The sequence below is a fragment of the Pogona vitticeps genome, chromosome 5 (assembly GCF_051106095.1).
Source record: "Pogona vitticeps strain Pit_001003342236 chromosome 5, PviZW2.1, whole genome shotgun sequence".
Lineage (NCBI taxonomy): Eukaryota > Metazoa > Chordata > Lepidosauria > Squamata > Agamidae > Pogona > Pogona vitticeps.
Window position 1 is genome coordinate 78,225,106 of NC_135787.1, and position 72,089 is coordinate 78,297,194.

Here is a 72,089-nt window from a genome sequence, read left to right on the forward strand (position 1 = left end):
TTGGTTCCTACTCTCATCATTTCCAGCCAGCATGGCCGTTGTGGTGAGCCATTGCACTGACCAGCACAAGGAAACCTGCTATAAATTAGTTCACACTTCCCACTTCCTTGAATGTTGGGCAAAGTTCCTAGACACAACACTTCTTGTATTTGGATTCCTAATGAAGGAGAGATCACTGAAGGGTTGTGATGGATTTTGCAGAGGACAGGATGGAATTGCTTCCCCTGTCCCCCACCCAAGGAACAGAAGCACCTGAGAAGTAGTTTATGGCTGTGTTAATAATCAGCTATCATTCTGAACTTGCTCTGTATACATATATTTTGCTTCTCAGAGGATTCAAGACTTCTACAATTTAGATATTTTGGAAATGTTGGCATAACTCCCCCCCCCCCCAGCAATTTCATTTGAAGATGAGGAATCTCATAAGAACTGACGATTACATGTTGATGATTCCTGTTGGGTAAAATGCAGTATAAATCAATGAGGACAAATAATTTAATGGACATTCTTCACAACTCTATACACACAGAAAGAGAAGTTTTGTTTGCTACTGTTCAGAACATGTCAATGATAAACCCCTGCTGAATTTTCCTTACCCTCAAAACCTATGATGAGAAGATCCAAAGTGAAACACAAGATAGTGCTGGAAGATGAAACTCCCATGTCAAAAGAGACTTAAACAGCTATTGTGGAAGACCAATGGACAATTACTAATAGCTCTGTCACTAATGACTCAACTGGATTAAAGCGGAAATACTGTCTGAGATACAGAGAAGTGAGAAGAAGGTCCAATATTCCACAACACATCAAATTGGAACATGATAGTAAGTATGACTCAAAATAAGCTGGAAAACAAAAAGCAAGAAATGAAATGTATAAATATTGCAGTGCTTGATTCAGTGAACTAAAGTGGATTGGAACTGAATATTGAAGTACCAATGCTGAAGAGGATGAAATTGAAAGTATCTAAGAGGAAACTGATATAAGCATCCAAGAGAAAGTTGATCACACACCAAAACAAGACATGCTTATAATCATAAGCGACTGGGACAGAAAAGTAGGGAACAAAACAGAATGAAATGTTCTTGGAAAATTTAGCTTAAAGGACAGAAATGAAGCAGGAAAATGACTCATAGAGTTCTGTGAAATCAGCAATCTGTTTATTGCAAATACATGCTTCAAGCAGCTGAACAGATGACTGTACACATGGACCTCACCAGATGGCCAGTAAAGAAATTAAATAGGCAATGCACTTGGGAGCAGGGAATAGAGAAGCTATGTTCTTTCTCCCAAAACAAGAACAGGGGCAGATGGTGATACTGAGCATCAACTGTTAATATCCAACATTAGAATAAAGCTGAAAAAGAACACTAAAAGAATTGTAGTGCCAAGATATAATTTAAACAACATTTCTGATTAATTTAAAGTGCACATACAGAACATAAAGTTTCTTAGGGTGTGCCTAGAGAGTGAGAGAAGCAGTAGGGAACTCAGATCTTCTCTGGATCTGTTTGTGTTAACTGGTTGCATGAGGAGAAGAGAAAATTGACTAAGCAGCCTTGTTTGCAGCTTGTTAAGGTGACTCTTCTATAGCCCTACAGGACAACAATCTTATAAGCTGTCAATGAGGGCAGTATGGCAATTTCATCCTCTTGTTTCTTTCTTTCCTAGACTAAGCAGAGTCTTGTGATCAGTTTAAAGAAAATGGAACACCACTGTGGAGGCTTTTCAAGAATTCTCCTTCAGTATGGCTGAGAAAAAACTGTGTCCAGTTACCTCAGGTTCTCTTTTAAGGAGGAGCAACCAATATCTTTTGAGGAGGAGTGATGGTGGGGATGGAAGGGACAATAAATCCCTTTTTAAAAATATGCAGATCAAGCCATTTTAGAAGTCAGAGAGAGCAAAGGATAATTGTGCATCAGTTCAAGTGATTACACCATCTGAATCAACGCAAATGGCAGAGGCAAAAACTACAGATCAGAGGACCAGGGAAACTTTTGTGCCATGGAGTCAATGGAAAGAAATTTGAAACATGCAGTCTCAAGTCTGTAGCATTTCCCACAATTTTTGCCAATGTGGTTGTACCCTCATTAGCACCAGTAAGGATTTAAAAATATAGAAAAATATTTCTTCTCACTACAAGCACTGTGGTAGGATAATGCATTTGCATATGTTTTGGGAATAACCCTAGTAAGTTCTCTTTTGATAACGCATGCCAAAAGTAACCATACATGTTTCTAGTATTTAAAAAATTGGATAGTTAATGTTTTCATTCACCGCTTGGTTCCTTGGGAACAGGCTGAAGATACTTGGAAGCAGTGGAATGTTTAATTTTTATGGATCAAACCTCAGTGATTGGTTAAAGAAACAGTAGACACACAGACAAAACAAGTAGAAGTTAAAAAGCTTATTGTCTGAAGTAAAATGAGGGAGATTAATGGTATTGATTACAAATTGTGTAAAAGTAGCTTAATTAGAGAGTGATATAGGAGAGGAGAGGTGAGAAAGATTTTCATATGCTTCCAGACACTACATTCTGCCTAAGACAAGATACATTATTGTTATGTTATGTGTTCATTGTTATTAATTATGTGTTCATGACTCTTTTTAGATAAATAGTATTTATATCCTTTTTGCTATACACAAGTGGTTAGAATTTTATATTTTTGACATATCGCTTTTTGGAGTTTATACTCGTCCAATCTTAATTCTCTCCATTAAAAGGGACTTAAAATATATGAATCCGTTTTATGATTATCACCTTAATTTTCCTGTTCAAAAGCAGGGATACAATTTAGGAAGATATCTAGAAAAAAATTAAACTGTAAATAAATTATCTGAGTTCCACCACAAACAAATACAATTGTCAAGCTTTGGACAAATCCACAGAAGTCATGTCTTTCCTTTGGGTCTATCCTGAGTGCTAACAAGGGTACTAATCAGCAAATGGAAATAATAACTATCCAATTACAGTGGTGCCCCGCTTGACGATTACCCCACTTCACGATGAAATCGCTTGTTTTGGGAACCGATTCTTCGCATTACGATGATTAAAACAGCTGATCATCGGGTTTTCAAAATGGCTGGCTGCTGTTTTCCGGACCTATTTCCGGAAGACAGTGACCAAAAATGGCTTCCCCTATGGAGGATCTTCGCTGGACAATGAGGTATTTCGCCCATTGGAACACATTGAACAGGTTTTCAATGCATTTCAGTAGGGTTTTTTTTCTTTCGCTTGATGACGATATTGCTTAACAACGATTTTAATCGAACGGATTCTCGTCATCAAGCGGGGCACCACTGTAGTTGGAAATGGGTACAGTAAGAAGGGGTAATTTCTTAGGACTCTAATCTGACATAGCCAATACTACTTATTTAACAAATAAGACAGCTGGCCTTTGTTTTCTAGCATTTGTAGCAACATTCAAATGGGAGAGTAGGAAGAGTTACTCTTGGCCTTGTTTAGATGTGTGGTGAGGCAGCATCTGACTTCTTGCTTGAAACTAATTCTCACATAGAACTCCTGCACTGCAGTGGTTGCTCCTGAGTAATATCTAGGCAAGAAGATGCTAACTGCATATTTTTTTTCAAGCTTATTCTAATCTGTTTGTCTGGTTATCAACTGGTTTATACCATGCATCACTAGGTAGCCAGTAGGACACCATGGGCTCCAGGTATCTTATAAAGCCACACATCATGGCTAATCAGGTGAAATAGATGTTTTAGTAATACTTTAAAATACTTTTTTAAAAAAGAAAAAAAAGCTGAGAGCAGATAAATAGGAAACTGCAGTAATGTTTGAAGTCGCTTTACTAGTAATGTTATAAGAAAACCATATATCCTTGGGTTTAGCCTAAAGTACAGCTTCTATTTTAATATAGTCTAAAGCAATGGCTTTCAACCTGTGTTGCTAGGATCCTTGGGCTTCTTCGAAAGCTTATCACAACCTCTGAAATGAGAAAACTTGTAATATTGGACAAGTTTCCCTTTAAGATAACTTTTCCATTAGAAGCAATTTTCCTCTGCAACATGCAACAGAAAAGGAGAGTGGAGCATATTTATTGTGTACTTATAGTTCTTCCAGGTTGATAACAGATCTCAAAATGTCAGCTCCTACCCTGCATGTTATTCAGTCAAACTAGAAGTAACCTTAAGTACATATGGCATAGGCTTCTGTGTTGTCTTTTGTTATTTTAGTATAAACGTGTAGACCCCTTATCAAGACTGTAACCACTGCACATGGGAAAGGCTGGGTGCCAAATATTTGCTTCCCTTCCTAATCCCTTCTCACTAGGATGTTTTTAAAAAGGAAAGGGCTTCATTAATGCCAGTATAACCTTTTAATGTAATTTTATTTTAAATATTTATTTGAGAGGGAAGTGGTTGGGGAGGGAAGATTTAACTTCTCTTTCACAATGACCACTTCTGAATCAGAAGGCCACAGACACCCATTGAAGTAAACAAAAAGAAACACAGCTTGCTTCCTCTTGTGTAATTAATCTGAACCTGAGACATTGCCCTAAAATACACTCCAGTATACTCTGTAATCTTACCAACAATCACATTATGAGTTCAGTGGTAGTGCCACCCACCCAGCCCGACAGATCCTCTATGCCTTGGTAGCACAAGATTTACAAACAAAAAATTAAGGAAGCCTAGCACACACTAAAACAACCAACTACACAAAACAGTCCCCCAAGCCCCCACTGAAATATACAGCTTTAACAGAATAAATACACAGTAAATTAACCAGGTAACGATTCAAAACAAACAGGGAAAACACATTGGAGGCAGGGAAAGTGCTGAGTAACTGTGGTACTTGGGCCCAGTGTTCCTTCAGCAGCAGTCCTTCCCCAGGTGGTTCTGAACTTTTGAAATTTTGCACCCCTAAGAATTTTGTGCCCAGGGCAGCCATCTCTGTGGCCCCACCCACACTATGCCACTGTCTCTGGGACAATCTGATTGGTTGTTGAAAGCAGCCCTCATGACATTATAGGATGAAAAATTTCCAGGCAGTTGGACAAAAGTTGAAAGGGAAGTTAAATAAAAAAAAAATGGAAGCATGATAGAAAACAAAACAATTGTAAAACCCTGTTTTGTTACTATAAATGTTTATGTTTTAGAGGCTCTACTACACTAACCAGTGAAAGAACTCTCTCACACACAAGATCCATTTTCCTAGTTCTCCCTGTTCATTGAAACATGACAGTTACATTTCCAAATTCAGAACAAGTAACCTGAACTCTCATGTAGTTCTCAATCACTGTAGTGCTATGAAGAAAGCAGCATGATTACGGTGAAGGGTGCAAGAGGTTCCTTGTTTTGTGTTGAACTGAATCTGTAACATCATTCCCAGTCACTAGACACACATGCTAAGGCAACAACTTTAGCTTCCATATTCATGATGTTGTGGAGCTTGACTCACCATTAGGTGGACTTAACTCTGGTTTTTAACTAGTAAGGATATCTCTTACAAAAGGTTATGCTCCTAGGACCATATCTGATAGGAGATATTCCTGTTTTAGGATTTTGATAAAGCTCAAGCTGAAGAAGGAAAGATCTGACAATAGACAGCTCCCCAATCTGTCCCAGCCACTGTATAGATGTCCACAGTGCCCCTCACTGGCTTGAACTTTGACCTCAGAAAAAGGTGGGTGCAGCAGATGATAGTGGTGTGGCACTGGACAGAAAATTGGAGAGGCTCTAGATGTATGATCATCTCTTTTCCTGACCACGTTCTTCTTCCTTCATAAAAATCCAAATTTAGATGTGCTTCAGAGTTCATTTGGCTCTGTGCACAGGGGAAATATCAAAGCAGTTTTGCAGCCTAAAACGTAACCAGAAATCAATACTATAACTAGAACAGTCAAATGGCTATAGTATATGGCACATATTGCACCAACATTGCAGATGTACATTTCTTTCCCTTCAGGATTCTCACATAAGCTTAAAAATGCACATTTTAAAAGGCATTTGATACATTTAAAAAATAAGTAAAATCACAGATGTTTAAAGGCGTCTAAAATTGGATTGTAATGAATGCATTTTGTATAGAATTGATGTACAAGACAGAATGCTGTAAATTTTCTACACTGCCATTTCTATTTCTGTGTAGAATTTAAAAGCATGATGTACTTGAAACTTGGGAAAGTAACCTAGACAACTGACTAGAAAATGCTGTATTATAAACTCATTTAGAAACAGCAAGTGAATTAGTGTTAGTATTTTGCAAACCCTAGCAGTACAAAGATTTCAAGTATTACTAAATATTATATTGCTGGGGGTATTATTATTTTTATTAGTGGGTTCTATTACTGAAGAAATGTGATTAAAAATTAGATTCATAAATATTATTGGCCGTTTGCTAGAAAATAAAAGCAATTTCTTTGTGCAGTAACCAAGCAACCACAATGTGAAATAAAGTAAAAATTTCCTTGGTGAATGTTGTTTTCTTACCCTCCCCCCTTCTTCTTGTGCATTATTTATTATACAAAAAGTAAGATAAGACAGCTCTGAAGAAACTCATCATAAAGCCTTAACGCACCAGGTAACAAATCAATGGTTGTTTAAATGATTGTGCATAGTGAGGAAAAATATATTTCATTTTAGAGCCTTACATTCATTATGCCTCAGCGCATACCGAGTGAAAAACACTACCATAGTCATTAATGTGTTTATAAAAAAGGCTGTTGTGAGCAGCAGAGTCAGATAGCTGCTTGCAAGTGATTTTACTATTTCTTTGCCTTTTGATGTATTACTTGACAGTAAAAGCTCATGCACTTAAGGAGCATGGTATGTGGGTCCGTTGGATTGATTTTAAAAACTTTCAGACATGAACTTTATTAGGTTTACAATGATGAATTAATATCATAATAACAATTCAATCCACACTGAAATTTAAAGACAATGCATTAAAGCAAATTGTAACATTGTGTCTTTCAAAAAGCAGATTTCAGTCATTTTGATTGCAGCCTAGGTTTCTGTAACTCCTGCACTGGCAGACATGGAGCAAAGTACCAGCCTATGAAATAATAAGTCCCTCCTATTGAGGGAAACTGGATGGTTTCATGTGAGCATTGTATGTCTACTTAAAGCAAGGCTATTACTGTCATGCAGCTGGATGAAGTGGCACCATTCAGTGATAAAAGTGAAGGTGGTAGGAATTGGTGTATCCTAGCATCATGCACTCTAATAAATAGCATAGTCCATTAGGACTATATTTCAATAGAGCTTGGAGACACTGCTGTCTTGGATAACAGATGGTTTGTAGCCATGCGATTCTGGGGGCTGTTATCTGAACAATTAATATTTCTGCATTTTGCACTTTAAGTACTAGAAGGGCCCTATTCAGTAGTTATCCAGAAACATGGAGCTCAGCTGCATTGAGTGGAATGTACTAGCCTCAACTTTTCTATTGTCATGTTCCACACATGAAAGTGAAGGTCTGCAGAGAGGGAGGTTGCTGTAGCCACATAACATTTTCATGGGAACTGAAATCTCATCTTTTTCGGGAGGAATTCTGGCTTCCACGGAGAGGCTACATGGATTAATTCTTCAGCCTATCAATTTCATCTTTTGAAGGCAATTATGAAGGGGACAGAAATGCCCTCAATTCCAGTGGGCTCTACACAGGTAAATAATGGCAGGGTAGGGCCTAGCCAAAAGCAAGAGTAAATTTTGGTTAATGTCATTGTTGTAAAGTCAAAAAGTGTGGAGACTCAGAATTTAAGCACAGAAGAATGGGTTGCACTTAGAGATGGGCACAAACCTAAAAAATTGTGGGTTGTGATGGTTCATGGTTGGTCTTGAACCACAAACCACCATGAACCAACAAGAAAACCGCCCCACAAACGGGTTCAGTTTTCAGTTCATGCCTGGTGGCAGGGACTTACCTTCTCCTGTTGTAGCAGCATGGCCTTCAAGCAGCCCCAGTGCCACCTTCTGTGCAATTGGCCACCTCCCCTCTGATCAAGGCAGTCACCTGAAGGGGTCAGGCACTTGTGCAAATGTCAGCACCTGGACTCCTTGAAAGCCTCACTGGAGGCAGCAGTGGCAGCAAGACAACGATGGCAGAGGAGAATGATGAGGCGGCAGGACCAGGTAGGGAGGCAATGGGGATAGCAAGAAGGGGACAGGTGGCATCCGTTTTGGCAAATCAAAGTGAAGCACTGAGTGGAAAGAAGTTTGGCACTTTGTTTCATTTTGGAAAAATGGGTTGCACAAACTGAATCACGAACTGAAACATAAACCAGGCTAGTTCATGTTGTTGTTTTTTCCCCGGTTTGTAGTTTGGTTCATGCCTATTTCTAGCTGTACTGAGTAGATAGCCCTAGCTGGCCTGTCCTTTTGAATCATCCTGCTATGAAATGATGGTGTCACAAGGAGGCTGGCAACTGAGGAAATGCATGCAGTCCACTTTATTAACTTCCCATCATGTTTCTCATTCACTTGGGGTATCTTTGCTTCTCTATGAATTTTTTCCAGCGGTCAAAAATTCTAACCATTTCAAGTTAACTATTTTTGCACATTTAAAGTTCAGTTTAGTTGTTTTTATATAAAAAAGAAAAAATCAGACTTGAGTAAAAACATTCCCAGAAAAGATCATCCTGCTTTCACTGAAGACCTCTAATTTTAGCAAAGATGGCTATGCAATGTATAAGAAACCACTCCTCAATCACAGCTTCTTAGGGCAAAGATCCAGGTTGGGTCAAATGACTGTCCAGACTGGTCTACTGCATAGATTAGGCATACATAGTGCTTTCAGACAAAGGTTCAGAAATGCATTGAACTGGGGGCATATGACTACAGCATGGAACAAAAAAGCAACACTTATCTCCAATGCAAGATAAGATTGCAACATATTCTTCTTATTCTCTTTGGAATCAGTAAAGCTAAAAAGATGGTCCACAATTTGGATTGAGGAACAGAGAAACCAAATCTAATACACAATATTGGTGCACAATAAAACTTTTGTTACCAAAGGAGAAGGCAAGTGAAAGCTGGCCTTTCTGAAGAGGGTTCAAGAGCTTTCTCAGGCATTCCAGTCATAGAAGCACTAAGGAGGGTTCAGATAAGATCACTGTGCAATATATGGTGGCCCAAATTCTGTTGCATAGTTCCACTAATGGAATGGGAATGAAGTCAGTGACAGCGGGAAATTGCTGCTAACTAAACAATTTCTGCTTCAATTTTGGTTTGGATGGCTTTTCTCGTTGAGTGAAGAGTTGGCATAATCTGAAATAGAGGCAGGGACTCCTTAATTAGTGGCAATCTGCCACTGCCAGGGGCATCATTCCCACTGTTCTGACAGAAGAGTGCAAGAGGAATACTGGCCATTCCTGTACAGTGCCAGCCATTTTGTAGAGCAGGAGGGCAAAATGAAAAACTTGTGTCACTGTTAGAAACACATTTCTATTTCTTTGTTCTCCCACTCAGCTTAGTTTACGGCAGTACTACTACACTATAAGGATTTGGTGTGTATGCAGTTGTGGAAGGATGGTTGTTTTATGGGCATTGAATGGACGGGTCATACAGTTAGGGTGCTGTGTAGTAACTCCCTAGGTCATATACATTTGCTCCTCCCCACTTTGCAGTCTTTTTTTTTTCTTGACAAAGATTTCAAAACAGAGGGGCAATGTAATGGACTCCAGGAAAAGCAAGTTATACTTTTTAAAAAAAACAACGCACAGGATGGGTCAGTCCATATCTGTATGCTCAATATTTGGATACAGAATGGATTTGGGCCATCTGTACATCTTGCAGGGATCATCTTTTGGTTTACTAATTACATTGAGCCTGCATGCACATGCAGGTATAAATGTCTGAATGACTACTACACAGACACAATTCACTGCACACATACAAGTACATTATTGATGTTGTGATATACAGCAGGACCCCCGTATCTGTGGGATCAATTTCCATGGATTCACTTATCCACAGTCTGAAACTATTAAAAACATTAAAAGGGAAAAAAATCCAGAAAAAAACTATTTGACCTCTAGTTTATGAATATGGGATGCTGTACTGTACTTCTGTACCCATGATTCAGAAACCTAGGAAATGGCCCAATATTGCTGCACAATAACATTCCTGCATGGCCAACAGGAAAAAGGATGCCAAACTTTACCTAGCAAAGGGGAGCCTGAATGTTTGCAACACCAATTGCAGCAATGAAAACGATCTACAGTTATCCTGGTCTGCTCACTACCATTCACCAAGTGACACCACACAAGGGAAAATCCCAGAAGTTGGCTCCTTCTTTCATTAGTTAACCACTTCTGACCAGAACACAAAACAGTGGTCAGGGCTGTTTTTCAATGTTTGAATGATTCTTTAAAACTAGGGTTGTGCAGCAGATTAAGCTAAATCCTGAATTGATTGGTTCACACCATAAGGAGGTCAAATTAGTCAAAATTGGTCAGATTAAGTCAGAATTTTTTTGGACTGATTTGGTAGTTTAGACATTACAAGTGAGCCAGATAGGTATACCCAAAATGATGGAAAATAGCATCATATAAGGAAAACACACGGGTGATATGGGCAGCTGAACTATGTTCTTTACTTCAAAAAATGTCACCAGGACTTTCTCATCATAATGTTTTCTGAAAAGGATTGTGTGATATGATTGAGAATATATATCCACTTCTTCCATGCTGTTCTTCATTCTTTTGCTAACAGATCATTGAAAAAGCTGCTGTGAACACTGCGGTAGTTGCTGACTATCTTGATTAGTGTGAGTCTTTGCCTCTTCACTTCCTTTCCCCCCCTCCTGTCTTGTTTATTTGACTACTCCATTCTAAGGCTCTTTTTTTCATTTCTTCTTAATTTAAATAGTAATCTGTTTATTGTGTTTGAATTGGCATTAGACAATGGCATTTATCCTCTTGCCACCAACCCTATACCTTCCTGTAGCAAAAATACTTAGCTTTCTGCACTTGCAGAAAGATCTAGTTATTTGAGTTATAATGGGAGGATGTCCCACCATATTCCTTGTAATATCAGTTTGACCTTGCATTGAGAAATACAAAAACAAAAGTGGTTAACACCCCCAAATGAAAGTATATTTTCCTGGATTGTGGCAGCTAGTGATCCTCTCTCAAGAATCTTCTGTTTCTCCCAATTTCATATTTTCAAATTTCATGCATGTACCTAGGGAAAAAATGCAACTGTTCTAATTTCTCAAAGCAAATAAAAGGGATGTGAGCAGATTTTGATTTATTGATTATTGGAGCACCAGACTGTAACAATGATCTTGTGCTGGCAGAACAAGTCAATATAACACAATTCTAAAAATGGGGGGAGACCAAACAAAAATGTATAACGTTTAACTAAGGCTTTAGGTCAGCACCAAATATGACATAGTTGTAACAGGCAAGCTGCTCTTGCACTGTGCCAAATTTCATTAATGGCCCAATATCGCTGCAGATTATTGTGTCCATGTTGCTAGCAGTAAAAAGAATGCCAAACTTTATGTTTACTAATCGGCCACCTGAATATTAACATCACCAACAGTAGCAGTCTAGAGGTCCACAGGATACCTTCTTGTGCTCACTATCATTCATACTTGTTGAAAAACAGCCCTGACAATTGCTTTGTGTTTGGGTGAGAAGTGGTTAACTTACAAAAAATGGAAGAAGTTTCTGGGCTTTTCTCTTGCATGGTAGCACTTTGTGAATTGGCTGAATCCATAGTCAATTATCACATAAGGCCTGGGGTTTGATTTAGGAATTCAGTGTTTACATTTGATGTGTGGTGACACTGTGCAGGTAGTGAGCAGAAGATGGTATCCTATAGACCAGGGATCCCCAACCTTTTTCAACCCATGGGCTGGCTGGGGAAGGCATGGCACTCCCACACTTGTGCACATGTGTGAATGAGCGCACACTCTCTCACCTGCAAATGAGTGTATGCGCATGCGCAAGTGGTGGTGCAGCACCTGTGCGGGCATGCACATACTCATGTGCATGCACAAATGTTGGTGTGACAGGTGTGCATGCTCATGTGCATGTGCAAACAGCGGCCTCACATGGGCATGCTGGAGTGCATGTGCATGTGCAAATCAGCTGTGCGGGGATGAGTGCATGCGGGGGGCGGGAGGTCTGTCTCCGTGGCCCAGTCCGGCTCAGGCTATGGACTGGCACTGGACCAGAGGCTGGGGACCTCTGCTATAGCACATCTTGACTGCTGCCATTGGTGTTGTCAATATTCAGATGCCCTTTGCTATGTAAAGCTTGGCATCTTTTTTTCCTAGTAGCAATATGGGCATCATATTGTGCAGCAATACTGGCCCTTTTTATTGTGTTTTGAGTCAAAGATAAAGACATAGAATATCTCACATTTATAAAATGGAGGATTTTAAAAATTTTAACTTTAATTCATTTTCTGGCCTGAATTGAATTGGATCAGGTCCAAATCAGTCGGAAATGAATCAGGCCTGAATCTGAAAATCTGAGTCAGGTTCTGAATGAATTAAGGAACCTTTGCATAGCTCTACTAATCTAAATAGCCTCATAGTCAAATTTCTTATTTCCCAGAGAATGATCTAAGTCAATTTAGTAGAATTACTGTGTGAGACTCAGTATAGACTATTCTTAAATTAGTTCTATGCAACATCTAAATTAATTAAATGGACTCCAGTGTTTCATTGTTATATTAGCTTTAGCTCTATCTTCTCACCTCCATCTCCAACAATGGTTTAACAGCCTGGATTATCGCTGCAAGCAGCAGCAACACATTTCTCATTTCTCATCTTTTAGGCCAGGCAAAATGGCCACTTTCCCAGTACTAACATCCTTTCCATTTAATGAAGTGCCATAGCCCTGGCATGAAGTAATCAATATTCTTCTTTTATTCCTGAATCACAACTTTTAATATGTCATACCCTCAAGCTGTGAAACACTGCCCTTCACATGGATCCTACAGAGCTTCTCCCTCCTTACCAGTTTTTCTGTCTTCCGTTTTTACATTTCAACTGATTTGTCAAATAAAAGTGATGGAGCCTGCTCCCTGAAGCATCTCCGATGCAGGGTATCATCTTCACCTTAATTATTATGGAGTAAGCACACACACTTGAGCTAATACTTATAAGCCCATTCACTTATAAGCACACACACAATGACATAGCCTAAACCTTTACAAATGAATACTGTGGTCAGATTAAGAATCATGCTGTTACCCAAATGCAGACCATGTTTTATTCCAATAAGTCACTGCTTAATGGAGATATTTCACGGCTGATATCCTGCATAGACTGATGTGTGTGCTACCCCAATGAACTTAGCAGGACTTCCAGTTCATCCCAAGTAACATTCTGGAAACACAAAAAGCTATTTATAACTAAGTTGCCAAGTCCTTATTCATTTAGCACACTGGTTCTTAACCTTGGGTTACTCAGGAGTTTTGGACTGCAACTCCCAGAAGCCTTCACCACCTGCTGTGCTGACTGGGGTTTCTGGGAGTTGCAGTTCAAAAGCATCTGAGTAACAAAGGTTAAGAACCACTGATCTAGTATATACAGATATTTACCACGCTCGAATTCCTCAAATGACAGATTTCATTCAGATTTCTTTTGTGCAAATCTTCAAGGCAGTTACAGTGGGGTCTTGACTTGAGAACTTAATCCGTATTGGAAGGTGGTTCTCAAGTCAAAAAGTTCTCAGGTCAAATCTGCATTTCCTATAGGAATGCATTGAAAACCATTTGATCCGTATCTGCTCTTTTCCGTCCATAGAAACTAATGGGAAGCTGCTATTCCGCCTTCGACCACTAGAGGGGGATATTTTGTTTCTTTTTTTTTTTTTTAGGTCAAGAAAGGTTCAGGGAAGGCAGGGAAAATACAGTCCAGGCAGTACAGTACCAGGCAGTCCGAAGACTGTCTCCCAATCCACTCTCTAAACGCTGGGAGGAGTGAGGAAGCAGACAGGCACCCTTTTCACTGGCCAACAGTTAACTGAAAGTTCACATTTTGCACTTTCCCTGCCTCCCACATGGTTTTTTTCAGTTCTTAACTCAAATCTAAGTATGTAAGTCAAGTCAATATTTTCCTATGAGAGTGGTTCTTAAGTCAAAATGTTCTTAACTCGAGCCGTTCTTAAGTCAAGACCCCACTGTATACCTTTGCAAACAATTTTGTGCCTAGATACATACACAAACCAGCAGAAAAGTTGTGGTAGTATTTGAACATCAACCATGGCACTGGATGAGCAAATATGCCAAGTTCAGTTCGAATGTCACAGTATTCCAGGGAACATGTTACCAACCCCTCTGCTACTATATGCTAAATCTGAACATAAATCTAAGAAATCATAGTCATTGGCCAGTCAAATTCTTCATTATTATATTTAGTTTGTTCTACTTTGAAGGCCTTTCCTCCTGTCAGCACTCAACTCCTTTTCTTTCTGCTATTTATCATTTATTACTTTTTTTGCACTGTTCTTGTTATTGGTCATGCCAATGGATCTGTGTTATTTTAATGAATACATGTTTGTTGGTAGCCGCCCAGAGTGGTAGAATATACCAGATGGGCGGGATATAAATAAATAAATAAATAAATAGATAAATAAATAGATAAACAAACAAACAAACAAACAAACAAACAAACAAATAAATAAATAAATAAATATAAAAATCTCCCTTTCTACTAGTATATATCAAAGTGTGAACTCCTTGTGCTACAGACTGCTACAACCAATCAAGTGCAAATGACGATACTCTGTATGACACCATTAGTCACTGTAGCAAATGTGTATCTTCAAAGATATGTACCTGAAAAATGGGATGTGGCAGTACTTTCACTCAGAGGCAGAAAATATTAATGTTAACCAGCAATGTGTTAATGTTAGCACTGAGGTTATATTATTCCAAATACTGAATCATTTACACTGTTTTCGAGTTGCTTACCAGGCCTGGTTTGAGCCCTAAACTCTTGGGGCCAGCCTATTTTGGAATCTTAGTATGGATCTGCCAGGATGTTAAGATCTTTAAAAGAGACATCAGTATATTTACACTTCTGGAGACTGGCTTGATAGACACACAAGAAAGGTTTTCTTCTAAGTTGGTATTTGACTATGGAATGCACTCTGCCCAGAGCTGTGATCAATCCCCATTCTTACTTCTTTTAGGCAAAGCATCAAAACACATATTTCTAAACTGGCTTATGTAACTACTTAATAGCCAGAATTCAACTGATTTTTTTTTTTTTTTTTTTTTTTTTTTTGCTATGTGCTATCAAGTCAAATAAGACTTACAGCAACCTTAATAGGGCTTACGAGGTAAGTGAAATATTAAAAGGATGGTTTTACCAGTTCTACTCCCTCAGTGAATTTCCATGGCTGACTGGGGATTCAAACCTAGGCCTCCTTAGCCCTCATCTGTCATTCTATCCATTATGCCACACAGGATATCCAATATTTATTTCACTATAAATTCCAAAGCCTAAATTTTAGTAGCAAATTACTAGTGGTTAACAAGTTAGCGCATGCACTTCCTGTAGTTTTGAATACAGAGGTCTTCATGATGCATGACTCTGCCCTAAAACCAGAAACCTTAGAAGAAACAGTTCCAATTAATATCAGAGCAGAATGAGGAAACTACAGCTCCCAGCCAGTGTGGCCTCTGACCATGTTGGCTGGGCATTCTGGGCATTGTAATTCAGAAAGGGAGCTTTTTCCAAGCTGTCTGTCAGAAATATAGTCTAACAATTGTTGGATTTTGTATGTACTAAGTACATTTTTCATTCTTCCTGTGTGTGTGATAGCAAGCACAGTAGGGTTAAGGACAGCTCCTGCTGTCCACAATTAATAAAGAACAGTTATTACCTGTCTGTTGAACATTGTTGTTAGTTCCAAAGGGGTAGGAAAGCAAATCATGGTATTCCTTTTGTTTATAGAATGATCTTGTTTCTTGGTACAAACTGAAAATACTTCTTTCCCCATCTGTTTGCCCATCTGAAAGTAAATACATAATTATCCTTGTATTAGTTAAGAATATCACCATAAATAACAACTCACAAGAGAAAAAGTACACACACAACATGACAAAAATATTTAGCAGCAAGATGCTTGCACTGAAGAATGAAAATATGCAGTAATTAACACAGTGCCAGGGAAAATTAGTAATGATACAGAACTTCGGGATCATAGTGCTTTGCTAGCCACTAGGTACACAAAAGTCTCAAGTCACTTTAGATTCTGTTGATGGGATTTTGGTTGTTGCAGTATAATTCTAACTCAGATATACTTGGTCGTAAGGGCTTTGGAATGAGCAGAAACTTCTTATACTGACACAACTGCCCTTGTGTGGGTTGATCTTAGAGAGAACTCAGGAGAAAAGTGTGTAACAGAAGTGCCCAATTGGCTAAGATGTGCCAGCAGAAAAGCTAAGAAAGGGAAGGGAAGGGCTCAGTATAAGAGAGAAGTTTAGCGACACCAGATCCAAACCTCTTTCATTCCAGGAGCATAACCCTGTGCCAGCATGACATCAGGCCAAGGTAAATGTACTCTGGGTGGAACTGGGGTCCAATACTAGAGCAGTTGTGGTCTCTCCGATCCAGAGGTTCCAGGATGAGACAGAGTATCTAGACCCATTTCAGTCTGGCTTCAGGCCTGGTTATGGGACAGAGACAGCTTTGGTCGCCTTGGTGGATGACCTACGCCGGGAACTGGATAGAGGATCTGTGTCCCTGTTGGTTTTGCTGGACCTCTTTGTAGCTTTCGATACAATTACCACAGTATCCTCCTGGCCCATCTCTCTGGACTGGGGCTTGGGAGCACTGTTTTACAGTGGCTCCATTCCTTCCTGGAGGAGAGAACTCGGAAAATGATGCTGGGGAACTCTTGTTCAAAACTTTGGCTACTGAAAAATGGATTCCCACAGGACTCTATTTTGTCTCCTATGTTCTTTAACACCTACATGAAACCACTGGGAGAGATTATCTGAAGTTTTGAGGTTTGGTGTCACCAGTATGCGGATGACACCCAGCTCTACCTCTCCATGCCACCCAAATCTGAGGAAGCTACTTTGGATCTAAATCAGTGTCTGGCATCAGTAATGAACTGGACAAGGGTGAATAAGTTGAAACTTAATCCAGACAAGACAGAGGTGCTCCTGGTCAGTCAAAAGGGAGATCAAGGAATAGATATGCAAGCTGGAACTGGATGGGATTAAATCCCATTGGAAAAACTGGTGCTTCTGGATTCATCCCTGAACCTGCATGTCCAGATCTCACTGGCTGCCAGGAATGCATTTGCACAATTAAAACTCGTGTGCCAGCTATGTCTGTTTCTCGAGATATCTGATCTGGCCACTGTCATACATACACTGTCATGCCCTAGTTATTTCCTGGTCAAATTACTACAATGCACTCTATTTGGGGCTGCTGATGAAAAGTGTCAGGAAACTTCAACAGGTTCAAAATGCAGCACACCAGATTGCTGACTGGGGCTGGTTACAGGGATCACATAACTTATGCAGGGGGTGGATGAAGTGGATAGAGGGAAGCTCTTTCCCCTCTCGCGTAATACCAGAACCATGGGAGATCCACTCAAATTGAGTGTTGGGAGAGTGAGAACAGACAAAAGAAAATATTTCTTTACCCAACGTGTTCTTAGTCTGTGGAACTCCTTGCCACAGGATGTGGTGATGGCATCTGGCCAAGATGTCTTTAAAAGGGGATTGGACAGATTCCTGAAGGAAAAGAGCACAGGTTACAAGCCATGATGGGGATGTATAATCTCCAGGCTTCAAAGGAAGGTACCTCAAAATACCAGATTCAGGAGACAGGTCTCTAGTTGTCTTGTGTGCTCCCAGAGGCATCTGGTGGGGCCACTGTGAGATACAGGAAGCTGGACTAGATGGGCCCTTGGCTTGATCCAGCAGGGCTCTTCTTATGTTCACCCTCCTGATACAGCAGCTCTACTGGCTGCCAATCAATTACCGGGCACAATTTAAAGTGCTGGTTTTAACCTATAAAGGTGTAAATGGCCTGGGTCCAAGCTATCTCAAAGACCATATCTCCCATCATCATAAAACCCTCTCGGTCCCATCATCATAAAGCCCTCTCAGTCCCACCACCTTCACAGGTGCTTCTGATGGGGACACAGGAGAGATCCTTTTCTGTTGTTGCACCCAGACTTTGGAACTCCCTCCAACAGGAGGGCAGACTGGCCCCTTTTTTGTTATCATTATCATAGCAAAGACTTTTCTCTTCAGGCAAGCCTCCCTCAGTAACCAGCTACCTGTGCGTTACTTTATAGATAGATTATTATGCATTATTGCTTTGACTGGGTTTTTGGTACTACCTGTGTTTTCCATTTTTGTGATTTCCATTTCTCACAGTGGCATTTTTCTTTTTAAAATATTTGTATACTTACTCTTCTTAGCTTCAATATTGCCTTTTAATGATGTATGATGCCTCTTTATACTCATTGTTCTTAGCTTTAAATACTGTCTTTTAATGAAGTTAACCTTCGTCGTATACTCTTTGTTTTCAACTTTAAATATTGTCTTTCATTGTTGTAAGCCACCTTGGGTCCTTTCAGAGAAAAAGGTGGGGAAAAGATATTTAAAATAAAAAAAATAAATACAACTATTTTGGCTACCTAGGACTGCATCCTCAAACATATTTTAGAACCATCTTTATTGAAACCAAGTAGACGTTCAGTGCTTAACACTGACTAGATCATGCCCAGACATTAGGTTTCATGAATATAATTTTTCCCACAACAACAAGAAAGGTGCTACAGAAAATGCTGCTCTTCGAGCTTTTAGCTATTCTAGTCTATCACTTTCTCAAAGTGCCCCAAGCCAAGAGCTTTGTGCCAAAAATGTTATTTATTATCAACATCTCAGAACTGAAGAACTGGAAGGGACCCTGTGGATCATCAAGTCCAGCTTCAGTCAGAAAGGCACAGTGGGAAATCAAACTCCCAACCTCTGGCTCTGCAGCCAGAGACCTAAACCACTAAAAGCAAAGTGTGCTGCTATCTAGCAGTGCCTTGCTGCTGCTGGCGGGCTTATATTCACCAATTCTGCCTGAAAATAAGGCTGAGGGCGTCTAGGGCTTCTTTTTGCCTGCTCAGTACCTCTGAAAGGGTTTTTTTTAAATAAATGCAGAAACAGATTATGACAACTAATATTTTATTTTGTTTTATTTGTTTTATTATTGATTGATTGATTTGATTTGATTTGATTTTTGTCTTGTTTTGTCTGACAAGTTCAATCAAACTTTATGGTGATCCTCCAATTTATATGCAGATACACTTATGGTAGAAGTTAGCATGCACTTAGACTTATCTCCTCAGTGTCTGAATATGCTGTATGCTTATGTTACTTTGTAAAGCAATCAATGTTCATTGAAAGCACAATCCCTCAAGGTAAATGTCATTGCAAAGCAAAAGATCAACAAAAAATAGTGAGGTAACTGAGTTAGTTCTTGAGATAATAGGACAGTAACTCAGTGTAGATTTATTTAAACTTTAAATATAGTTTAAACTTATTATTTGTTTAGAAATAAGTTGGAACTCAAACTGGTGCATCATTTATGATACCTTATCACACTGATAAGAAACAAGAAAGGCCTGAGAAATAGCATTGGTGGCCGAGAACTCCCCCTTCACCCTCCAGCTTCTCTAGTGGCTGTCCGTGGCAGCAAACTTCTTTCTCTGCTAAAGCCAACTGAGCTTGAAAAACAGAGATTTCAGACAGACTCACTTCCCTCTGCCTCCTATGCAGACAGTCTCCCAAAGGAAAGGAAGATAGGGAAGTCACATGCATGCCAGACCTGGACTTAACTTTCATACTGTCAAGGGAAAATTTGAGTCTAATGAGTAGCTCAGAATTTGCACTGAATCAGGTCTAAGGAGTTGAAGGCCTTATGAATGGGTGAAGCCTATTGGAGGTTGGGGATTGGAGGTTACAAGGAGTGTGTCTGAGTGGCTTGTAGACTCCCCCTTTGAACCAATACTGGACACCAAGTATCCTTTTCTGTGGAATCACTTCTGCCACTTGTACAGCATCTCCCCTCACATAAACACAGTAGCAAGCTTCCTCATCTTGATCCCATAACTTGAGGATGAGTTTTAGGAGATTTTGATCCCTTTCCCCCAGAAATGTTGACTGTTTGAGAACAGGATAAATATGAATATATATCTTCTCAGAGATAAATTTCATTTAATTCAGTGGAGATTACTCCCAGAGAAGCTGAAATCCTTTTGCACACTTATTCATTACATGACTTTATGAGGCAAAATGCCATGCTAAGAAATCTTTGTAGACCTTATGTGTTGTATACCACAGTTTTGCCTCTCAGTATGCAATAAATAATGGCAATGGGGCCTGGTTCATCAGTTTTTCTGATTCATGATTGGGTTCATGCCCATCTCGTCATGAGGCAACTAATATTAATTCATCATGAGCAGTTAATTGATCATGAGCAGTATATGTAGAGGCATGTGTGTGCAGAGTTGATCATGATACAGATGAAAGGAAGGAAGGCTAATCAGCAAACTAGAAAAGAGACAAGGCTTTTGACTGTAATGGAAACTGTCATCCCAGATATGTTGAGTTGTAATAATCAGCCCTGGCATTAGGTGAGCTCCTCACAGGTGGCAACTTGTTCATTATTATTTAGCTTGCTATTATTTTTCAAAACCCCTTTAGTGAGAGAGTGGGAAGGATTTCTGTTCAGAGGTCATCTTTAACCTATATATGCCACTGAGGAAGATTCAGTTGCACAATCTGAACTATATCTGTGGTTCAAACAAAGCCTCCTGAGGGAGACAGAATCTATTCCTGGGAAGGAAGAAGCAAGACAGGGCAGGTAGGTGGCAAGGAGTCACGCTAATCAAACATTTTTGATTGGGGAATTTCCAACACATGAGAAATGTTCTAGAGCTGAACAGGAAACTCTATAAAGACTGTTAACTTTTCACATTTCTACCGTCTCTTGTCTTGAGACAAAATGCAAATAGCACAGGCATAGAAATAAGAAACAAAATGTTGACCAGCTGAATACAGAAATTTCTTTGAGTTTCTATGGTTCAAATATATATATATAGTTTCTAACTGAGCACTCCTATGTATGTCTAAGTCCCACTGAGACTTGCTCCCAGATACTGTAGGTGGATGGAGGATTTCAATTCAAGTGTTTTCTGATTGCAGTCTCACTTCCTATACTCATCTCCAGAAATCTGTATTTTATTGAAAAATAAATGTTTACAGAAAAATAAAATATTGAGTAAAAAAGATACACTATGTATGTAATTAATAAATAAATAACCCTATACATAGGAGTAGTAATACAGGAGTCTTTTTGTGTGTGTGTGATGTCAATTTTGACTTCCAGGGTTTTCTTTTTTCTTTTTTTTTTCTTTTTTAAGTATTTATTTAAGAACAGGGATGGAAAGTACAGAAAATAAAGGGGGAATAGGGAAAAGGGCAAAATGTTTTGGGGGATAGGAGAACATAAAATATACCATCATCCAATTAATTCATATTACAAATACAAATCAACTTTTTGCTTTTTCACCATTTGATTACCCTCCTGCTTTTATCTTATCATTTAATTTTAGTTTTATTCTGTGTTACTCCAACACTGTCTGGTAGCTGCTGCCATTTATACCATAGATCCCATCGTTCAGTTTCTTTTTTAATTAAACAGTCTTTCAGCCCATCTGACAAAATATCCCTTTTTTTGACTTCCCATATTTTCACCATAAGATTCTCTGGTTTCAGTATCTCTGCTTCCTTAAGATTTTTAACATAATGCTTTTTAATTTTGGAAGCTGCATAGGTCACTGGGTAACTATCCCATTTATGTTACTTGGAGTCATGCCTAATACAGATGGTTCTAAAGTTTGTACAACTTAAGTTTTGTTTGGCATCTACTGTCCCCTCTTTCATCCCTTTCATCAAATCTTCTATTTTGCTAAGATTTTCATTCACTTGCTGAAACCCTTTTATTGTTATCCTATGAATATTAATCTGCCATTCCTTTTCTATTTCTTGTACCACTGTTCCGAAACTTTGGGATTGAACAGAGCCAGTCTCCATTTGTTCTCTTGAATTTCTGGGGTCCATCTCAGGCTTTGGGGTTTGTATAGACAGTACTATACCCTTAACTGCAATAATCACCCCTTAAATATCCTTCCACCGTTTCCATAATTTTATCAACAATCCAAACCCCTCATCATAAACCTCCCCTTAGATCTCCCTCTAATCTTTATCCAAATATTATAATGTAAGATTAACTTTTAACCCAGCAAATACGGAGTCAAATAGAACCGTGGCACAGGTTTTTTCCTTCTTCTCCTGAGTTCAGCAAGTTCTATTATCAGGCTCACACGCAGTCCGCAATCCGACAGACAAAACAACAATCACCAAGTCTCAAACTGTCCAGTAGTTGTCTTTGAAGCCTGTCTTGCGATCATTCATTAACCCCTCGATACTCCTTAGTCCAGTCGACCACGTCAGCTCCTTTCTCCCGAGAACCACCAAATTCTATTATTTACAGTTCACAAAATCCAGGGAAAAGTGAAGAGAGACGTGTCCCAGCCAAACTGCATTCACCACCCTCAAGTCTCTTAAATCCAGTCAGATGGTGTTACTATCTGGGATTCTTTTCCAAAAACATAAGATTGATTTTTCCGTCTCAGACTCTCGGCTTTAGAATCAGCCTGGTGTTTTAAGAGTTCACTTGGAGAAGCTTTGGTTTTGCTTTTGAGTCAGACTGATAAGATAAACCCGCCGCCACTTTTCTTCTTTCAGCCAAATATTTTCATTCTTATTTCAGGTTAATGAGGCTGTTTCATAAATCAGAGGCTTCGGCTTACTTACTTGTTATATATTGTTAGTTTATATTGGTTGTTCTCCTCTTCCCTGGTAAAGGGTTCCTCGTGGCTCAGTGCCAAAAATGGTGCCCGCTCCAGTCCGTGCACTGCCTCCCATTCTTCTCCTTCTGCCACTCACCATCTGCTTCAGAGAGACTTCTTCTAGACTCTCCTTCGATCCCCATTTCAAAAGGGGGATCCCGGACCAGAGAGTTCCAATTTTTCCAGAGAACTCTTCTCTGGAGTTGCTGGCAGCACCGCAACAAAGCCCAGCCTCCTTTCGACTTCCAGGGTTTTCTAGGTAGTGAGTACTCAAAAGTAATTTGCTATTCCCTTCTTCTGGGGGTGCTCTAGGACTGTGCAGCTTGCCCAAGGCCACACAGGCTGACTGTTCTTCCAGTAGGCAAACTGCAGAATAGAATTTGCAGCCTGATACCTAAACCACTGAGCTATCCAGCCAGCTCAGGAGTCTTTACTTCTGAATAAATCTGCATCAACCTTCACTGTTAGACAACAGCAATCCTATGGACACTTTTCTTGGGAATGAGCTGTCTTGAACATTGAGGGTGGTGCCTTTCTGCATGTCCAAAGTGCAGAAGAGCAATGAATGACTGCAATCCTGATAGCCTTCATTGTCTGGTTAACCTTTTAGTGCAGAATAAAAAGCCAATAGGTAATTAGGACACGTTGGAAAGTAATTGCGGTCTTCTGTGTATCAAGACGGAGTTTCCTTTGTGTTCTATCAAAAAGGCTTCTCATCTGTCCAGGACACTGAATTTTTCCTCTTTGGGATTATGACTAAAATACAACTAGGAACAAATAAATTAAAAGCTGGCAAGTAAGTACATGGGATTATAAAGGGGAAGAAAAAAAGAAAGCCAAAGAAAGGCTTTGATGGTATAGATGGAAAATTCATTTTTCAAAAATTCTCTGAAAGTTAACACGGGTGAAGAAAGGATTAAAATAATGGTTGGGATTCTTCTACTTGTTATGGTAAGGCTTTGTTGTAGTCACCTACCCAAATGTAAAGAGCAATTTGACACCAGTTTAATTGATAAATGTATCTCCTCCAATCAAAAAATAACTGATATAGATGTCAAGGCTCTAAAATGTTTACTCTTCTCTGCTAATTTGTCCACCTCAGATCAATATTCCACACTTTCTTTCTTTCTTTCTTTCTTTCTTTCTTTCTTTCTTTCTTTCTTTCTTTCTTTCTTTCTTTCTTTCTTTCTTTCTTTCTTTCTTTCTTTCTTTCTTTCTTTCTTTCTTTCTTTTAATTTTTTTATTTATAACTATAACAAAAACAAATCATATACATAAAACATATACACTTACAACACAATAACAGTGTTCCCCACCACCATATACGGGACCTCTTGCCATATTCTTCTTTTTGTTCTTCTTCTCATTCTTCTTCTTCTGTTGTCCTCCTCTCCAGAACTGCATAGATTCTTGATTTGGAGCTCTCCCTTTCCCCCTTATTAACACATATTCCAAAAATTTGCCCCATATTACATAAAAATTGTTCTTTTTCAACTCTCCTTTCTTCATCTTTAAATTACAAGTTAATTTATCATTTAATGCTATATTCCATATTTCTTTATACCATTCTTCAATTTGTAATTCAGTCTTTAATTTCCATTGTCTAGCAATAATCAATCTAGCTGCTGTTATTAGATTAGTTATCAATTCTTTAATCATTTTGTCATATTCCACGTTCTCATATATTGATAACAAAGCAATCTCAGCCTTACATTCATGTTTTCCACAGATACAACTTAATTCTTTGAAAATTTGTTTCCAAAATCTTTGTACCTTTTCACATTCCCACCACATATGAAAGTATGTACCAACTTCTTTCTCACATTTCCAACAGACATTCGGATGACTGGTGTTAATTTTGTTTAATTTTACCGGTGTTAAATACCATCTTAAACTAAGTTTTAAAAAATTTTCCTTTATTCTTACTGACATAAATCTTAAAACCCTCATTTTCCATATCCTCCTCCATTCTTCTTCATTTATTCTTTTCCCAATATCTTGTTCCCACACCAATTTCAATCCTTCTTTCTCACTTTCTTCTTCCTCTAAATTAAGAAGTGAATAAATTTTACTCACTGTACCTTTTACTGAGTCAGTCATCTGAATGTCCTCATATGAGAATAGAAATTGCTCAAATTTTGTGTGTTCTCTACCTTTATTATATTTATTTGCCCATTCCTTAGTCCATCTTTCCAGTTGTACATAGTTCAACCACGAGATAGTCTTGTTTTGAAATACTTGTTTCATTTTAGTTCACTGGTGCCCAAGATGTCAATGTTATTCTTGACCACATCCAGCTTCCCAAGATTCATAGATCTTACATTCCAGGTTCCTATGCAGTTGTTTTTCTTTCTTTCTTTCTTTCTTTTTTTTTGCAGCATCAGACTTTCCTTTCACTTCCAGGCACATCTGCATCTGAGCGTCCTTTCGGTTTTGGCCCAACCACATCATTAGTTCTGGAGCTACTTGTACTTGTCCTCCATCTTCCTCAGAAGCATGTTGGATTGCCTTCCTACTTGAGGTGCTCATCTTCCAGCATCATATCTTTTAGCCTTTTGTTTCTGTTCATGGTTGTTGTTGGTTTTTTTTTTTTTTTTTTGCAAGGATACTGGAGTGGCTTGCCAGTTCCTGCTCCAGGTGGATCGTGTTTAGTCAGAACTCTCCACTATGACCTGTCCGTCTTGGGTGTCCATGCATGGAATAGCCCATAGCTTCTCTTAATTACTCAAGCCCCTTCGTCATGACAAGGCAGCAATCCATGAAGGGGAAGTTGCAACTAGAATATGCTATTGAATCAATAGGGTTTTGATGAGTCAACACTTCTGTATGTTCTACTGATTCCATGGGTTTATTCATGACTTACTACTAGATTTCAGCTACTGAAAAATAATGATCAGGGGATCTTCAAAGAGCTCAAACTTTGCTTTTTCAATTTATATACTCATTCCAGGAATATATCTAGAACATGAGATCTTTTAGGACTGTTCAGATAGACAGTGCTTTTGTATGTTTATTTATTTAGGCAGTGTAGACTAGGATTTTCAATCAATTATGTATAACCTTCTCAATATCCCATCTGACCTGTGCTATGCTAGATATTTACATAGATTATTAAACAGAATAAGGCCTAGGAGATGCTGAAAACTTGCATTGCATTTAAATTTTGATACTGTGTAATTTTGTGTAGATGTGGTCTTCCAGCTTATTTTTAGATGGGGGAGGCTGATATACTTGCCTTTTACAGACCTACTAGCTTTATTAGCAAACATTCTCAAGATACGAAGAACAACTTTCACCCTCACAGTCCTATGGGTTTTTGATCCATAGTTTCACACAGATTTTGCTGAATATTCTTCAGTTTTTCATCTGAACAGAAAACTTCAGATTCTCTTCAGTGTTTGCTTCATGTAGCATTTCAGCAGCATGCTTGTATTTCTCCATTAAAACAGCACACTTTCAGATCCAAGCATTATTTAAAGCAAGCAGATCTGACAACATAAATCAATGTAACAGTCCCTAGTATATTCTGAATGTTTTTCACCTCATTTAATTGAGATTTCACAGTTTCAGACCTACCTTGCACAGTGTCCGTTGTTTGTGTTTCCTTTTTCTCTCTATTCTCTATTTGGCATGTAGTTCTTTGATGCCTCAAGGGAGTGTTTGCATGAAGTGCCACAAGTGAGGAAAAGAATTCCAAGGTGTCAAACCTCCCTGACAGAGTTGTTCTTTGGAACACTAAGAAACACCACAGAGTTCATTTTGTAGACAGGCACATTCTGTTCCTTTGCACACTGATCTACAAACAGAGAAGCCAAAGTACTTTAACTTAAGAGAACTTAGTCCCATTGAAGTCAGGAGGACTAATTGTGCTTAGCCCAATTACCTGGACAGAAGATCAATGAGTTACAAAAGTATAAGTGAGAACTCCTGCAATGTTCCCACTTCTGCCTACTAGGCTAAGGCTTCGCCACTGTGAAGAGAAGATGGAAAATAACTGGAATACTTTGAAAGTCCAGAAATTGTGCTTCAATCTGGTGGATTTTGCTGGCCAGCTTCACACAAATCAGTAAATGAAATTGTAAGTTTTTCTTTCTCTGGGCATGTATGTGTTTGAGAGAGGGGTGTCTTGTGACTTTCTACTTCTTTTTGTAAGAATATCTGCACATTGAAAAGTAGGAGACAGAGAACTGGGTTCTAATGTGAGTTCTCCCCAAGAGTTTTTTTGGGGAGTGGGGAGGATAGAGGTTTCAGGTCAAAAAGTCTGATGCCTGAACATCTCCCTAATAGAGATGGGCACAAACTGCACTCAAGTGATTTGGTGAATCAGGCCCACAGTTATTATATGGGCACCCTGGATTCCCCACCATGCCTCCTCCTGTGGGTGCCCATTCAAAGGCAGCGCCCTGGACCTCCATGCTCCACCTCCTCCTCCGAGTGGGTGTTTGTGGGAGGAGGCAGGACAGTGAATCCGGGGCACCTGCATAACACCTGTGGGCCTGAAGCACCAAACTATGGTTCCTGCCCATCTCTAGTCTCTAAAAGCCCTTCAGAACTTTATAGACCTCTAGGGAAAAATCAGAGGCATATGTTTGACACAGCTGGCAATTTATCCCATTTAAGGTTCACTTCAGAGTGAAACTGAAGGGTGCCAGAGTGATAATCATTCGGTCAGGCAGGTATATAAAGGGGATTATGACCCTCATTGTTTGGACAAGACGTGGTGGGGATAAATAGAGAAAGGAAGGCCTGGGTTCTTAAGCACATGGGTTTTAACTTGGAATACATGGGCATCCAGTTTGATCCCTCTGAGTTGTTCCTGGGCAATGGCGCGCACTTGTTGGATGCAGGAGATGAACATTTTATTAGATACCCCAAGGCAGGGGCTGTTAGATGAATTTGATGGTTTGACAGGGTGAGGAACTAAGCACGAGCTAGTCCCTCTCATCATGGGAAGTGCAGGGAGAGGGGTGGTGGTGAGCGCTATAGGGTGCCATTTGGCAATTAGGTCACCTGAATGGGTACCGTGAATTGTGAGATTCAGGTACACAAGCAGGGATGGTTTTCTGAGGCAGCCTTTGGAAATGATCAACCTCAATCCATGAGAATTAGGACAGAGATGGATCTGAGGTTGCCTCCCCATTTGAAATGGCTGGGGCAAGGCTGGCCATGTACAGCATGACTCCAGGGCAAGGGACCTGCCCAGTTCAGGCTGTAAAGGATTTCTTGTGTCTCACCTCTTTTTTTACTGGTTGGAGCGGGCAATAATTGATACACAGAAAATTATTCTTAATGCTCATCCAGTCAAACCAGTTTGAATCCATGGAGGAAAATCGATGTTGTCCCCAACTGCTGCCACTGTTGCTGCCACTGTTACATGATTATTGGTATCTGGTGTGTGTGGCATGGTGTGAAGCTGCATTGTTGTCTTGTCTTGTGTATCCATGTGTCTTTCACCTCTCTGTATTTACATCTCTCTCTGATGTTAACGACTGATCTTTGCTGGATCTGTAACTATTGGGGTTTTTGATTCACCATGCAAAATTTTTTTAAAAGACATTTTAATTGCTTTTAGAGCTCCTTTTAACATAGGTTCTGTAAATAATGAAGCTGGCAATCTGCCACCATGATGATAAGCATTATTATTTTGACTAACAGTTACAGAGCCTAGAGATTTCAATGGGTTGAAACGACAGTAAAAGTAGAAGAAATCACAGGATCTGAAACATCACCTATCTGTCATGTTAACATTTGACACATTACAAAACAATTATTGCAATACACTTTCAATTCTCCCCTTTGTTTATGGCTATCTTTTGTAAACACATTCATCTGTCAGGAATGTTGTATGGTGATCTTGCTTCCAGACTCAGCTGGAGAGCTGATTGTTTGCAGTGAATTTTAGAAAACCACTGTTCTAAATTCATTTTTAAAATACAGTGTACACTTGGAAACCTTATTTTTCTACATCCCTTTTAATTATTATTTTGTCTTTTATATTGCATCCATTAGTGCAAGACACTATTCTGGGCAGTTAACCATTGATAAAATCAAACATCAATTTTAACATCCTATGCATTCAGAATGTCACATCTTGACAGATGTATCCCTCCACTCCAGTGTTCAGGCATGCAAACACTTACAACAATCTCCAATACAACAACTCAGGGTCACCCTTATCATTCAGTGCATGTCTCTCTCAATCTCATATGTGCCTTCACAGTCCTTCTATTACATTGCTATCCTTCAACCCTCCATTTTCTTTCCACTAATGAATTACCTGTTGTTATATCTGACTCACAGAAACCTTCATAGGCTTTTTGAAGAGTCTGAGATGTTCAAGGGATGGTTGACTGTTGCTACCCTTCCCCCACAAATTTCCATGGTCAAACGAGGATTTCAATTCAGGTCTTCTGAATCCTAGTCTGATATTCTCTCCACTAGACCACACAGGCACCCAGTGCTTGTGAATTAATACTGAATTTCTTTTCACTTTTATGTCATAGAAGTCCAATAACGGTAACAGCAAAAATAGCAACATCAGACCAGAGAAGTAATCACAGCCCCACCTCCAAATATAATTTCTTCATAGGAAAGTTCACTTGAGCTCACTTTGGCCTTTCTTCCAATAAGAGACTATAGGAGTACAGTACTATCACAGTACCAGTTTATCTCAACAGGACCATTGTATCCTGCTTCGGGAGCAATGGCAACATTTAAAGCCCTACAGGACATCATTGTTTGAAACAAATAACAAAAAGTGATCTGAAATCAGTACAATGTTAAATCCCTCCTTATGTCTGTAAGGAAGGGGTCATGCACACAGTACTTAGGACACAGTTCTCCAATTGTGGGAATACCCCTGTATATGCCACCTTTTCCATGCCAGCTGACTTGTTAATGTGGCCTTTAAAGTTTATGACTATTGCTGAGTTGCACTAATTTACATACTTTATCATCAAATCAGGATCATTCCTCTAACTTCTACATATTTTTCAAAACAGACATTTTTGTGAACTTAAAAATAAAATGTTGTTTCACTTATATTCCATAATACTAAATGATTTCTGCTTTGTTAAACATGAAAGGCAACTACCTACAAGAACAATATGATGAACCTGTGAAAGGTAGGGAGCTAAAAAGAAATAGATAAATGAAACCCTCCAGCTACATTTATTATATGATCTTGTTTCAAATGTTAAAGGAAAAAAATCACAGAGTATTTTTTCCTGCAGTCTACACAGAACAGAAGGCTGTGAATAGCACTGTTGGAGGAAAAACTATGTTTACTACTATAAATTTCAAGAACATTAAATCTGGAAAAAAAATTAGACTTTGATGTATAGCTCAGAGTACGTTTCTGTGATCAAGTTATGAGTTTGGAAAATGAAGAAAAATGCTGAGGCAGCTGTAAAGACTGCAGAGTCAACTATATAGGAAACATGGTGGGTTCAAGCACTGCTTGCACTTGTATATTCAACAGTTAAACTTTTTCTTCTGAAATTGTCTGCCTTCAGATGGGTGTCTAGGGCAATGTGGAAAACAAATGGAGGCAGATTTGAGACAGCAGTCAATAATTCAGTCCCCACACAAACATTTTTTAATTTGTAATTTTGTTGCCTGTCATAAACAATAAAGCAGTTTACAACCCCCCACAACTGTGGGATCTACAATTGAGACTGATTTCATCAAGATGAGAGATCATACATAATGATATGCAAAGAGAAAGGAGTTTTGAAAAAGGAGAAGGAATGTAAAGAAAGAGTCAGGGTATCAGCTTCAGTGCTGTCACCCACACCTGTGGCATAGGAGAAAAGAGGTAGTGACTAGAGATGGTGACAAATAAAAAAAATATATCAATCCATTGTGATTTGTGATTCATCAAGGTTAATGAATCGACAAATATGAATTTATGAATATTTATCGATGAATTGATGAATCGATTCATCAATTCATTTTCATTTTAAAATACTACAAAACTGGCCCCCAAGCAGCTAGAGACACCATATTGTCAGGGAAGCTTCCTAGGACAGTTTTCTACAAATCCAGCAAGTTTGGTGAACATTGGGTAACAGACCCCTGAGTTATATAGTAACAAGGCGGACACCCCCAGTAAAGTTATCCCCGGATACTTAGAGAATCCTAAATCGCAGCAAATCTTCCCATGTCTTTCTGCAACATGCCTGCCAAGTTTGGTGAAGATTGGATATCAGACATCTGAGCTATTCACCCACAAATTGGGTCCCCCCAGGATAGTTTACTACACGGCACAGAAGCAGATGGCATTGAAGGAGTTTGATTTGTTTCTGACAGGCACACAGAGGCATGAGGCATTGAGGTAGAGTTGGTCTTGAGCAACATCACATCTGGCAGTGACGTAGAGTTTGCCCCCAGGAGGCAATGAGGTATTTGTCATTGAGGTAGTTTGGCCCCATCAGGCACTGAGGCACATGGTAGCAAAGTAGATTATTACCCCATTATGCACTGAGGCACATGGCAACAAAGTAGACTGTGGTATTTGGCCCACACAGTCACATACCAAATTCCCCTACCCACCCACTGTGCCCGAAGAAACACAAGTTAACACAAGCCTTCAAAAGTAACTTTTTTAAAACTTAAAGCCCTGCCAACTAAGTCTCAGAGTGAGACACACATACAACCACAGGAATTAAATGTTGTTGGGAAAGGGGTTGCACAGTCACACACCAAATTCCCCCCACCCACTGTGAACACAAGCCTCCAAAAAAAGAAGTGGTCTAAGCTAACTGATATCCTCTAAAGAAATCCCTCCCCAAATTCCCAGTAAAGTTCTACTAATGAAATAAATGAAATAAAATGAACAATCTGCTTTGCTGCCATGGAAATGAAAAAAGCACAGCCACAGCTAGCTAGCAACCAGCCAGCATCAACTGTTCTTACTCTGAAGAGAATGAGAACAGAAGTGGGAAATGGCTGTAGGGGAAAAACTTATAAAGACTCTGTAAGAGTTACACCCCACACAGCCCTTTCAGCAGCGATATTGGCTGCCTAACATGCCAATCCAGGATCTTCTGATGGACCAGAGTTTCTGATTGGCACCAGCAAGCTCAGAAATGGCATAGAGAGGCCCCCAAAAGGGTAACAAATATGGACGAATATTGATGGATCAACAAATAAAACCAGGAAAATATTAATCAAGTTGTATTTGTTGGGACTTAAAATTAGATGAATATGGATCGATGAATATACAGTGGTGTGCCGCTTGATGATTACCCCGTTAGACATCGAAATCGCTTTATGATTAGTTTTTTGCGATCGCTATAGTGATTCAATGGTTTTTTTTGTTTGATAACGATCGGTTCCCTACTTCGGGAACCGATGTTTCACTTCATGAAAATCAAAAACAGCTGATCATCGGGTTTTCAAAATGGCCGCCCACTGTTTTCTGGACCTATTTCCGGAAGACAGCGATCGAAAATGGCTTCCCCTATGGAGGATATTCGCTTTACGATGAGGTATTTCACCCACTGGAACACATTGAACGTTTTCAATGCATTTCAATGGGTTTTTTACTTTCGCTTGACGACAATATCATTTAACAGCAATTTTAATGGAATGGATTATTGTCGTCAAGCGGGGCACCACTGTATGACAAATTGGATTCATCTCTAGTAGCAACCACACATGAATCTAATTCTGTATATCCATCTAAAATTCCTTTGTAGGAGTCAGGAGTCTACATTTACTGGTTAAGGCATGTTCATATATTGTGAAATTACTTAACTCTTTTGACCATTGAGTGATCAATGGGGTTGACTGGGATTTCCATCCTTATAAATTCAAGTGTTGGAGTGCTTGCATGATTCATTTATGCTGTCCTGGTATAAAATTGCAGACCACACAAAAGTTCAGAAAATGCAGACTAATGACGGCCTGTTCAGAGAGGCACCCAATAACCAATTTATTTCTAAGCACACTGTGCATGACTGCAACATGTGAAGGAGTGAAGCACTCTCCATTCCTTATTTTCAGGACCTGTTGGAAGGGATAGTTAAAGTTCTCCCCTTTCAATAGCAGCTGTGGTTCCATCAGTGGTTGGGGTTAAAGTAGTCATTTTGAAGGACTATCTATGTGCGTGTTCTCAAGAATGGTAATGGCATTACATGCACTCAGTTTGAGGAACTCAAACAAATGCATGCACAGAGAAAGGAAGCAGGTACAGAGAGCCTTGAAAATGGTGGTGTCACCTTTGTCTTCCTGCAATGGGAGCATGTTGGTTTGCTATGCTTATGAGGCCAGGATATATGTCTGCTTAATAATGCTGCTTTGAAACCTGGTCCTTGGAGTATGACATCATCAGTGTAAAATGGAGTGTCAGTTAAGGCAAACTCTTGCAGCCCTTTAAATATAGGTTTTTCACTCTAAAGGAGCAGTTTCCAGTCATGGGTAATCCAAGTTCTTGGACTGCAACTCTCAGAAGCCTTCACTACTAACTGTGCTGGCTCCGGTTTCTGGGAGTTGCAGTCCTAGAATATCTGGGCTACCCAAGGTTGGGAACCACTGATATAAAGGATTGTTTTGTTCTGAATTGTGTGCATATTTCAGTCCAGTTGTAGGAAACTGGAGTTGCCAAAGCAATGAAGTTCAAGGTATACCAATTGTTTAAAGGCACAAGACCAGTCTCAAATCTTAAGGCATAATTATTTGTGGTTTTTAATTTTTTTTTATTTATTTATTTTGCTAGCACCACTTTTTGGAGTGGGGAAAAATCATCTTAATCATTATCAAAATATTATTGCAGTCATAGTAATCTTCCTGATCAGCAGGAGCCAACAGAAATAAACTTTTCAGAAATAAATTACTAAGATTTGCAGTACTGCTGTATACTTAGCTGCAAATAGCAAGCTATGTGCTTTTTGTATGTCTCTTTATTGATGCATTTTTAAATCTTTTTAAAAATGCAATCATGTTTTAATGGTACAGCTTTCAAATTTGTTTTTAATACCCTTATACAGTGGTGCCTCGACTTACGAATGTCCTGACTTACGACCATTTCGAGTTACGACCAGCTCCAGCTGCAAAACTTTGCTTCGACTTGCAGCCAGAGCTTCCAGTTACGAACAGAAAATGGCAGGGGAAAAAGGCAGGAAATTCAAATTGCTAACCATTGGTAGGCAAAGAGGCTTCTTCTTTGTAGCTCTTTAGCCCCAGTGGTTAGAGAGTGTGTGATTGGTGGAGGCTTTGGACTGCCTGGTAAGGTACGGTGCTGCTTTGTGCTTTTTAAAAAAATGTTCTGAGTGGGTTTTGCAGCATGGTTTTGGGTTGGGGGTTATGTTTCTCTACTGTAATGGGTCTTGGGGGGTTTGTTTGTTTGTTGGAATTTTTTCCCCATTTCCAATGGGTCTTGGGGGGGTTGCTTGCTTTTTGGTTTTTTTCCCCATTTCTGATGGGTCTTGGGGGGTTGCTTGCTTTTTGGGTCCCCCCCATTTCTGATGGATCTTGAGGGGTTTGCTTGCTTTTTGCTTTGCTTTTTTCTGTTTCCAAATGGATCTTGCACGCTTCACTTGCTTTCTGCTGTGCTTTTTTGCATTTCTGATGGGTCTTGCACACTTCGCTTGCTTTCTGCTGTGCTTTTTTTTTGCATTTCTGTTGGGTCTTGCATGTTTTGCTTACTTTTCTTCCCCTTCTCCTTTGGCCAGAACAGATTAATCGCACTTCCGATGGGTCTTACTGTTTTTTTAATTATATTTTTGGTTATTTTTTTCTTCAGCTGGAACTGATTAATTGCATTTCAATGGGAAATGGTGCTTCAACTATGACTATTTCAACTTACGACCGGAGTTCTGGAACCAATTAAGTTTGTAAGTCAAGGCACCACCGTACATGTTTTTACCTGGTTTAATATTGTTTGTTATGAATTGCATTGAGTGGGTCCCATTTCTAGAATAAAGGTGAGATATGAAGCAAATAAATAAATAAATAAATAAATAAATAAATAAATAAATAAATAAATAAATAAATAAATAAATAAATAAATAAATAAATAAATGTGTAGTTAGAAGACAAAGAAGAGATTTGGAACATCTGAAAAACAGCAGCTTGTGTAGAGCTTATTAAAAGAGGTGAGAGGTACTGTTGCATGGTGTGCAGCTCCACTTACTTGAGATAGCTCCAGCTTGAAGTTCAAAATCTTGAGTCCTTTCTTAGCTTCTTCTGGGTATTAAAATAGCTTATATATTAATCATTTCCCCTCAAGACACTCTGTTAGGTGGTGAAAGACATTTGTTTGTCATAGCATGTGATTTTCCAGAGCTGCATTTTGTGTAGTCTGCTTTGGAAATTTAATTTCCAAGTCTCGTTGTTGAAGGACATATCTCTGAAGAAATTCCACTGTAAGAGGGAAATGGATGAGTTCCCAGGGATGTGTATTCCCTTAACATCTAGTTTGAGCTACTGGTTTCTAAGAGGGATAAGTGTTTTGTTTTGTACTTTGATAAAAACTTTGAAAAAATATAGAAATTTCTTCATCATTTTCATGGAAATAATTTGATGTGAAGGATTTGGCAGATTATTGAGCAGAAAAAGGAAAAAGGTTGGGAAGGTCATGGCTTCGATGACACTGTCCAACCATCTCATCCTCTGTCATCCCCTTCTCCTCTTGCCTTCACACTTTCCCAACATCAAGGTCTTCCAAGGAATCTTCTCTTCTCATGAAATGGCCAAAGTATTGGAGCTTCAGTTTCAGGATCTGTCCTTCCCGCAAGCACTCAGGGTTGATTTCCATCAAAATGGATAGGTTTGTTCTTTTTGCAGTCCAGGGGACTCTCAAGAGTCTCCTCCTGCACCACAGTATTATTTATTTATTACTTAAAACTGTATATTGCTCCCCATTAATGCTGAAGCACTACTCTAGGCAGTTTACAATAATAAACAAAATAAAACTAAAGCTATTTAAAATCAAAATAACAACTAACCAATATAACCACATAGTGCAAAAACTATAGAATAAGAAAATAGCAGACAAAAGGTGGTCAGGGAGGGTCAATGTGGAAAGTCTCCCTGAAAAGCCACATCTTCAGTTGCCTCCTGAATGTCCACAGAGAGGGGGCAAGGTGATGCTTCTCCATATGCTGGTTCCACTAGGTTGGGGGGGGGCACCATGAAGAAGGCCCTACTTCTAGTAGATGACTTACAAAGCTCCCTCGGGGTGGCCACCCAAAGGAGGCTTGCCTGTAATGATCTAGTGGGTCAGACAGACGACATAGAGGAAAGACTTTCCAACAAGTAAAATGGGTCCAAACCATGGACAACTTTGTATGTGAGTGTCAAAACTTTGAACCAGATTTGGGATGCAACAGGTAACCAGTTGAGGTGAACCAGAACTGGGATGATATGGTCAAACCACCGGTCTGGCTGCTGCATTCTGGACCTGTTGTAGTCTCTGGATCAGACTCAAGGGAAGCCCCATGTAGAGAGAATTTTGGTAGTCAATCTGGGAGATGATCAGCGCCTGCGCCAAGGTCCTGAGGGAGTTCTCGTCTAGGTGGGGGTGAAGTTGGGTGATTAGCCTAAGTTGGTGCACTTGTGGAGGTGTACAAAACCTCCCCAATAAAAGTTTGCAACTTGCTGCCCAATTTGGCCCTATTAAAAGGCAGAAATTGCTAATAATCATGCTAGCATGCATTCAAAGGTGTGAAATCAAAACCTTATTTTAAGTCAGGGAGGAGAAAATGCTCCAAGCAAATTGTTGATGAAACAATTATGTGTGAGATTGTATAGCCACACTGAAAATGAATATCCATTAGGTGGGTCCATGTTCTTGGAGTTATCTGCTGAAAGCTAACTTAAATTGTTTTCTGTGACAGTACATATATCATGTCACAATCTCCAGGAAAGAAAGGGGGGAAAATCTGGAGGTTTGTGACAAACAGACCTGAGAAAAACAAATCTCTGAAAATCCTTGGGTTTTACAAACAAACACTAGTCTTCTTTCTTCGTCTTTTAGATAGCAGTGTGCTTTGCTGAGATTGTTATAAGCCAGCTGCTCAGCCAGGTGGAACTTAGCTGTGTGATACCTTGTGTCTTATTGAAACCAAGGGAAAATGCAAGGGCCTATCCTGTGGTGTTTCCCACTAATGGAGTATAAGCAGGATAATCTGCCCACCAGCTTCGGCTGGAGGTCATATGTACCTCAAAAAACCACAGATTGGGTTCTGTTCTAGTTTTCATCACCAGCAATTGCCCTCTTCTTAGAAAGTATTGTGAAATGAACTCAGAGAGAGGAGGAAGACACCTCTAACAATGCTAGTTGCAGTTCACTCTTTAGCCAAAATGCTACTGATCACAGACCTTGCTAGATGTTTCCATGTTGCTAGAGGAAATGTAAACTGAGAGGGGGGGACTAAAAAAAACCTAATTACTAAAGCATTTATTATAGCAAATCATTTAAACAAAATTAAAGAAAGAATGCCTGTCTGGATAATTCAGCGAAATTGTGTATCTGACTGCGGAGTCATAAGTTGGGATATCAATTCCCCACTGTGCATCCCAGAAGAGCCAACCTATGTAACGTTCAACAAACTACACTTTCCCAAAGAGCCCCCAGGAGAAGGAATTGTTAAACCACTGTTGAGTACTTCTATACCTAGAAGACTCTCAAAAGTATTTCCATAAATCAGAATTTACTTGATTGCACATAATTGTTATCATTAAGAAAAGAATCCCGACAAAGTAAAGGATTCTGAAGTCTATTAATTTGTTGTGAGGTGAAAACATCTATGATCTTTCCTTTATATCCATCAGTCACCAATCTTTCTACCTTCGATTTATTCTCACCTGTTCAGCTACCCTATTGGCACATTTTCCTTCCATTAACTCCCATATTTGCATTTCTCCCTAATATCATGTTGGAGGTTTTGCAGCCTTGCATACTGCCTGGAGAAGGTGTGGGTGGGAGGGACTTCGCTGGGTTGGGGTGGCTGTCAATCTATCCAGAACGAACCAATCATTTCTTTCCTGACTCTGAATTAAAAGAGATCCCTGCTTCTCTGCTGAGTGCGCCTTCCCCCCCTCCCCCAGCATCTGTTGAAGTCTATTCTGGGACCATAATATTTGCTGAAGGCCACACCGATTCGCTGTTTCCCTGGGTGGCAGAGGGGAAATCAAACTTCCAGCTTCTGACTCTGCAGCCAGACACCCAACACACTGAGGTAGCCACACTACACTGGTTCTCACATTTATGAATTACTGTATGCATTTTCATTAAAGTTAGAAAATATTTATTGCTGAAATTATTTGTTAAATCAGAAGTGGATGAATAATGAAGAGGGCATGATTTATTCATTAAAATGATTCCTCCTCCACAGTGGCTCACTGTGAAATGTGAAACGCTTTAACATAATGCACGTCAACCTGAATCTTCTCAAAGGAAAGCCATTGTATAATCAGTATTAAAGAACCTGTCACTTCAGCTGCTATTTGTGCTGGGAGGGAAACTCTATTTGATGTCAGTGGGGTCTTTCGTCTTGAGCCAAACAACAATAATAAGTAAGACTATGTTACCCTGTCACAACACTCAATCTGTCAGATACTCCTCTCAGACTAACTGTAAGCCTGGACCTGGGTGTTACAAGTCCACAGAGGATACTTCTTAAGCCCAATTCATCTCTAAAATGTTAGAGAGGATGCAATTCATACTGATGGCTCAGTGGTGGAAGGATAAGACCTATGTGACTAACACTTCAATTTTAACTTAGTATGCACATTCACAAACTGCTTAGAAGACACTGGGTAGCAGAAGCTGATAATCCAGCATTAAATGCTGCTTTATGTAAGGAGATTAGAAGCAGATGTTATTTATTTTTCAGCCAGGATGATTTCTTGCAAAGGGAAATTCAATGTATTCCATAGAACAATAGGAGCATAATCAGCTGTCTAGTGAAATTCCGGCTAATCAACAAGTGATCAGCTGTACTTACTTTGAAAATCAGAAAAATTAATGACACTGATGAAAATGTTATCTTCAACACAATAGTCTCATCATTTATGAGGAATCTTGGGATACTTGTATGCTCGAAAATGATGTTTTTACTTGAAATAGTTGCTATTCATGCAGGGCCAGCCCAAGACATTAGCTGCATAAGTCAGACCATCACTCCCTCATCACAACCTTGCAAGTCAAATTACATAATATCCAAAGTCAGTCAAATTATTTTGTCACCTGAGGCATAAATCCCACAGCTGCCTTTCCTCCTCCTTGGCAGTAAAAAACAAACAAACAAACAAACAAAAAACAACACACACACAAAGAATAACACACTGAATGACTAACAATTAGCTTCCTTTTCATGACATCCCATATCAGTTGAATAAGGAAACCACCTTACTTTGCCTAAGAGTGTGACAACCTGTTAGAAGTTGCTTGAGAAGACTGAAGGGTTTAGTCTGAGGAAACTGGAGATAGTTCTGAGGAGATTCTGAGAACAGAAAATTGAAATGAGAGGCTGAGAAGATTGCAGAGGCAGAGTGAACAAAAAAAGGGGGGGTACACCATTCAGTAAATAGGATGAAAGAGAGCACAGAGAGCTTCTGTTTTCACACAGCAGCATTTTTTTCTGAAATTGTGTCAGTGGAATATACATCCTGGGACTGTGTAGCCAGAGGGAGCCCCCTTAAATGGAATTCTCCCCCTTCTGTTTCATTGTTTAAAGATTTTAATCAGATTTGTTTCTCTTTCTTCCCAAACTGTTTTCCCCACTTTTTGCAAGAAATCTTAGTCTCCCCCCTCTTTTCTTTTAATTTGCTCAGAGGCTGTTTTACCATACCTCTTTTTAAGATGTGCATCACATGATTTGGGGTCCTTCGCATGCAACCCATCATCCATCCCACTAAAGCTTCAAGTACAGCTTGAACTCAGCTTCCATATTTCCCCTCATGTCCAGGAGATTTAGTAAGTAAAACAGGGTTCCAATCATATAACTTACTCCTTGAAGATTTCTAGAAGCCACATGTTTATGCACCATCCATGGAATAGTGTGCTTGTCCTGTAGAATCAAAGACTGCTGACTAGAGATGGGATATTTGTATTCATCTACAGGGGGAGATTAATATGAATATTGCCACCACAGGTGGCTGGGCTGATTCGACCCTCCCCCCAAAACAGGGCCATCCACTTACCACTTGCAGTGTGGCGTGCGTGGCCATTGTCATTCACGTCATACCAATCACTAAAGTAGCCTGGCTGGGGCTTAACCTGCATTCATGCACTGCTGACCAATCCAGTGAGGAGGCAGAATGATGAGTCTCCTCGCTCAGCTGCTGCGTGGTCAGCAGTGCAGGGAAGCCATGCCCAGGCTATTTCTGTGATTGGCACAATGCAAATGACGACAGGCCACAGGCCACAGGCCACAAGCAGTAAGTGGACGGCCTGGTTCTGGAGGGGGGGTCCAATCTGTCTGGCCACCTGTGGTCACAATATTGATTTTTTTTCCCATGACCTTTTCAAACTTGTTCATGATGAAGAGTGAAATAGGTAACACATTTCCCTTATATATACATGAGTGACAAACTCATACAAGTTTTTCATTTTTAGAACAGAGAAGAAGAAGAAGAAGAAGAAGAAGAAGAAGAAGAAGAAGAAGAAGAAGAAGAAGAAGAAGAAGAAGAAGAAGAAGAAGAAGAAGAAGAAGAAGAAGAAGAAGAAGAAGAAATGGACGGACGGACGGACGGATGAACACAGGGACAGAGAATAATCACCTGGAAGTGCCAGTCACCTAGACCAGTGGTCCCCTCCAGATGTTCTTGGACTACAACTGCCAGAAGTCTACACCACCACTTCTGCTGGCCAGGATTTCTGGGAGTTGAAGTCCAAGAACACCTGGATGCCCAAGGTTGGGGACCACTGACCTAGACCAAGATCCAAGGTGCTAGAGGCTTCATTACTAGCAGGATATGTAAATAAATGGGACTGAGAGATCAAATGTCAAAGAGGGAAGATGCAAGCCTAAAATAGCTCTCCAAAATACTTCAATATAGAGGGACTGAAGCTACACCCCAGCTGTTCTTGGTTCTGCCCGCGCAACCAACTGTAGGAACTAGTTATGTGCTCCTCTTCTGGGATCATCTAACACTGCATAATTCTACATGTAGGAAGTTCCTGGTGGAATTTTTTAATAAATATTTTATTGTATTTTTTCTACTTTTCTATCCATTGCAACCAGAGTGATTTATTACAACATGTTCCATTCATTTCATCTTTTCTTATACTCTCTAACATAATATTAATTTAATCTATTCTACTTACATCGATGTAGATTTCATTCAGGTATAAAGGGGTTCCTATTTATTATTATCCAGTCCATCATTTAGTGTATCTGTGAAAATATACCGTTCCAAAATCTTCTCAATAAATTCCTTCTTTGTCAGCATCTTTGTAGTCTTCCACTTACTGGCATATACAATTCTAGCTGCAGTTATCAAGTGTAAGGTCAAGTAAGTCTTGTTCCCCACCCCCACCCCGAGTGTAACTGGTAATATATTCGATGAGAAAATTTCTGGTGTCAAAGCAATTTTAACCGCTAAAATTATCCAAAAGTCCTTGGCCCTACTGCACATCCACTACATATGATAGAAGCTCCCTACTTTCTTTTCACGTTTCCAACACTTATTAGAAAAACTGTTATACATTTTTGTTAATTTCTCTGGTGTTACATACCATCTGTAAAACATTTTGTATATATTTTCTTTTAGATTTATCGATTTAGTAATTTTAATATTTTGTTCCCAAATTTGTGACCAGGCACAATGATCTATATTTTGAGCCCATTTTACCATGCAGTCCCTCACAATTTCATCTTCCATTTTTTGCTCCATTAAAGTATTATATAAACCTTTAATCAATTTTTCCTCTGAGTCCAGCAACCCCTTATCCAAAGGTATTTTGTCTTTCTGAAACCCCATAGTTTTATCTTTTACATATCTTGATTTTAACAAGGTTATCGTCCACCAATCTAAGGTTTCTGCTGGAATTTGTTTGTAGTGTATGTATACTTAACTTCCATTTTAAAAAGCCAGGAAACTCAATTCTTTGGAAAAAAAACCTCTGGCTTATGAAAGAGTGATGTTATGCATCAAGATTTGCATAGCAAAGGGCAGCCTGAATGTTGATGACATCAGTATCATCATTCAAGATGGTCTACAGGATACCCTCTTCAGGTCAGTACAATTCACAAAGAAATACCAAGCAGGGGAAAATCTCAAAATCCGGCTCCATTTTTTCTTCAGTTAACCACTTCTCACCCAAACACAAAGCAATTTGTCACACATGTTTTTCAACAAGTTCTCTAGATAACTATTGCTTAGAAACTATGGATGATCATCAAGTCCTGTGATGAAACGTTTGCTTTGCGGGAAGCAATTGACAAGGCTTATTCATTTAGGGTGCATTTGGCTATGTAAAGCTTGCCATTTTTTTCCTGCTGGCAACATGAGCATGATATCTTTTAGAAATATCAGGTCATTTTCTGGTGTCTTGAATCATGAATAGAGAAGTACATTCATAAACTGGGTTCTTCTCCCCCCTTTTTTAATTTTAAAGAATTGAGTTGAGTTGTTTAGCAGTACATGTGACAAACAGTGCAGAGAAACAAAGTATGTTGTTGATGTTTCAATGTGTATTTTCTTTCTTTCTGCAGTAACACCCCAGTCTGTATGGATGCTGCGGTAACTTGAAAGCTCATAGTCATTCTTTTTCAGGGTTTGTAGAAGTTGGAAGAAGATCTGGTCACTCCTAGACAGCTAGTTACTAGTTGCTGCTAGTTACTCCCAAGGAAGCATGTGGCCGCCTGTTTTAGAGCTGAGTCCAAAATAGTTATAATAATGTAGAAACTACAGAGCTGGAAGGGACCCTATGGATCATCGAGTCCAGCCTCCAGTCAAGGAGGCACAGTGGGGAATCGAACTCCCAACCTGTGGCTCCTCAGCCGGAGACCTAAACCATTGAGCTAAGCAGTTCAACATTCATGTACTCACCCTGATGCCCAAAAAGGACTCACAGGATGGATTCTTCTCTCACATTTTTCATTTTTAAGATGCTTAGTAGCTGCTGCAGAAAGTACATGTGCACATGCTCTCTCTCTCTTTCTTCCTCCACATCTTCCATCAGGGCATTCTCAAATATGTTCGAAAGCACACTGTGAAAGAGAATTTCTCTGAATTTGTTTTGATTCCTATGATTCCATGCTTCGCAAACATTTCTCTTCCTTTCTCCCTTCTAATAAATGGGGAAGAAAAGGAATAACAAAAGGTTCAGTGCAGCACTAGCCTAATCAGAGAGCTCTGTCCAAAGTGAACTTGAGTAACTTAGGCAACAATTCAATGCCACTCATTCAGGGTAAGCACCGGTGACATTTTTACTCACTTCTGGAAAAAGAAAACACTACTATGCATGATACCCAGCTTCTGTCATTAGCCATCTTAAGCAAGGCCATGCTATAGTGGTAGTGTATTAATTAGTATTGTATGGTGATGATGATGAACAGCTGGTGAATGTGGAGTTATGCCATGCTGAATGTTAATTTAGAAGCAACTATATTGTAGTGGTTCATCATCTGCAAGAAATTCTTGAGAGCTGGGGGAGGAAAGATTTTAAAAAATTAAATTGTTTTTACAGAAGGTATGCTCTTTTGTTTAGTAATATAATGCTTCCCACTGCTAGGCAGTATGTTTTCATGTTCTGCAAGGGAAAATAAAGAGACACAAAGCCTAGATGCTTCCAAATTGCTAAATTAACAGTATAAATAGAACCATTGGAATGATATACACACAGTTATTTACTAACATATGGAAGATGTGCTGCTGCCTTTTTCCAGGAGTATTATAAATATGACGGAACCAACTGATCTGCCACAATTAGTTGTTTTAAGTCCTGAGCAATGTTTGAGACATGCTGTCAGTAGCAGGGTTTCCAGTGAGACAAGCAGCAAAGTCACATATATCAGAAGTATATGTTCATTCTGTGGGCTTTTTCTTTAACAAGACTCCTGTTGCCTTGCAAGCAGAAGTACAAGAAGAACAGACATCACAACCTTCCCCAACCCCTGCAGTTCCTGATGCTGGATCAGTCCTTTCCTCCCACAGAGATCCTTACAACCAATCGCCCTGTAAGAAGGCGTCAAAGTGTCACCGAACATCTCTTCAGATAGGCTTTTTTTTTTTAAAGAGAGAATTGTTTCAACAATATATTATTTTTCTTATTGTTTGCATTAAATGTATGTATGGTCTTCTAAACAAAACATAAGAAATGTGATTTAAAAGAGAATGGAAAGAGGGACTAATTACTAGAGAGGAATACAAACAGGTAGCCCATATGTGCACAAAGAATGTCAGCAGATCAGAAAGAGTTCAGACTTGTCTGAAGAGCTAACAAGTAGCTAAAAGGGCTTTGTGACTATCTTTGGAGCAAGAGGAAATAGAAGAAAAACATTGATGCACTATGTAGAGAAGACGGAAAAACGCTGATATATGACTCAGAGAAGAAGGAACTATTCAACTCCTTGTCTCCCCCCCTCCCTTCCTCCGTTTCTTTCTTTGGGGTGGGGGAATTCTTGTCATTTAAAAAAAGTACTGACCCTGGGAAAACAGAGCAAATGATACAGGGAGGAAACTGTAATCCAGAATAAAAAATATGGTATATGGAGATACCTAATTCTTTTAAACAATTTAAATTTATTCATACTACAGAACGTGAGCTATGATGAGTTATCAGCTCATTTGAATGTTCCAAAATTGTGGAGACTAGGTTGCTCCCCCTTTCTCTGGAAAGTAGTGTGCAGTGAAATAGGATGGATGATTCTATATCACCAGTATCATAAGAAAAGAAAAAAGCAATGTGTTGGAGCATATAATGGTGTGTACTGTGTAACAGTGAGGGTGCAAGAAGACTTATTCCATTGTCTCTACTTCAGATTCCCAGTGTGGTGTCGTGGATAAAGAGGTGGACTAGGATTACAGATGGGCATGAACTGCCAGTTCAGTGATTTATTCTAGTTTGTTTAGCGACTGAACAAGTGTTAGGTGTTTCAAAGCATCACCTCCCCCAGCAGGCACCCACTTGGAGACAGTGGTCCGGTTTCCCTGCCCTGCCTCCTCTGGGTGCTGCCTCTGAGTGGGCACCTGCCAGAGGGGGTGGAGCTTTGACATGCTAAATGAACTGGCACGAACTGCCGAACCAGCACATTTGTGCACATTTCTAACTAGGACTCTGCAGAACTGGGTTGGAACCCCCCACTTGGCCATGGAAACTCGCTGGGGGAGTGGAACTAGAAACACTGCTTCTTAAAGATCTCACTTACTTTGAAAGCCCTATTCCGATCGCTCTGAGTCATTTCCAACTTGGTGGCAGAAAACACACCACACACCTTGTTCACAAGTGGATATCCAACATAGTTTTTCCATATGGCTTAAAGATTGTTAATGCCTGCGCCATCAAATATGGTACTGCATCTGTGGAGCTTTATTTAATCCACATGAGATTAGTTGTAGGTTAGTGCCCCTGTCTGACAATAGGGTCATGGAAATTTATTCTAAATGCTGAGTGAAGCATGTCAGCACCATTTATGTACCACGACCACTGTGCACATTGAGGACAGAGTTGATTTTAACATAGGCATTTGCTAAGAGCGTTTTGTCATCTTTCCCCAAACACTCAATGATTTCTCCAAAGCAGGTAAAGCTGAAAACCATAAATAGCTGCACCACTTATATCCAGATCAACCCTTTTGAAATATCTTGTACTGAATGTGCACTTTGAGCTGAATGAGGCTGCATGCTTTTATTTAGATGCGTTCTTAAAGGGATCAGGAAAAATAACACAGCAAGTTGAGAATATTACACAGCACTGGTGGTGGTGGTAGTGAGGTCAAACTTTGAGAACTGATCTTTTCATCTAGCCGGCTGGACAAGACATCAGACTGCACATGTATTTCTCTTTCAAGCTGGTAGTCTTTTTATGGGATAAAAGATAGTACAAATGATAGCAACAACTTGTGTGACCTTGTCTTTCTTCTGCTATTCCCATGGTGGTGTCCTCTCTCTCTCTTTCTCTCTCTCTCTCACTCACTCACTCACTCTTCACAGAATCTACAGTTAATTGACCCCACAGGTGCAAGTAGTTAAGGTTTTTTTCTCCCCCTGGGAAGTACAATTGCATTCACATAAATCCACCTCTTGGCTGGATGAAAGTTTAGGATGGAGACTTAAATTAATTTGAATAGTTGCCTAAACAAAAAGTGGCTATTGCTGTGTTTGTGCATTGTCTTAATTATGGCACAAAATAGAAAAGCTTGCTACTAAAGAAACTGAACTGAAATGCAGTGATATTAAGCACAAACCAAATAATGATGGGATGGAGGTGGTTAAAGATGCAAACCCATAGCTTGTTCCTATTCATACCAGTGTTATGGTTAAACGGCACCTACCAGAATAAGAATACACACAAAAGAGCTATAAACTTTTTAAAGTATTGTTGATGAAGTCACTTGCATGTATGTGTGTGTGTGTGTGTGTGTGTGTGTATATATATATATATATATATATATATATATATATATATATATATATATATATATATATATATATATGACATTTCCATATACCTCTTTCATTATATATATATATATTGTGTGTCCTTTTGTTGATAACTGAAAGACAGACTCTTAAACATAAATTATTTACAATAATGAAAGAGGTATATGGAAATGTCATGTTCTTTTTCTGTTTCCCTCTTTCATTTAACCTTTCTTTCATTAAATTTAACCTTGACTGTCAAATTGCTCAACTTTTTTTTTATCCAAAGCATTATTAAAGCTCCTTTCAGCAGCCAATGAATGTCTAGGAGGAGGGAACAAGAATTTTCAATATGTAAAAGGGACTGGATTGATTGGAACCCAGTAAGAATTGTTGTTTGCTTTATTGCTCTTTCTCGTGAGTGGGATTGCTTTGTACTGCTGAGCTCATGATGCCTTCTGTCTTGGATTGTGCTGCCAACTGAACTAAAAGGAGAAGAGAAGAGAAGACAGCAACTGGTGGTGAGGGAGCGAAATCTCACTATATTCGACAATATTTGCTTATCTTTGCCTGCTTGTTTTTCTTGTTTTTGGGAAGAATAGGCTGTGTTTCTTCCCCTGTGTATGTGTGTGTGTGTGTGCGTGCGTGCGTGCGTGCGCATGCTTTCCCTGTTCGATTTTTTAGAAATACTTATGTGGTTAATTTACTGTAGCTGTATATTTTGGTGTGAGTGACCTGAAGAGGAAGCTGAGAAACAGATGGAATGGCTACTTCTCCTACTTAAAAGACATCACTCTTCTGTTTGTTTTTGTTTTTTTTTTAAATCCATTCCATTCCAAATTTAAATTAGGGTGTGCCCGGATCCTGGGCCCATTTCCCTAGCAGACTGGTCTGAGGCTGAAGGCCAGTTATGTTTGCATGGGCATTTTGCTGATGAGTTTGTTTTGTGGGCTTTCTTTTGTTCTCCCTTGCCACATGGCCCAAGGGGGAGGGCTTTCTGCTTTTAATTAGGGTGTGCCCTAACTCTCAAATACTCTGATTCTGTCTCTGACCCTAATATGGCAAATAGGAATGGCCTGAGGGAGGGCAGGTTTTTAGCTTTAAAGGAGGATGAGCAGGAGTGCGAACCTAACTGTGTGAAATTCTCCAATCCTATTTTTGACCCTAATTTGGTAAATAGGAAAGCCAATTAGCATTGCATACACCTGGGGGTACTATATTTTTAAAGGTCAGATCATACTTCCACACTATTAGACAGTAGGCCGGGTAGGTGGGGCTCATCAGCCCTGGAAAGCAGCCCATCTAGGAGAAGGAAAACTCCGATTTCAAACTTCCACTGCCTTTGGCTATATCCACGTATGGAAAAGACTTAACCTTGAGGCAAAATCCGGAGCTGGAGTCCCGGAGGCAGTTCGTGTCATTCTGGCAACTCTTGCGACATCGATGGAACCAGTTGTATTGGCTCTTGCCTTTCCATTTGACTGTTTCAGCGATGTGGAGAGGTGAGATTCGCTGCTTGGGTAACAGCCTATCCTCCATATTATTTTACCCAGGCTTCGTGCTCTGGAGAGAACAGCTTCGCATACAGAGTCGAAACAACATGGGAAGTAGCAATTACCGGTTATAAGTCTTTGCTTGATTGGCATAGAGCATGATGCCAGGGGCTACTTCTGATGGTGGGTCATTGCACCTTACTAGGTAGATATCGCCCGTCTTAAGCTGGGCAGCCCCCAGCCAGTAAGGTGCTACCTCGCCATGGTCTATTAATTTCACGGGATTCATGGGGTTTAGGGGGAAACCTGACAAGCAGATCGATAACCGTGCACCATGCAACAATCGTAAGAAAACATCTGCCCTAAAGCTGGGCACCTGGAATGTACAGACAATGACCCTTGGCTTTTCTGACTATGGCTTTCCTGACGACCTGCAGGAAATAGACGATGTGCACAAGACAGCTGTCATTGACGTGGAACTGAGTAGACTGCAGATGGACATTGTTGCCCTGCAAGAAACGAGATTGCCAGACTCGGGATCTGTCAAAGAAAAAACTTCTCTTTCTTCTGGCAGGGAAAACCATCGCATGAGACCAGGGAATATGGTATTGGCTTTGCAGTCAGAAATACTCTTCTGAGATGCATTGTTCCACCTACTGTGGGGAATGAAAGAATCCTGTCTCTGCAGCTCCACTCATCAGCAGGACCAGTAACCCTCATTAGTGCATATGCACCAACACTGTCATCCACTACAGAAGTGAAAGACAAATTCTATGACGATCTGGCAGCTACTATCAAACAAGGCCCTGAAAGAGAGGCACTGTTCATTCTTGGAGACATTAATGCTAGAGTTGGTGCTGATCACAATTCTTGGCCCACTTGTCTAGGCTGTTTTGGGATTGGGAACATGAACAAAAATGGCCAATGCTTGCTCAAGTTTTGCTGTTCTTATGATCTTTGTGTCAGCAACACATTCTTTAATATGAAGCTCCAAAACAGAGTTTCCTGGAGACATCCAAGATCCAAGAATTGGCATCAGCTCAATTTGATCCTCACTAGAAATTCTAGCTTTCCTAGTATTATGATCACACACAGTTACCTGAGTGCTGATTGTGATACTGATCACTCCCTCTGTGTAGTAGAGTAAAACAGCGAACAAAGAGATTATATCACATGAAAAAGGAAGGAAGACCACATATTGACATCAGCAAGACTCACGATCAAAGAAAAGTGGAGGAATTTGCCCAAGCGCTTGAGGAAACCCTTCCAGACCCAGCTGATGCAAATGCACCTGAACGATGGGAACACTGCCTTGTCCACCTTTGGCAAGAAGACCAAAAAGATGGCTGACTGGTTCGAAGCCCATTCGGAGCAGTTAATGCCAGCCATCAAGGATAAGAGGAGAGTTCTAGCAGCATACAAAGCCTGTCCTAGCAAGTACACCTTGCAAGCTCTTCGAGCTGCTTGTAGCCAAGTCCAACAGGCTGCCAGGAGATGCTCCAATGATTATTGGCTTCAGTTTTGCTCTCAGGTACAGATAGCAGCAGATACAGGTAATGTATGATGGCATCAAGCAGGTTTTAGGTCCAATACAGAAGAAATCTGCTCCCTTGAAGTCTGCTACAGGTGTGGTTATCCAGGACTGAGAACAGCAGATGGAATGTTGGGTGCAGCACTACTCTGAGCTATATTCCAGAGAGAATGTAGTAACCGAAGAAGCATTCAATAACATTGAGTGCCTGCCTGTCTTGGAAGAGCTGGACAGCGAACCAGGCTTAGCAGAAATAAAAGCAGCCTTGGATTCCCTTGCCTCTGGCAAGGCACCTGGAAAGGATAACATCCCTGTTGAAGTGCTGAAGTGCTGTAAAGAGATCATCACCACCAAACTGCATGAAGTCTTTCGTCTCTGCTGGAGGGAAGGTGGAGTGCCACAGGACAGGAAGGATGCAAACATCGTCACATTGTACAAGAACAAAGGAGACAGGGGTGACTGCAATAACTACTGTGGCATCTCTCTTCTTAGCATTGTAGGGAAGCTGCTTGCCTGTGTTGTGCTGAAGAGGCTCCAGATGCTTGCAGACAGAGTCTATCCAGAATCACAGTGTGGATTTTGAGCTAATAGATCCATCACTGACATGGTAGTCTCCGTCAGACAGTTGCAGGAGAAATGCAGGGAACAACAACAGCCACTCTTTGTGGCCTTCATAGATCTCACAAAGGCCTTTGATCTGGTTAGCAGGAATGGCCTTTTAAAAATAGTTCCCAAGACTGGATGTCCACCTCATCTCTTTAATGTCATCAGGTCCTTCCATGAGGGAATGAAAGGCATTGTATTTTTTGATGGCTCAACATCAGATCCCTTTGACATCCGAAGCAGAGTGAAACGGGGCTGTGTCCTTGCACCAACCCTTTTTGAGATCTTTTTTGCTGTCATGCTGAAGCCTTTGGAACTGCAACAGAAGGTGTCTATCTCCGGACTAGATCAGACAAAAGCAGCAAAATCAGGGAGCTGGACAGGGGACAGATTGTATTTGTCTTCAGTGTGGAAGGGATTGTCACTCTCAAATTGGCTTTCTCAGCCACACTAGACGCTGTTCAAAGTCCTCCATACAGAGCACGTTACCATAGTCTTTCGAGACTGAAGGATGCCTAACTAACTAATTATAAGTTAAGTGTCAGTTATCAGTTGCAAATTTCAGGATAACTACACTCTTTTTCTACTGTTTTCCAGCTATTCATTTTCTCTTTTTCAGTGATATATAACTCTCCCTAGCATGGCCCAAGAGCAGAGGTTCAGCAGAAGGCTCTAGCTGGCCAGTTTCCTTACCACTTCTATAGTGTGTCTTATTTTTATTGCTTTGAGGGCATGGGCAGAGGCTGATTTACTACTTTAGTGAAAGTTGCTTGATAACCCCTTTTTATCCTTCAAATTAAAACAAAAAACCACACCTTCACTGCATTATGCAGAAATCTGTACTACTTCACAGCTGTGCTTAGAAACAGGTTGTTAGAAACAATGATGTTATCTGTAATGTGTCAGTTTGGGAAGCATAACAACAGAGAAGGATGTTTCTTTTGAAAGTAACATGTCAATGAGTTGAAGCATTACTTTCTTTTTGCATAAAGGGAATGTTTATTACTCTTGTGCAGCTTTGGATGTCATCTTCTAGGAATAGTTTAACATTTAATTAATTTTTTATTTACTTTTTTTTAATTTATTTACTGCACCATGCCATTACTATGCCCCTCTATGGGGGGCTTACACAAATAAAAACATAATTTATTTTATTTATTTATTTATTTAATTTATATCCCGCCTATCTAGTCCAATGGACTACTCTAGGCGGCCAACAACAAGGATAAAATACAATAATATAAAACAGCAAATTACAGAAGAATTAGAGTAAAGAAACAATAAAGGGGAAAAGAAAATCAAAAATAATCTAATCTGGTGAGAAGGCCTGCCGGAACATCCAGGTCTTTAATAGATTCTTAAAAGTGCCCAGCGAGGGAGCTCCGCGAATACCAGGAGGTAAGTTATTCCACAAGCGAGGAGCCACTGCCGAGAAGGCCCTATTTCTTGTTTTCTCTTTTCGGGCCTCCCTCGGCATTAAGCTCCTCAGCCTCACCTCCTGGCTCGCCTGTGTGATCCGGGTAGAACTTGGTGGGAATAGGCGCTCCGCCAGGTATCGAGGCCCTAAACCGTTTAGGGCCTTATACGTAAGCGTTAACACTTTGAAATCGATGCGGAACGTGATGGGCAGCCAATGCATAAAACAACTAATCCCCAATCAAACAAATCTAATTGAAAAGAAATAGCAGGAAAAAAGGATATCAGACACATATTGTAATGTGCCACCACCAGCAGTAACAGAAATTTAAAAAGGCCAGATTAAAAATAACAACTGCATAGATATTCGTGAAGGGAGTGTCTACAGAAATGCTTCTCTGAAGATATAGGTTTAAGTTGACATTCTAAATGTTAGGAGGGAAGGGGCTGGTGTACCTTCACTGGTAATGCATTCCATAGTGTGTTAGTTACCATTGAGAAGGCCCACCTCCCAATCATAGATCTCTAGACCTCTCTCAAGGTGGCAACCTCCAGCATCATTACTTGAGTGGAGCAGGTGGATGATCTCTGGGAGAGGTGTTCTGACATGTTACAAGGCCCCAAACTGTTAAGGGCTTATATATTAACAATAATACCTTGAATTTGGCACAGAAACATACAGGCAACCAGTGCGGGTGAGCCAGGACTGGGGAGATATGATCATACTTTGATAATATCTGAAACCAGCCTGCCACACTCTGTACCTGTTGCAGCCTCTGTATCACTTTTAAGGTTAGGCCCATATAGAGAGCATTACAGTAATTAATCCTCAAGATTACTAATGCAACAGCTAGCAGTGTTAGGGATTTCCTATCCACATAGGGCAGCAGATGTGCAATATGCCTAATTTAGATGAAGGCAGACCTGGCCACAGCCAAGATCCATTTCTCCATATTAAGTCTCAGGTCCAATGGCATATCTAAATTGTCTACCTGGTCTTTCTGGAGGAGTGTAACCCCATCCAGACTAGGAAACTTCTAAATGGCCAGGATTCCACTCCCCAACAGCAAGATATCTGTCTTGCCAGGATTCAATTTCAGTCTGCTATCCCTCATCCAGTACAGTTTCCACTGCTGAAGACTGAAAGGTGAGATAGGGCTGTGTGTCATTAGCGTACTAATAACAGTTAATTCCAGATCTCTGGATGAACTCTTCCAGCAGCCTCATATAGATGTTAGTATTGCGGGGGTGGTGGTGATTGACCCCTGTAGGACTCTTCATTGTAGAACCCACAGATCAAAACAACATCCTGAAGCTGTACCATCTGGACATGAACTTGAGCAAAGACCAAAGCCAACACAGAACTAAGCCCCAATCCCCAAACTTGAAAGTCTGTCCAAGAGGATACAGTGGCTGAAGTTATCAAAGGCTGCTGAGAGATCCAAGCAGACTAACAAGGTTAAACTCCCCCAGTTGGCTGCCTTAGCAGGTCAAGAAGAGTGACCAAAACTATCTCAGTCCCATGATGCAGCCTGAACCTCAATTAAAATGGATCAAGATTATGAGTGTCCTCCAGGAATGTCTGCAGTTGATCCGCCATCACCCTCTCAATCAATTTGTCCATGAATGGTATGTTGGCAAATGGTAAAAAGGTATTAACTTTATCCATCACCAAGTTGGCCTTCTTGAGAATGGGCCTGGCCATTATCTCCTTCAAGCAAGAAGGTGTGTTGATCTCCTGAAGAGAGGAGTTAATTAGCTGTACAGCCCACTCCAGGTGGTGGCTTTATGATGTGCAAGCATCTTGTCAATGTCATCAGGCATCACAGGTTGGAATAGATCCCATCCAACTGGACAAGATAGTGTGTCAGACATCTCAATGTGATCTACTGCCTTAACCAGGGAAGTCAAGGTCCCTTTGGATGGCATCAATCTTAGCTTAAAATTGTCCTGATAAAATGTTGCAAATGGTTGACTCAGAATTCTGGAGTCTGGTATCTGTGAGGCTCCATAGAGTGCCAGCTGATGATTAGAAGCCTCAGTGATGAGCCTGGTCTTATAGACATTTTTTGCAGCTTGAATAGCATTACAGCATGTATCTGATATCCTTTTCACTGCAGCTAAGTTAGCATTTGAGGGAGCTTTCCTCCAATTGCTCTCTAGCCTTCTCCTCAGTTACTGTATTTCATAGTGCACAACTCATTCGTAAACCAGGGTGAGGAACAGGCCCTGAAATGGGAAGGATGCTTGTGTGCAGTCATGTCAGCTGCCTGGGTCATCAATAAACACCATTGAGCAACCTGGGCTTCAACAGGGGCACCAATCAGAACAGTTGGAAACCCACCCAAGGCATTTTGGAATCCAGCAGTCACCATTGTGAAACCAAATTTTAGCAGGAAATGATCTAACCATAACAGGAGAGAGAAAATTAAATCTTCCACCCTCAGAACATCATCACCCCAGCCAGCTGAGAAACACAGATACAGTGCATGTCCTATCACATGTGTGGTGCCACCTACATGTTGGGATAGTTTCCTGGACATCATGGTATCCATGAAGTCCAAGGGCAGGCCAGTGACCACAGTCTTTATGTAGATCTTCCAGAAGTATTTTAGCCTATGTTCTTAATATTTTAGATGGGTTCTCCTCCCAAAAGTTACTAAGTAGAACAAAATGAGTAAATCAAAGAGTAACTGAATAAGCTACTTTTAAAAACCAAAACAAACCAAAAAACCCAAGTATCAGTAACAAAGTAATTTTTAAAAATATAATGAGTAACAGATGCAATTCCTTGAAACAAATTTCCAAATTCTTCTTTGTAGCATTGGTGGCCGTTTGACTTAATTCAATTCTTTCAAAAAAAAAAAAAAAGAGTCCAGTTTATTAATGTGGGATATTGTGCTTCTGAACCAATTATACAAAAAGCCAGAAAATGGCTGCACAGTATCTTTGCCAGCAGGAAAAACGATGCCAAGCTTTATATAGCAAAAGGCAGCCTGAATGCTGACAATACCAATGGCAGCCATCAAAATGGCCTACAGGATACCCCTTTCTACTCACTACTATACACACTTGTTGAAAAACAGCCCTGACATTTGCTTTGTGTTTGGCTGAGAAGTGATGAAAAAAGAGTCAGTTTCTGGGCTTTTCCCTTGTGGCGCTTTGTGAATAAGCTGAATTTTTACAGCTGTATTTCACAACCAGTGGCCTCACACAGGTGCTATGGATTGATTTGAGTGTTCAGTGTTCACACTTGATGCAATGTGATTCGCATTTCAGCCTATAGCCTTCCTTCTTTTCTGCTGCTTCTAGTCCTGCCTCCACTGATCCTTTTATGATTCACTGTCAAGCCACTTGATTCTGAAGAAGTCTGCTGCCAGATGATGTAATCAACAGGGAGAGGCTTTTGATAATTAAAGATAATTAAAGATGCAGTTTCCATGATTTCTATAGGTAGGAATTCATAAAACACCTGATATGTAACGTAGAGGTGGTGCTTCCATGGGGGATACTGAATGCTACTGATAATTTGTCCCTCTATTGGTGGTTTAGCTCCCTTAGGCACCAACTACAAGACACATATTGAATCAAAGAGTTTTACAGAGCTGTTGACCGAATATTCTTTAATAGGTCTGCTTTCGTTGGAACTAAATGAATTTTTAAATCTACTTGGTTTTTTTCTTATGGGTTATTTTTGTTTATTTATTGTATGCAGTGATTTATTTAAAATATTTTTATCCCAATTTTATCCTTTTATTTAAGTAAGATAATATATCAAAGAAAGAGAAGGTTTAATTAGGATCTTGTCTTCTTCTTGTGTGTTTAATATTTATATTTCATAATGAACATTTAAGAATTCATTCCCCAACCTTCAGTCTGGAAATGACAATCAGTAACAAATAGAACACACAGAGGTTAGCTTGTTTATTTTAGCTCTCTCGTGTTTGCTCAGATTCAGAATATGCAGTCGTGCCACTTGAAATCCAGACTGCTCTAAGTGCTCCTACTGGGGGAAAGGACGAGTCTCAATATGGCATATAGTGGTCAACTCACTTGGTGGTAGCTGTTCTGAACAAATTAATAATGGGACTAAAATACAGCCCCAAATACAGTTAACCTACTGAATGTGATTGGGGCTTGTCAATTAGAACTAATGTAAGTTCTTTTGATTTTAACCATTCTACTGTACGTGGGACTAGTACTGGATTTTGTAATACAATCCATAATGTATCCAAGGGACTTTGAATTTTGTTGAAAATTCCCCCCCCCAAAAAAAATAACTTGAAATAGTGTTGCCCCCATTTGACACTGCTGCTTGATGAAATGAGACATCAATTGATGAGCAGTGTGGTGCTTTGGGCATGGGAAACATTTTGTGGTCCAACACTTAAGCATTTACCAGTAAGTTACTAGTACAGCAGGCTGTAAAATAGTTATCATTGGAACCAGTTTGGATTCTATCTCCTGCCCATATTCCAGACCAACAAGTGGCTTGCTGAACAACTGCTTTAAAAAGCATGTCCTTCCATTCCCTCTTTTGCTGTGGTTCTATGGTTTAACTTCCATGAGATGGATGTCATCAAATGCCTGCCTTTCCCCCTTCCTTTGTTCATATGGACTTCCAATATTTTCTTGTATTTCAAAGAGGCTTTGCTCTTATTCACAGAACCCATATTCAAACCTCAGAATGCTGGGGCTTTTATCCTCCTTCAACTGCTGAGTTTCTGTCAGCAACTCTGCATAGCCAGAGGCCAACATAAAGTAACAGCTTAGAGTAACAATGACCTTAAACAACTTTGCAATTTAAATACAGATTAAGAGCATAATGGATTGCTCATGGGAAGCCTTATTGGATTTTTTGAGGGTTTCTTCCAAAGAAAAACACACTAAATTATAACATCTACATGCATTCTTAATGGGAGGGAAAATCTTACTTCAAAAAGCATCAGAAGGAAGAACTTGAGATTGCCCTCTGGATATTAAAGATGCTGAAATTGTGGTAAAGATCTAAGACCATTTTCTTGGACTAACTCTGTGAGCATTTTTGTCTTTTACTGCTCAGAATCTTACTCAGCAATGGGCATTTGCTGAACCCAGTTATCTTTTTTATGAATATATCTCATGTTTTACAGATAGCAGCCAGTTCTTTCAAAGGAAATTGCTAAAGCAAATTGCCTATGTAAAGGAAATTGCAAAGCAATATAGGAGGGCAAATCCCCCCTCTCCCCATTGCTGAAATGGTCCAATGGAAAGGCAAGAGCCAATACAACTGGTTCCAGCAATGTCGCAGGAGTTGGCAGAACGACACATGCTGCCTTCGGGACTCCAGCTCCGGATTTTGCCTCGAGGTTAACTCCTGCTTACCCGGGCTTCATGCTCTGGAGAGGACACTCCTCGATTCAGAGCATGTTACCATAGTCTCTTGAGACTGAAGGATGCCTACAGGATAGGAGGGCAAACAGGTTTCAGACCTTTCCGATAATACTGCTGTGACTTTTTGAATTGTCATGAAAGTCTTCATCCAGATTTAACAGGACATCACATTTGACATATATGGCATGAGATCCCTATGGACAATTTGATTTCTGTATATGTATTTTCCTCTTCATGGATTGCTGCCTTGTCGTGGCGAAGGGGTTTGAGTAACTCAGAGAAGCTCTGGGCTATGCCGTGCAGGGACACCCAAGGTGGACAGGTCATAGTGGAGATTTCCGACTAAATGCAATCCACCTGGAGCAGGAACTGGCAAGCTACTCCAGTATCTTTGCCAAGAATACCCCATGAACAGAAACAAAAGGATAAAAAATATGACACTGGAAGATGAGCCCCTCAGGTCGGAAGGTGTCCAACATGCTACTGAGGAAGAGCGGAAGACAAGTAGCTCCAGAGTTAATGAAGTGGTTGGGCCAAAGCCAAAAGGACGCTCAGCTGTGATCGTGCCTGGAAGTGAAAGGAAAGTCTGATGCTGCAAAAAAAAAAACAACTGCATAGGAACCTGGAATGTAAGATCTATGAACCTTGGGAAGCTGGATGTGGTCAAACAGGAGATGGCAAGAATAAACATTAAATTCCTAGGCATCAGTGAACTAAAATGGACAGGAATGGGCGAATTCAGCTCAGACGATTATCATATCTACTATTGTGGGCAAGAATCCCCTAGAAGGAATGGACTAGCCCTCACAATCAACGAAAAGGTGGGAAAAGCTGTAATGGGATATAATCTAAAATATGATAGAATGATTTCAATACGAATCCAAGGCAGACATTTCAACATCAAAATAATCCAAGTTTATGCACCAACCACCAATGCTGAGGAAACTGAAATTGACCAATTCTATGAAGACTTGCAACACCTTCTAGAACTGAAACCAAAGAAAGATGTTCTTTTCATTATAGGGGATTGGAATGCTAAAGTAGGGAGTCAAGAGATAAAAGGAGCAACAGGTAAGTTTGGCCTTGGAGTTCAAAATGAAGCAGGGCAAAGGCTAATAGAGTTTTGTCAAGAGAACAAGCTATTCATCACAAACACTCTTTTCCAACAACACAAGAGGCGACTCTACACATGGAAATCACGAGATGGGCAATACCAAAATCAGATTGATGATGTTCTCTGCAGCCAAAGATGGGGACGGTCTATACAGTCAGCAAAAACAAGACCTGGAGCTGATTTTTGCTCTGATCATCAGCTTCTCATAGTAAAATTCAAGCTTATACTGAAGAGAGTAGGAAAAACCACTGGGCTAGTCAGGTATAATCTACTGTAAAACAAATCCCTTATGAATACACAGTGGAAGTGAAGAACAGATTTAAAGAACTAGATTTGGTGGACAGAGTACCTGAAGAACTTTGGATACATGCTCGTAACATTGTACAGGGGGCAGCAAGAAAAACCATCCCCCCCCCAAAAAAAAGGAAAATGCAAGAAAGCAAAATGGCTGTCCAACGAGGCCTTACAAATAGCAGAGAAGAGAAGGGAAACAAAATGCAAGGGCAATAGGGAAAGTTACAGAAAATTGAATGCAGACTTCCAAAGAAGAGCAAGGAGAAACAAGAGGGCCTTCTTAAATGAACAATGAAAAGAAATAGAGGAAAATAATAGAAAAGGAAAAACCAGAGATTGATCAGAAAAATTGGAGATATTAAAGGAACATTTTGTGCAAATATGAACATGATAAAGCACAAAAATGGTAGGGACCTCACAGAAGCAGAAGACATCAATAAGAGGTGGCAAGAATACACAGAGGAATTATACCAGAAAGATTTGGATATCCCAGACAACCCAGATAATGTGGTTCCTGGCCTTGAGCCAGACATCCTGGAGAATGTAGTCAAGTGGGCCTTAGAAATCTTGTCTAACAACAAGGCCAGTGGAGGTGATGGCATTCCAGTGGAACTACAGTGGTGCCCCACATTGTGACATTAATTCCTTCCAGCAAAATCGCTGTAGAACGAAAATGTCGCAATGCGAAAATAAAAAGCCCATATAAACGCATTAAAATGCGATTAATGCGTTCCTAGGGGCTTCAAACTCACAGTTCAGCGAAGATCCTCCATAGCGTGGCCATTTTCGCTGCCGGTTAAGCGAGGAATCCGTCCCAGAAAACAGCAGGCGGCCATTATGAAACCGCCGATCAGCTGTTTAAAAAAGCATTGCTTTGCGATGATCAGTTCCCCAAGCAGGGAACCGATCATGCCAAAGCACTGCCAGCCAGCCAGCCAGCCCCGGACGATGCCCGGCCTCCTTGGCTGGCCGGAGGGTCTTTCTCTGGTGAGCAAGGGCTCCGAGGCAGCCACCGGGGGCAGGAAGGGGCGCGCTACCCACCCACCGACCACCAGCCAGCCAGCCAGCCTGGGAGACGCCCGGCCTCCTTGGACTGCAAGTGGTGGGAGGAGGGCTCAGAGGTAGGCAGCCGCCCGGGGTAGCAATGGGCATGCCACCCACCGCCAGCTAGCCAGCCAACCCCAGATGCCCAGTCTCCTTGGTGGGGCTCTCCTGGGGTGAGGAGGGGGTCTCTGGTGCGCCGCCCCCCTATCCAGCTGCTGCTGCCCTGATCCCGGTCCCGAGAGAGGGGACTGAGAGCAAGGGGTAGGGAGTGCCGCTTTCTCCAGCCAGCGAGGGATCGGAGGCAGGCAGCCACCTGGGGCGGGATGGGGCCCACCACCCACCATCACCAGCCAGCCAACCCCGGACGCCCGGTCTCCTTGGCGGGGCTCTCCCGGGGCACAGATGGGGCAAGGAGGGGGTCTCTGGTGCACCTCCCCCCGTCCAGCCGCTGCCGCCCTGATCCCGGTCCCGGGCAGGCGCCTCCTCCTTTGCAGCGCCTCCTGGTCCTCTCTGGCTCGGCACCCCAGGGGTGCGCACAGGGATTGGGGCCAGGTCCTTTGCCCCTCCTTCCCTCCCTCCTCCTGAGGTGCCAATCCGGAGCGCCCCGCTCCCCCCTCCTATTTATGCAGGAGCTCGGGGGGGTAGCGTGTGGCACCGATCAGCTGTTTAAAAAGCATTGCTTTGCCATGATCGGTTCCTCAAGCAGGGAACCAATCATCGCAAAGTGAAATTCCCCCATAGGGAACATCGCAAAACGATCGCAAAAGCGATTGCAAAATCTTCATCACAAAGCGATTTCATCATTATATGAAACAATTGCTATGCGAGGCACCACTGTATTTAAAATCTTAAAAGAAGATGCTGTTAAGGTGCTACATTCAATATCCCAGAAAGTTTGGAAAACTCAGCAGTGGCCAGAGGATTGGAAAAGATCAGTCTACATCCCAATCCCAAAGAAAGGCAGTGCCAAAGAATGCTCCAACTACCGTACAATTGCACTCATTTCACATGCTAGCAAGGCTATGCTCAAAATCCTACAAGGTAGGCTTCAGCAGTATGTGGACCGAGAACTCCCAGAAGTACAAGCTAGATTTTGAAGGGGCAGAGGAACTAGAGACCAAATTGCTAACATGTGTTGGATTATGGAGAAAGCCAAAGAGTTCCAGAAAAACATCTACTTTTGATTCATTGGCTATGCAAAAGCCTTTGACTGTGTGGACCACAGCAAACTATGGCAAGCCCTTAATTAAATGGGCGTGCCTGACCACCATATCTATCTCCTGAGAAGCCTATACATGGGACAGGAAGCAACAGTTAGAACTGGATATGTAACAACTGATTGTTCAAAACTGGGAAAGGAGTACGACAAGGCTGTATATTGTCCCCCGGCTTACTTAACTTATATGCAGAGTACAGCATTCAAAAGGCCGGACTGGAGGAATCACAAGCCAGAATTAAGATTGCCGGAAGAAATATCAACAACTTCAGATATTTAGATGATACCACTCTGATGGCAGAAAATGAGGAGGAGTTAAAGAACCTCTTAATGAGGGTGAAAGAGGAGAGTGCAAAAAACGGTATGAAGCTCAACATAAAAAAAAAAACTAAGATCATAGCCAGTGGTCCCATCACCTCCTGGCAAATAGAAGGGGAAGATATGGAGGCACTGACAGATTTTACCTTCTTGGGCTCCATGATCACTGCAGATGGTGACAACAGCCATGAAATTAAAAGACGCCTCCTTCTTGGGAGGAAAGCGATGACAAACCTCGACAGCATCTTAAAGAGTAGAGACATCACCTTGCCGACAAAGGTCCGCACAGTCAAAGCTATGGTTTTTCCTGTAGCGATGTATGGAAGTGAGAGCTGGACCATAAAGAAAGCTGACCACCGAAGAATTGATGCTTTTGAATTGTGGTGCTGGAGGAGGCTCTTGAGAGTCCCCTGGGCTGCAATGAGAACAAACCTATCCATTCTAAAGGAAATCAAGTCTGAGTGCTCACTGGAAGGACAGATCCTGAAGCTGAGGCTCCAATACTTTGGCCATCTCATGAGAAGAGAAGATTCGCTGGAAAAGACCCTGAAGTTGGGAAAGTATGAAGGCAAGAGGAGAAAGGGACAACAGAGGATGAGATGGTTGGACAGTGTCACTGAAGCTACGAACATGAATTTGACCAAAATCCGGGAGGCAGTGGAAGACAGGAGGGCCTGGCGTGCTCTGGTCCATGGGGTCACAAAGAATCGGACATGACTAAACGACTAAACAACAACATATGTATTTTACCAACAGAATCCTACAATTCCCTTACCCTTCTTATATATGTATATATCTTCCAAAGCCTTAAACTTTAGGAATGTGTCTGTCATATAAACGAAGACTCATGGAAGTTTCTCTCCAAGGATTTGGGGAGCATGGGGATGAACACTAGAGAAGGATTATATAAAAGTAAGAAAAAGAGAGAATAGTAAGATTAGAGAATTCTGTAGTAATCTATTGCAAATAAAATGTGGAGTTGAGATACAGGATTGGCATACTCCACTTTGTTCAGTGACATTTAGAGTCCATATGGAGTGCAGTATCAATAAATATTGATTGCATATTCTCATGCAAGAGTCTCCCTGCTGTAATTTGTACTATCCAAAGCATCCAAACACTTCAAGAGGACAATCCCATCAAGAGTGGTTAATTCTGACAAAGTTTGGAAAAGTGGGAGAAAACGTGCATGTGACTTCAACCCTATCTTCACAATTTGGCTCCAAGGTCACAGTGACAGAATCTGGAAGTGGAATGGAATTTAGGCAGGTAGATGTAGGGATAGAAAAGATACTCACTAAACTCATCATCCCTGTCAATTGAAGCTATAAGAGCCTGACATCTTGACAAAGAAGTATGAAGCCCCATAAGCCTCCAGTAAATAATGAGAAAAAGAGCTCCTCTCCCCCCTCTGTAATGTCCGCTATACGGCCAGAATCCTGTTATTAAAATACACATGCAACAGAGCACTGGCAGAGCAGTTTTATCCCTTGAGGAGGGGATCTGTCATGTGACCAATTGTTATTACAAGTAATATGTGACCAGTCATCTAAAGCAGAGGTCCCCAGCCCCCGGTCCGTGGCCGGTCTGTGGCTTGAGCTGGACCAGGACACTGAGATAGACCTCCTCCCCACCCCCACACGAACTCCCCCACCTCTTTGCGCTGGCGCATGAGTGTGCACGCCTGCACAAGTGCCCTTCTGCTCCTTTGCATATGCACACAAGCTCAGTGGGTGCCCCGCCTTCCCCAACCGGTCCGTGGGGTTAAAAAAGGTTGGGGACCACTGATCTAAAGGATACCCTATTCTGGGAGTATCTGGCACAACTGCTTTTCCAGAACAGGGTTCTGGTATCTGTCTCAAGTTTTTTTTTTCCCATTTGAAAAGGAAACCACAAACATGCTCACCACAAATGCAGAACAGAATGATTTTTTTTAAAAAAAGAAATATTACAGCAAAACATCTAGTGGTTTGAATTCTTAAACAAAGCATTAACCATTCTAGTTTTGGAAACTGCACAGAACTGTATGAATTGCATAATTATCCTCAATGGAATAAGCGAATTTGTGCAGGATGAACAATGTTCTGCAATTTTTAAATTTTATTTTATTTTATAATGATGATGAATTCTTTTAAATTAAGGAAAAAAACATCTTGGATTCTGTGAAGGTAGAGAGATGAATGACCAGCTGCCTATTTTATTTATTCATCCATTTATGTCTCTTATATTCTGCCACATTTTAGCACAATTAAGAAAAGGAATTTGCAATGAGCAGATGGAAATTAGAACTTCTGTGGAAGCTTTCCTGCCTCTGAGTTCACACTTTACATGCACATACATTTCCTGATCATTCTGTATTGAGTTATTCGTACCTTGATGACTTAGTTTGTGAACCAGCTCCATTGAAAAATGGGGCTTCAGGCTGATGTGAAATCTTAGCTGGTGAACTACCTCTTGATATTCCAGCCAATAACAGCGAATATCATGAAAAATACAGTATGTGAGAAGTGGCCCCAGGTCCAAGACATTGTATATATTCAGATAGTTTATGAAATTGATACCAAGATGAAGATGTTTCAAAGACAAAATAACAATATGAAATTAAATACTGTATATTTCCAAATGCAATAGTAAGAAAAACATAGTATGGCCAGCATCCTGTTTTAATTGCTTCATTTGCAGCAGCAGTTATGGAATTGGATTTGGGTGTGCCTGTTATTTGCTGGTTGTATGCCTGGTGACATGATTGGTAGGCAGCTGATACCTTGCCAATTATCCATTCTGTGATTACCATTGTGTGTGCAGTAATTGGGAATAGGATCCTGGCCACTGATTAGCACCAAGGGGTGGTGAACTGATGACTTACCCGATTTTGCTGGACTTCAGTTTCCATCAGTCCTAGCTAATATAGCCAGGAGGCATCCCTACACTGACAGTTGTTTTCCTTAAGGGGAGGGATACAGAATTATTATTAATATTAAAATAGTGTGCAGTTCATTAATATTCTTCTAAACATGACAGTTTTAGACATCATGTTTAGTGAAGTATCATAAAACAATTCTCTATGAAATACCTTTTTGACTGAGGAAAATAAATCTTTCATTGCTCATCAGAAGTGAGAAACTTAGGTTTCACTCAGCACAACAGTTTTGGAAAACAACTTGTTTCAATTCTCTCTTCCTGTTCATATCTTTTTTAAAAAATAGAAACATTTAAAAAGCTAATGTGACATCTCTTCAACTGTGTGGAACTAATAATGCCTTCACCAAGAGACAGTTGTTTTGGTACACACAGGATACTGATGTAAAATAACAGGCAAAACCATATGGAATAGTTAGTTAATGTGTGTTTTTCCTCCTTGACATAATCAGGTCATTTCTGCACCATCTTTTACAACATGAATCTATTTACATAAAAATAGTTCAGCTTTCAAATAGAAACCAAGTTAAATCTAGAAACACCACTTAACAAATACGGTAAAATAGTCTTTTGAAAACTCTCAAAAAATATACCTCAGCCAAATGTTGCTTGCAACATAATGCAGTAGTTTGTTCAGTCATTCACTAGTGGCACGCCATGTGGGATGTGGTCCTGGACCACATTCAGCACCAGATTGAAAGCTAGCAACTCCACTATGGAGCCAATCCATTTTAAACTAAGCACCACAACTCCATTAACTGCTTTCTTTTTTCTAAGATTGAAATCTGCTTAACTTTAACTGATGTGATTGGGTTCTTTGATTTCTTCGGACAACCCCTCACCTTTGGTGGGAAATAACAGAGGAGATGTCTTAATAACTTTCAGACTCTCATTTTTATTGTCACTCGTCTCCTCCAGCACATTATTCATGGGATCAAAGATTCTTAACTCCGGCAACAGGCCACAACTGACAGAACTAAAACTCTTCCCATACTCCCACAGACCCAATGGGGGGTTCTCATAATCAGTTGCTCCATGACTAGCATTTCCAGTATTTCTTTTGTCTTTTCTTCGGGTCGGAGCCACCACACTGGATTGACTTTCATCCTTTGTGTCAGTGGTTGTGGATGTACACCGGCTTTTAACCTCAGCTCTCTAAACCTCTTCTGATTCGCCTCCTCTGTCAGATTTGATGTTTGTAAAATCTCCACTTTCACTGTCTCATATTCTGCCACTTCTGCAGTAGACAGCGTGTCCACTACTTCTTGTAGCACCCCAGTTAAGCATGTGACTAAAATCAAGGTCCATTGTTCTTTTGGCCACCCTGCCATGGTGGCCATTCTCTCAAATGTATGTAAGTAGGCTTCCGGATCATCCATCGAGCTCATTTTCTGTATTCGAATCAGGATGGGTCCTGCTACCCACGGGTTTTGACTACCACTCATGGTCTTCTCCTCTTTCTCCCCTTCATTCTCTTGTTTTAACACTTGTCTCGTAAGCAACATCTGTTGTTCCACCAAGTTCTCAATTAGCTTTTCCTCTCATTCTATTATCTGCTGCAATTTCAAAATCTCATTTCCTGCCAGCGGAGTTGCCCCACGTTGGGCGCCACTATGATTGGGTTCTTTGATTTATTTGGCAGGAAATAACAGAGGAGATGTCTTAATAACTTTCAAACTCTCATTTTTATTGGCACTCATCTCCTCCAACACATTATTCATGGGATCAAAGATTCTTAACTCCAGCAACTGGCCACAACTGACAGAACTAAAACTCTTCCCATACTCCCACGGACTCAACGGGGGGGGGGGTCTTTCATGCCATTCCCTGTAGTCCGGTCTTTGGGGAGGAGTACTTCTCAGTACACAGATCATCCCACAACACGCTTGTCTAATCCAACCTCACTCGTCCAGTCTGTCACTGAAACAATTGTGTGCTATCTCAGCTTCTCTCTGCAACTCAAGTTCATGCAGCGCCACAATCACAGGAACTGGGTCAGCTTCTCTTCCCTTGGGTTGGGTTCCGGCAACAGTCCTCCCACCTTCAAGTTTGGGAAGTCTCTCCAAAGTCCTTCGGTTCTTACATACTCAATTTCCTTCTTCTGTGCCTCTGTCCTCTTTCTCTCATAATCTGCCAAGACTGAACTGAACCAGCGTACCCCTTCCTCACTTATATCCTCCTTCCACACTGTCAGCTCTTGCTCCGCCCTCTTTCCCTTATTATCCTCTTCCACTCAACAAACCTCTATCTTTCCCACCTTTTCCTTTGATTCAACTTCTCCAGCCTCTTTCACAACTGTCACACCTTTGGGCCCCTCCTCCTCACTCCTCTCCTCTCCTCCTCCTTCTATGAACTCTATCACTACGGATGGCTCACTTGTACATACTCCTCCTTCACAGCTGAATTCTGCCTAACTGAGTTGCATTCTTTCAAAAGTTACTAATTGGAACACTTTATAATCCATGTGAGATTCACACAGTGGAAAGAAGAGGGAAAATTTATCTCAGGGTAACTAGTGGTGGTTCTGCCTTATGTGAACAGTGATATGATGATCAGAATGGTATTTTACAGCTTGCTGAAGTCATGTTTACAAATATTACACAAAAGAAGTCTTGTAGAAATGGATACATTGTTTTTTCTCTGCTCCATACCCACAGGAAAATGGGAAAATCCAGAATGCCCCATCATGCAATAATTACACACACCCAATGTATCTTTTGTTTGCTTGTTTTATAAATGCTTCATCCAAAAAAGGCACTATTCCATTTGCTCAAAATACTAGATAAATACTACTGTTTGGCTTTGACTGGCTTTTTGAAAGCCAGTCTATTTGCTACCTAAAAGTAGATGATAAGATCTTCTAGATTTACTAATGTAAAGCCTGTCATTGCCTACACATGTATTTGTTTTACTTAAAGTCAGAAGAACTGCTGGGTTATCACTGTTTCTTTATCACAGGACATACTGCTCAGTGTAACCAGGCTTCTGAAATATTTGTCAATGTAATCTATTTGTGCAATCTGTGACTTCCATTTTGAGACTAAGTCTTAACTGAAGACCTCACTCCTAGAACTCTTCACTTAATTTGGAGGCTTCTTTTTCTCTTGACCCCTTCTTTGGGACAAGAATGAAGAATCAATTTGAATTGATCTGATTTGAAACTGTTTCAGGCCCAGTCCGAATCAGCCTGATTTGGTTTGGAACTTGGCTGACATTGATTGCCCTAGTCTTTAGACATGTATCAACTTAAAAATGCACACTGCATTTTTTTAATGTTACATTTTCATTAAAGTTTGAGTTGTCATAGTATGGATCAGGAAAAAGGTTCTGAAACAGACTTTATATCAGTGTCTACATGTGTCCTGCAAATGAGAGCTCATCCACTTACCTTTTTCTGGTTGGTCATATTGGAAATGCGTTTTTTTAATCTCTCAAAGTAAAACATTAAAAATGAATGGAGTCCCAGCTGGGGATTTTCATTTCATCCAACTTTCTAGTTTAGACTAATCCTAAACACATTATCATCTTTGAGCTTTTTTATGGATTCAAAGGCATCCAAATACCTTTTTCATTCTTTCATTTAAATTCTAGCTTGAAAGGATTTGCTATAAATTTGCTATGTCTGCAATTTTCAGTGTAAAATATTAATGCAATAGAAAATGAAACACATATTGTTTATTAATAAACCCACAAGTGTAAGGGCGTTTTTTTTTTTAAAGCATAAGACGGCTTAGACTCCAAAACTGTTACCTAACTGGCATTCTTAACAGTTGGTTGAAAACTATCTAGGATCAAACAATGGAAGGTAACATTGCACAAGTTTCAGGTGGCAAAGAATAATTAGATGTGAAGGAATATGCATAGTTGATAAATTGATGCCATTTCCCCCCTTTCTGTTATTTAAACATCAGAACACAAAAGCATGCTATTTGCTTTAGGTAACATTATCATTTGCTCCTTATGTTTTTCAATGAGATTCCCAAAATTCCCAAGGTAGATGTAATCCAGCCAAGGAAACTTTGGCTGAAAACTAGTAAGGGATTGGGAATGTGAATTTTTGGGTTCCAATTTCCATCATCCTCATTACTGATTGTGATGACTAGTGCAAATGGAAGCTGAAATTCAAGAAAATCTGAAGAAGTGCTCCATCACTCCATCCAATTGTTTATAATCTAAGTGCGGTTTTTAGGCTCCGTCCACTGGCGTCCTGGAATCTTATGTATAAACATAAGATCTTTTGCATTATCTAGAAATTTAAGACACCTCTAAATTTTGACAGAAGACAGCTTGAAGTGTAAAAAGGGAGTGCCGGAAAAAACTGCAAGAGGGGACCATGCTGCTGGATAGCAAGACAGTAGATGAGCTCTCTCTGCCTTTCTGCTGTGGTTGTGCAGAACAAGGATGATTTTCTGAACAACTGCAAGTACTCATCATGGACCCATTTCCTTCCTCAGTAACACCTATAGCAGCACAGAGGCTCCCCAAAGTGAGAAAGGAGGCTCCCCAGAATGAGTAGGGAGGATCCCTATCACTACCTGTAATGAAATAACTTTCAGTTTATTTAAGCAGATTGTCAGGGTTAACCTATGACAATGCCACCACTAAATGGTTCACTGTCAAGACAGCAAATGGGAAGAATATGAGAGATTCCCGTGGTCATGGGATGTAGCTGCTCTACTTGCAGGTCCATATATGCAGAGGGATGATTTCCTGCAAGTAATATAGTTACAGAATTGGACTATCATGTCTATCAAGCCCCTTTTATACATAGAATGCAGATCAAAAATTCCTATATTGCCAGATAAAGAGATCTTTGTTCTCCTTTGTCATCCGCATCAGGGTGTGAAAGAATATGCACCCTCAGCTGAACTGAGGAAAAATAGTGTCCTGAATAAATATATGATGAATCAGCTTTCTTTAAAAAATATTTACAGTGCTTATAACCTTTGTATACCTACTGTGTTTAGCTTTTAAGTACAGTGGTGCCTCACATTACGACATTAATTCGTTCCAGCGAAATCACTGTAAAATGAAAATGTTATAAAGCGAAATTAAAAAGCCCATAGAAACGCATTAAAACCCGTTTAATGTGTTCCTATGGGCTGGAAACTCACCGTCAAGCGAAGATCCTCCATAGGGCGGCCATTTTCGCTGCCTGTGCAGTGAGGAATCCATCCCAGAAAACAGCAGGGGCCATTTTGTTTACCTGGCGGCCATTTTGAAACCACTGATCAGCTGTTCTAAAATCATCATTTTATGAAGAATCGGTTCCCGAAGCAGGGAACTGATCATCGTAAAGTGTAATTCCCCCATAGGAAACATCGTAAAGCGATTGCAAAAGCGATCACAAAAAGTTCATCGTAATGCGGTTTCGTCATTAAACGGAGTGATCGTAAAGTGAGGCACCACTGTATTGTCTTTTTAATGGAGTAAGTCATCTTGGGACCTTTTAAAGGCAAAAGAAGGGATAAAAATATTTTAAATGAATAAATAAATTAGTATTGTTTGTACTTGGGGGTGCCCTTGGGGGCAAAAAATCTGCTTGCCGTGGGTCTCTGCTGGCAGTCCTTGCAAGCTGCCATGCTGGGAGCTGTAACAACAATAATATTGCCAGGAACTATTTTCCCTGCTCATTCCCCTAGCAAGGCCAGCGATGATTCTCCAGCTGTTCTCCAAGGGAAGAAAATGGCAACAGTAGTGCTATTTCCAGCTTTAATCTTTGTGCTATTGTTGCTTCCTCTGTTTACTGCTGAAACTTTTGAAACATGCCTTGTCTGTAAGAACTGCACCCTTACGATTTTAATAACATCTATTTTAATTACATCAGGAAGGACAAGAGTCCTAGACGAAGTAAGGCAGAACAGGACTACATGAGAGGGATAATAATTGTGGGTTTATTTTTTATATTTTCTTTTCTTTTTTGTTTTATTTTTATGTGTTATTTTTAAGTTTTACTTCATTGTGCTTTTCTTTTCCTTTTTTGTGTTTTTGTATAATTTGCACTTTAAATTAAGTACTGTTTAATGATAGATGTTTAGTTAATAGTATTTTCCTATTTTAATTAATTTGTTATCACTATATAATTTGTATTAATTTAGGGTTCTCTTTGAGTTTTCGTTCTTTTGATATGGAGTGGAAGGCTTGCCCTCCCAGCGAGGGGCCTTTGAACATCTCAGTGATTACAGGTAGAGGAAGATATGGTGTTGGCACAGCCTCTACTTGTGTTAGAAGAATGGTGAACAGATATTTGAAGGCTGGATCACCACCTAATAAAATGTAACCTCTCAGTGGCTCTCCCTCCCAGGGAGCATGGACCTATTTCTATGGTCCACCCTTGAAGGCTACTGGATCCCATAGGATTCCAGGATGCCATGAGAGGGATTTCAGCTGACCTGACTGGTGCTCCTATCGAGGCTCTGGTCGATGGATGGTTTACCACCACCACCAGGGCTGTAGACACAATCGTTCCTAAATGCCGTCTCCAGTGCAGAGCTCGGCCTGTGTCCTGGTTTAACCAGGACCTGAGAGTGATGAAGCAAACTAGGAGAAGGCTAGAGTGCAAGTGAAGAGACCCGACAGTTCAGAATCAAGCAGCTGACAGGGTCATGCCTAACCTTTCCCTTGCTAAGGTAAAGGCTGCTAGGCGAGCCCACTTCACTGACCAGATAAGTGAAGCTTCAAATCAGCAGGCAGAGCTTTTCCACGTAGTTCACGAGCTATCCGGAATTGGTCTAAGTGATAGGCCTCCCCCTAGTATCTCACCAGACCAATTTGCAGCATTCTTTAAATCTAAAGTGGAGGCCATCCATCGGGAACTTTCTCCTTTTTGGGACACAGTGAGTCGAGCAGAGATGTCCAGCGCTCCGCCTTGCCCATGAGAATTGATCATTTTCAGCTGGTGACACCACAGATTGTGGACAAGGCACTTGATCGCTGCCATGCCACCACCTCATCCCTTGACCCTTGCCCAGCCTGGCTAATCAAAGCAGCCAGGCCTATAACAACCGAATGGGCAACAGCAATAATGAATGAGTCTTTTCTTGAGGGCAGGGTTCCCCTTGCCCTCAAGAAGGCACTCATTAGGCCCATAAGAAAGAAACCAAATTTGGCGGCAGACAATATCGGCAATTACAGGTCCGTCGCCAATGTTTCTTTCATTAGCAAAGTGGTGGAGAGGCAGAGGGTGGTGGCCGACCAGCTTCAGGTGCACTTGGATGAAACAAATGCCTTGGATCTATTACAGTCAGGTTTCAGGCCATGTCATGGTACAGAAAAGGCATTAGTTGCCCTGTATGATGACCTATTGAGGGAGGCCAATGGGAAAAACGTCCCTGTTGGTCCTCCTCGATATCTCAGCCGCTTTTGATACCGTTGAGCACGGTATCCTCCTGAGGAGGCTCTCCGAGTTGGGAATTGGTGGCCTGGCATTTGCTTGGCTCCAATCCTTCTTGGAGGACCATCCTCAGAGAGTACAGTTTGGGGAGAGGGTTTTGGCCCCATGGAGCCTCAATTGTGGGGTCCCACAAGGCTTGATCATCTCTCCAATGTTGTTTAATATCTATATGAGGCCGCTGGGAGGGATCATCAGGGGAAGTGGGGCATCATGCCATCAGTATGCTGATGACACACAGCTCTACATCTCCTTTTCTCCAACTACAGTGGATGCTGTTCTTTCCCTTCAGCGCTGCTTGGAGGCTGTACTTCAATGGATGCAGAAAAATGTGTTGAGGCTGAACCCGGACAAGACGGAAGTACTGAGGGTGGGTGGCCCACCATCAGCAGTTTGGGAAACTCCCTCTCATTTGGGGGGGGGGTGAATCTCATCGTGAAGAGTGAGGTTCGTAGCTTGGGATACATCTGGACCCAGCGCTCACCATGGAAAGCCAGGTGGCATCAGTGGCCCACTCTGCCTATTTCCACCTTTGGCGGATTGCCCAGCTGTGTCCCCATCTTGATGCTGGGGCACTCACCACTTTAGTGCAAGCACTTGTACTCTCTAGATCAGACCACTGTAATGTGCTCTACGTAGGACTACCTTTGAGACTGATGCAGAAGCTTCAAATGGTGCAGAATGCAGCGGTCAGACTTAGTGGAGTAAAAAAACACCAGCATATCTCTCCCACTCTGGCCGCATTGCTTTGGCTGCCCATGTGCTTCCACGTCGATTTCAAAGTTTTAATGATTATATATACAGCCCTAAATGGCTTAGGAGCTCGCTATCTGATGGAATGCCTTCTCCCACCAAAATCTACCTGTATCACTTGATCTAGTCAGGAGGTGCAACTGAGGAGCCTAACGCCGAGAGAGGCCTGGAAGGAAAAAACAAGAAACTGGGCCTTTTCGGCAGTGGATCCTTGGTTAT

The 72,089-nt window shown here is 40.6% G+C and overlaps 2 long non-coding RNA genes across 2 annotated transcripts; one reads left to right on the forward strand and one right to left on the reverse strand.

Annotated features, from left to right (window-relative positions):
* Positions 1-13,727: 13,727 nt before the first annotated feature.
* Positions 13,728-17,690, reverse strand: LOC144589432 (uncharacterized). Its single transcript, XR_013545523.1, has 2 exons — positions 17,595-17,690; positions 13,728-15,947 (listed from the first exon to the last, which is right to left on the reverse strand). It is a non-coding gene; the product is annotated as an uncharacterized LOC144589432 (long non-coding RNA).
* An 8,986-nt stretch (positions 17,691-26,676) lies between these two features.
* Positions 26,677-37,285, forward strand: LOC144589433 (uncharacterized). The gene is made up of 2 exons (XR_013545524.1): positions 26,677-26,946; positions 34,615-37,285. It is a non-coding gene; the product is annotated as an uncharacterized LOC144589433 (long non-coding RNA).
* Positions 37,286-72,089: the final 34,804 nt, after the last annotated feature.